The 72,089-nt window shown below is 48.3% G+C and overlaps 1 protein-coding gene across 2 annotated transcripts; it reads right to left on the reverse strand.

Annotated features, from left to right (window-relative positions):
* Positions 1-17,912: 17,912 nt before the first annotated feature.
* On the reverse strand, positions 17,913-60,591 carry TNNC2 (troponin C2, fast skeletal type). 2 transcript variants are annotated; one of them, XM_069651225.1, is made up of 6 exons: positions 60,354-60,591; positions 29,202-29,256; positions 25,016-25,159; positions 24,338-24,452; positions 20,538-20,674; positions 17,913-18,628 (listed from the first exon to the last, which is right to left on the reverse strand). In XM_069651225.1, the coding sequence occupies exons 1-6, from the start codon at positions 60,354-60,356 to the stop codon at positions 18,597-18,599; spliced, it is 486 nt and encodes a 161-aa protein (XP_069507326.1). In that variant the 5' UTR covers positions 60,357-60,591; the 3' UTR covers positions 17,913-18,596. The 2 variants fall into 2 exon arrangements, with proteins under 2 accessions (XP_069507326.1, XP_069507325.1); XM_069651224.1 differs by lacking the exon at positions 60,354-60,591 and adding an exon at positions 30,260-30,512.
* Between the last annotated feature and the right edge of the window lie 11,498 nt (positions 60,592-72,089).

Here is a 72,089-nt window from a genome sequence, read left to right on the forward strand (position 1 = left end):
GCACACCGTGACGAATCCCATCACCACACCTGCTCACTCCTTTCATTTCACTCTGTCCCGGCTCTCTTGGCCCGCTTCCTGCTCCAACCTGTGATGGCGGATAGCCTGTGACAATCTTGTACTCCACACTGGCCTTCTCTCCGCACATCTCTGACGGGTCACCCTGCCAGCTGCACCTCCTCAGGGGGATTCCTCCTTTCCCCCGATTCCCCCAGTAGCTCAGTGTCTCCAGAGGACTGGTCATACTTATGGTAGGGTACTGCAACGGCATATACCCACTTTCTGTGCCTCTACTCTCTTCCCTCTGCAACTCATCCTGACCTGGCCAGTGGTGAGTGTCCTTTGTCTTGGTGACAGGTATTGTGTCTTCCTAGGACTGTGATGATGGCACTGGCTCCCAGTGGCTATGACTGTTTATTGTCAATCGCTCTGCATTGTCCACAGGGCCTTATGGCTCCTGGGGCCGCAACCGCAGTTCCTTCAACTCCATCTTCCCAATTTGCTTCCTTTTCATGGTATTTGATCATCCCTTTCCTACTCCCTCAGGGTCAGTTACTTCTCAGAGCAATTAGTTAGTGGTTAATGTCTATCTTCGGCTGGGGCCTCCCTCTGCTACATCCTCCTTGTCTCAATGGCACTGGAGGTGAACCTTCTCTGGGTCTGGGGGCTCTTATGATCCTTCCTCATGTGTTCTGCTTTCTCTACCGCCTCTCCCCTGCTGCAGTCCATCATGACTGAGAGAATGCACTAGTCACCTGCCCACACTATGATCTCCGACACGGGCCTCTGAGCCACCAGTTGTACCCATGCACTGCCTTCCTGCCATACTCCACACTCAGTGGCTGTTAACTGTATCCCTACAACCCTCTAGCAGCTATTGACAGCTGATGTCTTCACATACACTTCCACCATCACACCGCATTTTCATTGATGATAATGTAGTTGTATTTATTTGGTATGCCATTCCCATGTACTGCACTGCCCACTCCCACTTCCAACCCCAGGTCTCACCTTCACCATGCCTATTCACTCGTGTGATGTCAATGTGAGCTTGCCTCATGGGATGGGTGTGTCTGGCTTCACTCCATTCCACCACCCTTGCATCGTTGCACCGTGTGACACCTGTGTGTATTGAGTTTGTGATTTTACATGTCATGTCATGTCACATCCATTGTACATGGCTCTCGGACAGTAGTCACCAAGTCACATCTAATGCAGTATTACAAATCAGGCATGGCTACGGTATGTGGCATATGTGTTTTTGCATCTGTGATGTTGGTGAATGAACTATGCCAGTCAGGTGCTCATTTGTGTAGCAGGTGCTATGCACCATGCACTACAGGTTGTTTTTAGCCCTTCCACACAGGTCCATGGCTGCTTTCATGCTAGCCTTCACTTGCATTGACACTGCAAAGGTTCGGGAGTTTGTTATGTGGCAGGTTGATGTGTTACATGACAACATTGCCTATGGGTGTGGTCTATGGTATTTACATGGCTCTTCATTTTCTTGCTGTCCATGTGCATGTGATGAGGCACTGGATGCAGAGGAGGAGGAGGTGGAGGAGGAACAGGGTAGTGAGCCACAACCACCCACCAGTGGAGGATGTGGTGTGGTAGACCATGATGTTCCACTGGTGCTACAGGCCATTCTGGCCCAGACTTAGTCTGAGTCTGCCTCCGAGGGAGCCTTAGGCTCTGGCAGTGAATCAGATATGGATACCTGTGTAGTGTCGCAGGTGAGTGCATCGATTGTGGGTGCTGTTGCATCTCAAACGTCTGGAGGGTGGGAAGACCTCTTACAGGGCCAGTCAGTCTTGGTACGTCCACCTGTGGTGGTTACGGTTGCAGGGTCATGCTCCACAGTATTGACTCCTGGTCCTGGGGCAGCAGATTAAGGGAGGGATGCAGTCCTGCAGCCACAGATGGCGTCATCGCATCAAGGGCCAGGTACCCTTGGCCTAGGCAGGCGTGGGGTCCGCCAACGTGGTGGCCGTATGTTAGCTGATGATACTGTATGGGAGCAGTCCATGTATGCTGTTGCACAACAGGCTGCTTTGGTTGGCTCAGGGCATGGATAGGGTTGCCAATTCCATGATACTCCCAGCAAGACAGGTGGAGCACCTGCAGCAGGCATTGCTGTCCACATGCCGCTCACAAAGGCTGACCATGGTGGCTAGCAACAGGAGCCGACGGGCAGAACTGAGGGCTCTGCATGCATCCTTGGCTGCAGATGGTCTGGCCAACAGGGAAGCCCTGAGGTCAGAGTATAGGTCCCTCAGGACTACACTGGCTGCACACGAGGCAGCAAGCAGTAGACAGTCTGAACAGCAGATGGAACTGATGACTCATATCATCACAGAGGAACTGCGTGCATCCCGTGAGGTGTTGCATGGAGACCTCCGGGCCATCATGTTGCAGATGCAAGCATCTCATTCCTGCATGGCCACTGCCACGGAGGACCATACCCGGGCTATGCATGGTTATTCTCCCTTTCCACTACCACATTCTGATGCAGTACCAGAGGGTGACGACGGCAGCGACAGGTCTCCCACTCCATCATAGCCGTGCGGCCCATTAACCCATGGAGGGTTCTTTTTTAACATCCACACATGTGGGTGTTGACGTGCACCCTGCACCTCCTCCCTCCTGGGTGCCCCCCTTCCCTCTGGTCCCCTATGGGAATTTTTGATTTTTTAAAATTCATTTTATGTCTATTGTGCATTTATGTGACAGTGTGTTGCTTTGTGTGGCAGCCGAGGGCATCCAGTGTAGGTTCCAGCGGGTCCCATAGAGGCTTATCTCATGTTGGTGTTTGTGCCTTGGGTCCACACACCTATGCCACTCCTGCTTCCCCTTTCCATGGGCTTGCTAGGAGTGCAGCGTGTTAAAGTAACTTAGACAGTAGCATTGGGCTTCCATTCTATCTGTGGGCAGTCTCAAGTCCGACCTGTGTATACACCGCTAGTGGGATTCATGATTGTTTGTCCAGTGCATAGTTGGGATCATTTTATGTTCGTACATTGAGATGCATCCTTTGTTCATGTTCCATCTTCATGTATTGCCTTGACTGTCTCCGTTGTTGTTAGCCTTCATGCTGTATGCCCTTCCCTGGCCCCCTTTGGTTAGCAGTGGCACACAGATTTAGAAGGGTGCCATTTAGAAGGGTGGCATGTGCAAGTCACGACACATTGAGGCACATGTGCATTTGGGTATGGTCACGGTCAGACAAATTAACTCTTGGGTACTGTGTTTCTGCTTTGTTGTACTGGCCAATTGATGTTCCTGTGTACATGATTATATTGATGAGCGGGTTATTTCTGGACTTTTTAGGTTGATCGTTGCACGCTTTGTGACAGTAATGTTATGTGTTGGCCAATTATTTCTCTGTTTATACATTGCTTGCCATGGCATGGTGTGTCAAGCAGGTGACATGAAGTGTGGGAGGGTTTAGGTGACATACTGGCATTTAGATGTGTACTTTGTCATGCCGTTTCTGGCATACTCCATCTTCCATGTGTTCCTTATGTGCACACTAGATTGAGATACTTTTAGTTCTGAGGGATGCACACAATGTAGCACTTCCGAGGACACATTCTCAGGGTGTTAAGGTTGGGACTGATGATTGTCCTTTTGTCATCATCAATTGTCACATGGAATGTGCCAGGCCTGTGTGCACTCCTCAGGGGTTGGATGTTAGGTGAAAAATGTTGCCTCGCCACATGCCCTTTCCCCTCCCATGCACAGCCACCGTGCATGTGGTTGGGGATGTGGGGGCACCACCATGTCCACCAGTATGCCACACCGTATTGCAACATTGTACAGGACACATGCTGCCACAATGATCCTCCACACTACTGGTGGCGCATATAGTAGCTCACCACCAGAGTGGTCAAGGGAGTGGAAGCGTGACTTTAGAACTCCGAATGTGTGCTCCACTATGCCCCTAGTTGCAATATGGGCTGCGTTGTATCTTACCTGGGGTGGTGTGGTGGGGTTCCGTATTGGCGTCATTATGTAGATGCTCAGAGGGTAGGCACTGTCCCCTGTAGAGGTGAGATGGGTTGTCAGTGGTGTGGTTTTGTCTGTGTGAGATATGCATGCATTTGTAGGGACATTTGTACTCAGCAATGAGCCCTGTGTTGCCATGCCTCCCAGCTTCCAGGGCCCACTGTATGGGTGACATTCGGAATAGGAAACTATCAAGGGTGGACCCCGGATAGTTAGCATTTACAGAGGTGATGATTCCCTTGGCATCACATACAACTTGCACGTTGATAGAATGCCAGTGCTTGCGATAGATGTGCTCTGTGGCCATAGGTGGACGTAGGGCCACATGGGTGCAATCGATGGCACCAAGCACTTTAGGGAAGTGTGCCACCCTGTAAAAGTCCTGGAACATGGCCTGCCTTTCTGCGGGTGTTCTGGGCATGTATATGTGCCTGCGGACTGAAGGGCATGCAGTCATGATTGCCAACACCTGGTGTAGGCAGCGTGACCACGTGGCCTGTGAAATGCCCCCGACAATGGAAGTTGTCTGCTGAAATAACCCAGTGGCCAGAAAATGCAGTACATTGAGCACCTTTTCCAAAGGGCTCAGTGCTTGTGAGCACAGGGTGGGTGATGTGAGGTCATCTTCCCACTCCATGACCAGGTCTAATATGATATGGGGTGGAAACCTATACTTGCCATAGACCTGGTCATCAGGCATCCTGGAAAGGCTGGTCCAGGGTAACAAAATACGTGCCCTGGCTATCATCCTCCTCCTGCGGTGTCCTGCGATCACTGCTGTGAAAAATGGGACATTCATTATATCTGTAAGGCGCGTTGGTTTTTCGCGTGCCCTTTTTATGCATTGTTTTTGATGCGGGATGACGCTAACACCTGCTTTCGCTTGGCGGACGTGTTTTCGGATTAGCGCGTCTTTTTCTGAATGCAGGAGAGCCCTGTTCAATTCCATGAATACATGTTGTTAGCACACGTGTGGGCGTTGCAAGTATTTTACTGTGGTACTTCCCACGTAACCCCCACATTTACGCTTGTTGTTCCCCATTTCACGCGTTCCGCCCACTTTTTAGTTGACTGTGCTAGACGGTATGCGCCTTCACTGGGCATGTCGCGCAAGGCGTTTGTGGTGTCGCAGTGACGTGTTGGACCCACGCGGATTCATCGCAAGTCTCCGGTAAGCCACGCGCTATGTGTTCCATAAATCAACAAACGGGCACTTGCATGCGTTTTGCACGATTGTGCCCGTTTTTCAGCGCTGTTTTATTCTATGAATCGGGCCCTTTATATGTCTGACTTTTTTGTTTCAAACTTGAACCCTGATTGTCTATGTAAAAGTATGCTGTTGTTTGAAAAAGTTCAAAATATGGCTATTAGGCCATTTCTGATACACTGTTCTAACATGGCCAACCGATTCACATATTACATGGTTGTATAACATGGGGTCCAAACATCAACAAGGGACTTACTGTGCCACAGGATGATGATAGAGACTGCATGTGTGTACATAACTGTAATAAACTGTGTTTGTATTGCATGTGATCAAGCAACGAGGTCATTGCGAAACGCGTAATATTAGCTTCTTGTCCCTTCTGAGGGATTTACTAATAAAGGACCATGTGTCAATTTAAGGATGCAGTTGCTGCCTCTTTATTAAAATATTTTTTGGGAGGCGGAAGAGTGCATTTGCAACATGCTTTTGCACGGTTTGTTGTTTTGGATATATATATATATATATATATATATATATAACTCTAAACGAGACTAGGAATTTCAAACACGGTCTTTGTATGTTTGCTTTCATATAGATCACACAATTGACTTTAAAGATAGCATTTTTGCTTTTCGGCCAGTGTATGCATTTTTCTCAAAACTCTTCATTTTCTCCAGTATCAAAACAAGTATGGTATCGCAGACAACTTACTTGAGCATCATTTAAAAACAAACATGTATTCTATTTGGTTCCCCTGTATACATGTGGGGTGTGAATGTATTGGCTATGTGTAGGTTCTTTAAATGTAGACAATGGCTAGCTTGAATTTGGTTCCTACAGATGTGGATTCAGAAAATAATGCTCTCAGGGATTTTTCACTATGCTCTGAATACACATATGTGCAGTTGTTACAGAAAATGTATGTGCAGTTTCCAATGAACAAGTCTGGGTAACTTCCAATATACACGTGTCAGTGTGCAGCTTTAAATAAACCATAAATTGATCTTTTCACTAAATATGTGGGTGAGGGGTGGGGGGGTTCCGTCTACGTGTGTGTGTGTAACTGTCAATCTATGTACGTGTGTACAGCTTTTAATGTTCCTGTGTGAAGTTTCCAGTCCACATGTGCTTTGGGCTGGAGATATACTGTTCTCCAGTAGCAGATACCAAGTTAAACTACCCCTGCCCTTTCAGTTTACACATAGGTATGTCTGTGCTTTTAAAGAAAGGGGACTGCAAGGGTTTAACAATGTGTATGATTTTCTATGCATGCAATCAATTATCTGTGTTAATTTCATTTTTGCAAATATTTAATGACTAGACTCATATTGGTTGCTTATCGTATGATATCAGATGAGACGCTAGTGTGTCACAACTACACTGTTGGATTTTGTACCTGTATAAGCCAAGGATTCTATTTAATGGTGCTTAGCCTTAAAAAAAGAGCTCTGCATTCAAGTTGCATCAAAATACTGTCTGTTTTAAACTGTGCCTCTTGCCACCAAAGGTCATTGGGCTTTAAGGAAATGACATGTCACTTTATATTCAATTTGAATGGGAGACACGTGACATTATATATAATACAGTATCTTGGTCTCTGGCACACTAATATTTCCCCTTTATTTCCTAACTCCTTTATTCCCTTGATTTTACCATGGACAGTCTAGAGGGATATTTTGAAGTTACATTGGGTTTTATTTACTTTTTTAAATGAGGCTTCTAATTTAGGGAAAAACAGCTTAGAGCCCATGGCTGCCCATCTCTCCAGTCTGTCTTCCAATTAGTCTCCAGGTCCCAGTCCTCATCAGCCATCTCCCTTCAGTTATATCTAGAAAGTCTTCAATGTTCATCTCCACATATTAATGAATCACTCTGTTAATGAATTAATTCTCCATTTCATTCTGCATGCTATTATATCTCTTTGACTTCTCCCCAGCCATGTGACTAGGTGTTTTTTTAACCAGTCTGGCCAAGCTCACTCTTATTGTAAAAATGCCAGTTACATTTTTGTGGTCTAACTTTTAATTTGCATGTGTGAGATTAATATGGTCAGTATTATCAGAGTTTGTTGTTTAGTGTGCACAGCCACATGTGCCACCTGTCCAAACATTATGTACATATTCAGGGATACGTGTTTTTGTTAATTATCTCCCAATCTTTCCATGATACCCCACATGTATTTTGTATGTGGTGAAAAGAAATATTTTCTATCTACAATGTGCAACTGGTAACGCGTTGAGCAGACATTGCATCATAAAGATCTGATTTTTAAAATAATGAAATATACGTTTTATACAATTGCACAGGGGACTTTTCTTCAATTTGTAAATGAAGAAGATGCTGACTTCAGCCAGCAGATTGCACTGTTAATGCATGGGAGCTTGGCTCTTTTCCATTTTACTGACAAGATTTGTCATTTGAATGCAATGCTTCATGGTTTGTCTTGTGATTTTCATTAGCTAAAACAGGATTAAAGCAGAGAGATATTCCATGAACACAACAACAAGATATAAGGTCTATCCAAGCAGGGTAGAGCAAGCGCAGACTTTACACAAAGAATAAACAGCGCGTTTGACAAAGTTCTGTTTGAAGCAATTTTTGGTAGTATAGTGTATTCTTTTCCCAGCTTCTAATGTAGGGGATTCCCTTCAGTTAACAGTTGGGCAGGTTCGTAGACATCCCAGAAAAGTGAACTTTCCATAGAGTATCTCCGCTCCCACAATAATGTGTTCAAGGGTGGCAAGATGAGCGTCAGTTAGGCATGGGCTCAGCCATCTGTCGTGATAAGCTTCTAGGCGCTTGCAGTAACCTGCACTTGCCCTAACCCACTGAGCTATCTTGTGTGTATTAGAGCCTATTCGAAGCGTGGAGGAAAATGCTGACATCAACCAGGCCTCTCAAACTGGGTGAACCTGCATGCTTGTAAGGGGTTAATTGCGAAGGCCTTTCCTGAAGACATAAAACATCTAGCATTTGCAAGAGGCTCTACGCCGCCCTTGGGAGCCAGGCACAGCTTTGCACATCTTTGCTCGTCTTCGCTCTGCGAGTCAGGTGCACTGATAAGGCAAAAATGTCAGATCTTCCCAAAACACAGTGCACGAAGCCTGGGAGCCAACACTGGCTGTTTCAAGTCTTGTAACTTTCCAAGCGAAACATGTTTACTGCCCGGAAGGGTGAGTCTAGAAGCTTCTTGAAGAGCTGATACGTTATGATGATTGACGTGCAGCCCCTAATAAGAGAGCTATACTTAGACCAGTGAGGTAGGGACTCCTCCTGGGCTGTTGGTGAGACGCGCGTATCAAGAGGAACAGTGCCTGGATGACCAGGTTGTGCACTATCTGGGCCGAGACTCCTAGCATCACCCCCCCCCGCTCTGGTGTAGGACTGTGGGGGCTTGGCCAGTCCTCCCCTCCTCTCTCGAGGAGTGCCGGGCACCTGTAGCGGCGAGGGTCCCGGGTGTGATCTGATCATACCTTCATCTACATTTTATTAGGAGCGTAAGAAAAAATAATTGCATATTCATCTGTGATTGACAATTGGCTTTATACAGCTTGCACTTTCTATTTCCATATTATTGTAAATTGCTGCTTAGTTCTCATTAGACACTGTAGATAATAAATGCAAGCATCATATATTCTGTGTGATTGGCTTCATCGTGCGTCATAAACCTTACTTGTGTGGGAAGGTAATTAGGAGTGATTTACTTTGCACAAAGGGCTGGATCCCAAGGGGTGCGGGTTCTCTTTATCACTACACCATCTCATCACAGCCAGACGATATAAGAGGTTCCTGTTATCTCATTGATCGTGAGTTTCATCAAGAAAACTCCTAATGTTTCTACACAGGCAGAATATTGATATTATTACAATAGGAAGAACAATCTCATTACAGTAGGAATAATGTTCTCATTGCAGCAGGGATATTTATATCATTACAATAGGGAAACTGATCGCATTACAGTAGGGAGAATTATCTCATTATAGTAGTTATACTGATATTGTAACAGTAGGTAGATAGTTCTCATTACAGTAGGGAGAATGATATAATTACAGTAGGGATGTTGATCTCATTATAGTAGGGTTATTGGTATCATTACAGTAGAGAGATTGATCCCATTATAGTAGGAAGATTGATTTCTTTACAACAGGGCTATTGATATCATGGCAGAAGTGAGAGTTATCTCATTACCATAGGGATAAATATATCATTAGTGACCAGAAAACAATGTCACTACAGGAGGGAGAATGACATGTTCACAGTATTAAGAATGATATAGTGTACTGTACAAGTATCGATTATGTGAGGACTGTGCAAGCTTTTGCTCCTACATAGGATGGTTATACAGCTAAATCTGTATTTGTGTTTGCGAGGCTGAGCCACGTACACATCATCTGTCCCTTTATAATGAAGAGACTACCCACAGTGCTTAAAGTATCCTCTTAAGCACAACCGAAAAAGATCAACTTAGTGTCATTCGCAGAAATATGAACCTTAAATTAACCTTAAATCCTCAATGACGCCACAAAGCAGACATTTATTTTTAAGTGGCTATAAGGCCACATCAAGTACTATAAAACAGTGAAATAAATAAACCAGCCCACACACTTCTCAATGTACTTGATTGTCTAAAGATACACACTGTTTATAGCTATGCTTCTACAATATTCTCATGTTACACACCCAGGTGCACGCGCTATAGCCTCAGGCTCGCCACTTTCACCAGATGTATTGATGTTTTGGTACTCTAATGTCTAGGGGTGATGCGGGTTATGATTTCTTTTGGCTAGGAGGATGGGACATTTTTACAGCACAACGCTTTTGTATATATCAGCCAAAGACTGTCAAGTGATTGCTGGCTTGTTTCCAAGCCAATTTCGCCCACTAATTATTTCTGTTTCTTTTCACAGCCCCTCTTTTTCCCCATCTGTCTTACCCTCTCCCAATTCACCCATTCTCTCAGTCAACTCTTGACTAGGCTGTGATTGACAGCATAAGCCATGGCAGTCCCAGGCTATAACAGCTTGAATAGTGTGTTCTGGAAAGGCTATACAATCCTGTATGATGGCGGCATCCATATTTCAAAGGACCACTTGTGGGAGGAGTAGTAGTTATGAAGGAGGAGCACTAGTAGTGAGGGAGTAGTCCAAGTAATGAGAGAGGAGGAGCCGTAGTGATGCAGGAGTAGGAGTATTAGTAGTGTCGTAGGAGGAATTATAGTAAAGGAGGAGGAGTAGCGTGAAAGGAAGAGTAGAGTGTGGGAGGAGGTGGAGTAGTAGTCTGGGAGTAGTAGCAGTAGTACATTGGGAGTGGTAGTAGTAGTGGGAGGAGAAGACATGGTAGTAGGAGAGTGGGAGGAGAAACAGAAGAGTAAACATCAAAAGGTGGCGGTAGGAGTGAGGCGGAGTGGAACATCGGAGGGACAGAAGATTGGTGGAGAGAAGTCGAGGAGAGGAAGCAAGTGGAGTAGAAGGGTCAGATAAAGGTGGTTGTCAGTGAAGCCAGGTGAATATTACAAAGCAATTGCCAGGCACAGCCCCATTCCCAAGTAGAACAGTACGCCGTGGCGAGAGTGGGGGAAAGTTAGGAAGTCCCTGCGCAGTCAGCGAGGCTGTTTTTATGGAAAACCTTAGAACAAGCCAGATATTGCCAGGAGGGGCCCATAGTCGATAGCACTAAGTAGGGTTATGGACACCTGGGTTAGGGAGGAGATTTGTGGGAAGGCGAGAGAGAGAGAGACGGAGAGGGAGAGAGAGGGAAAGCCATAGGTCCTATAAAGTATTCTATAAAGATTATTGAACTGCCCTTGAGACTCAACGTGTTTTCTGTGCCATCTGTCACACCACACTGAAAATAGCCAACCACCATTCTCAAACTGACCAACTGCTCCAATGCCCTCTCCAACTCTTTTGCCCCACACGCAATTAGAACTCACTCTACCCTCACGTGGCCCCGGCTAGCTCACCAGCTGATGCTCTTCCTACTTTTTGTCACCTAGTCTCCCTACTGCCCTCTGTTTATACGGTCTTCTGATCGCCTCAATCCTTCACCCTCATCGTCCTCGCTCTTTTAGCTGCCTTATGAATAGTCTCTCATGGCATTGTGGCGCCTCCCTAGCTCCCCTCCTACCACATTGGTACTATTTGGTGAAGTGCTGTTCCATTTGCTCTGTTACCATCTTGCTAGAAGTGAGCATCCCCTAAGGCTCTGCATTGGCCCCCTTAGTCTTCCCCCCTAGAAACCCACTCTCAGAAATGTGTTCTTCGTGTTGAATGTCTGCATCTTAACCTCGTTGCCACCAGAACTCTTCTCTTCCTTCTACTCGTTCACAGAAGCAGCACTGGCTTGTGTTCCTCAAATTCCGGTTGCCATCCAATATAGGATGGCCACATGCCAGGGCATACAATTGGCTCTGGCATCAATGAAATAGCGGCCCACTATCACACATGTCAATTCATTATATTGATGAAAGACTGCTTGAGAAGTATCCGAGGGGGAGAGTTTTGGCAAAATGTGTTGCAAATTGTGTATTTATTATCATAAAGTATATGTGTTCAGTGACACTGGTTAAAACTACTTGCTGCACAGTGAAGTAACTCATCAAACTGGCCCCCTTTGAATTACGAAGTGGCCCATGCTAGCATATCGGCCTTTCACTTCGGGTATTGCCCTATAGGTCAGTCCAAGCCTGCCACATACCGATCCATTCTCTCTCCCCTTCTGTCTGAAACGTCTGCATTCATTGTGACACTGAAAGGAGACCTTCCACCTTCAGCGCCTCGATCCCCAACTGTGCACCAAAATTCACCAAATGGCGCTGCTCAATACACCAGTGCTCAGCGAGCTGGAATGCTGTGACAATCCTATACTAGCTCTGGGCCAGTATTCTTTACAGCCCATTGACAATGGGTTTACCATGAAATGACCGAATTTAAAAAATCGAAAGTAGAAATTATCGAATTTGTTTTTTTTTCTAATAATGCAGGGGGAGCCCCTCCCCCACCCTTCCCTCAACCCCCGTTCCTTTATTAATACCCTTGCCCCACCCCACAACTATATTTTATTAAAAACGAACCAAAGTGTCGAAATAAATATGTAAAAGTATTCGGTTATTTCTTCATCGTTTTTTTGTATTCGATCATTTATAAGGATACCTTGACAATGCACTACGTTCTGCATGTCCGCAGTCTGTTGTTCTTCCCAGGTGCTTCTCCATCTCTCCCTGCATGTATCAGACAGGCGACATCACTGTGTGCGACAGGCGACATCATTGTGTGCGACAGTTCACCAAACAAGGACTCCTGTCTTGTGTTCATATGGATCCATGTCCTCGCCCCATACCTTATTTTAACCCATGCAGGTGATCCCGCTTCACTGCGCCTTTCATCACAAACCAAACCTGGGCTGCCATTCGAGGACTGCCTTTCATCACAAACCTAACCTGGGCTGCCATTCGAGGACTGCCTTTCATCACAAACCTAACCTGGGCTGCCATTCGAGGACTGCCAGGGGTACTACCTAGAACCCCCGGCATTTGCCTCGTGGACCTTAATCCAGAGGATTGCAATGGTAGCATTAGGACTAGAAAGCAAGCAGGACTTGCTCATAGTCAAGTGTACTTTCCATGTGTCCCAACTCTTATCTTTCCCCTACTCTAACAGAAGCCTCAAATAAGCTACTGCGGTGGTGATGGGTGGAACAAGCGGTGTGAGCAACCAGTCCAGCTATGTCCATCCCTAAGGCCACAGCAGTCTCTTATTGGCTGCTGGGAAAGACGGGTAGGGGGAGGGGTTGGCACGTGTGCCTTCCATAAGACTGAAAAGCGGTCTAAAGTGAAAGCGAGGGCCATCCCTACCACTGCCACCGCAGGGCAGGTTTCCCCCAGAGTCCATTCCCCTGTAGTCACGAGGATCCCAGGTCAGGGAAGCTCTACGCTGCCTCCTGCCTGGCCCCCTCACATGGCACTGCCAGTACCCCAGCGTTAGGGCCCCTCATCCCGACCACTCACCCTTCCGTGGTGCATGGACTAGTGCCCTAAAGGTAAGAGGTGGGTGTAGGGGCAGGAGGGAGCCCCCGGGCCTGCAAAGCAGTGGTTTGCTTATGATTACTGTGCAAAGAAGGACGTGGCAGAAGATCTTGTTAGTGAGACATGTAAGGATTGCTTGGCATATAATAATGGACAAGGCTGTAGCTTACATTTGCTGTTTATGCCATTCATTTAAGGATGAACCTGGCACAAGATGGCAGCACTGGTACGAAAAATGGTCTGCCCTAACTAATATGGCATTCCTGGGGCAGTCGTGGCTGGACTTGCATACGATGTCAGTAACTGGACATATGAGGCTATACATTATGTATGGTGACTATCAGACATTTGGGGCTTTAGCAAGTGTGAGGGAGAATTACTGGGCATTTGAACCAGTGTTTGGTTTCTGGTTGCATCACCTTGACGTGTAAGGTTGGCCTTGCATATAATGACCATAAGAGAGAGCTCGGGTAGTAACTGGCCACCTGAGGCTATGGTGACACATGAAGCAGGTCAACTAGCCTATGTCCGCTCTGTTATTTAATTGTTTATTTAATTGTATTTCATTGTTATTTAATTGGCACAGCATGACTGCGTGCACGTTATAGCAAGGCTGCACCCTACTGCAACTCTTGCTGTTAACTAAAGTAGCCTTGTCTGGTTTAGTACATCTTTTTTTAATGTATTGATATCATGTTTATTGTAATTCTCTTTACATCAGTGATGTCATTTCCTCTGAAAGTATCAGGGTCAAAGAGCATGCGAGTGCACGCTGTTGCTGAGGTCAAAGTTCATGTGATGTCTGTTCCGGGATGCCATCGGCTGTGTAATATCACTTTCGCCACTCCAGGCATTTTGATGAATTGAAGTTCCTGAAGTCAACACTGACTGTCTCTCGGGTTTTCCTGTGTGCAGCTCAGCACATGAGTGTGCCCTGCAACCCTCCCATGGCTGGCGTTACGTGTGCGGAGTCCATCGAGATCCCTCCCAGGACAGGAATGATAATAACGTCTTGCTTGTATTCCTTCCTCTTATAAGTGCTGTAATAAACCGGCATTAATATCAACCAACGTAATTGTCCCGAATTTAGCAGAATAAAAGGCAGAGTCGGACCGGCCGGCATTTGAACTGGAGAATTGCGGACTGGCCCAAACTGCTTAATTCACTGACTGATCATCCGCAGTCATAGGCCTCACACCCAAATCATTTCTGCAAACACCCACCAAGTCCTTATCTTCTGTTTATTTTGACCCCTGTACACAATTTCTGTTTGAGACGCTCAGCTAAGAAATAATGTTATGTTATGTGAAAGGTTTTTTATACTGTGCGCTATCACTACCTGTGTGGTCCCTGGCGCTCTGGCGGATCTGTAGAGCAAGAGGGTAAGGTGTGGGGGGTAAGTTAGTAGGACTGAGCGGGGCACGAGAGCTGTGCTGTGCTGTTGGCAGCTTCAGTTCGGTTTACACCGTTCACTGACCGCAGGTGTGAATTTTCGGTCGGCAGACGTCATGTGCTGTTGTGCGAGGCTATGTGTGGTTCATTTTGTTGTTGCAGTGTGGTGAAGGGTGTGCAGTTTGTGGTGCTGCAGAGGCATGGTTGTTTTTAGTTCAGGGTTTGAGAGGTGTATGCAGAGGGATGAGGTTGGTTAGGGGCGATCTCTCATTGTATCCCCTCAGTTTTTGCTGCCCGTGGGACATATCCCTTCCAATGTGGTGCGCTTCAATTGCCACTTCTATTTTCTGTGCAGGGGCGTGGGTTGTTAACAGGGCTGTTTAGTGGTGGTACCTTCTCCACCCCCCATGTTCAGACTAATGGATGTCCGTCTACATCACTTTACCCCCCATCACATCCCGGTGTGCACCAACCATCACCTCCACAGGTCCCTTCAGGAGGGGACACCCCTTCCCTGCGCCCTTGAGCTCCCTTTGCTCCATGGTACATTTGTTCAGTCGCCATTCCCTCCCCTTTCATTCTAATGCCCTCCATCTGTGGATCGATTAGTTCGCTCTTTCGCTCTCCTTTGCTTCTGGGAGGGCTGCTATATTGGAACTGTTGCACTTGGGTCTCCCTCCCATTCAGATAACAAATATTTTCCATTTATTGAAATTACAATGTTTGGTGTTGGGTTTCCGTGCCGGCTTTAGTATTTCCGTACAGCATGTTGGAAAATTTGAATGATCAAACTCAACTTCAAGGTGCCGAGTTGGTTGAATGAGGTGCCAGGCGTGTGATGTTGATTTTTCTGTGTCAACAGGTTGTGTGAAGTTGTCACTCATTGATGGGCACAGTGACATGTTTAGCAGGGGGGAGTACCATGGCTGTCTTGCACACGCTGGGGCAATGAGTATCATTGCAGTGTTCCTGGTGTAACTTGTGCACTACTTTGAGCAGCAGAAAAGGCGGGGGGAGGTAGCGTAGGCAAACATCTGACCAGTTCATCCATAGTGCATTGCCCAGAGACCCCTGTTACGGGTACCTGGATACTCAGTATAAGCTATGGCATGTTCTGCAGTGGCAAAATGCTCAACTGTTAGTTGACACCACTGTACAAAAGTCTGTGGGCTCATGGTTAATTCCCACTCATGTTCTAGCAACTAGGAGCCTGCTTAGGCTGTCTGCAAGAGAATTGGGCTCTCCTGGAACATGCTGTGCCCAAATATGAAGGCTGTGGGTTGGGACAAATGTTGAGTGTGTTTTTACCTTGTTTGTTGATATAAAACTGGGCTGTTGTGTTGTCCATGATGAGGAAAAAGCGCTTCCCGATCAGAATTTTGTTAAAAGTGCACAACGCCATCTTGACTGTTAGACGTTCTAGCACGTTTATGTGTTTGTCCTACGGTGCTGACCACTTTTCTTGTGTGGTGAGGTGTTGACAATGCGCCCCCAGCCTGTTATGGAATCGTCTGTTGTCCCAATGATACAATAATACAAACTACCTGTACCTGGTGTGTCATATGCTGGTTTAGCACTCTGTCTGCCTCACTCTCTATCTCTCTCTCACTCTTTATCTGTGTTCCCTTCTACGAGGGGCAAGTTGTGTTGTCAAGTATGCTTTTGCTAGAGTCTAGAGCCACCCCAGCCGTTGGTGACAGCAGCACAACATGAGGGGAAAAAATAACACATATCTTGAAGGGAGAGGGGTGCTTTTTTGGCAAAAGCATCTACTAAAACAATGTGTAATTGTATCAGCATTGTACACTAACTCTTTTTTAAAAGTAACAATGTTTATTTGTAATTATCACTTCTATTGTTCATAGTAGTCATAAAAGAACAATGCACTGAGCAAAACACATTATCAAAACCTAGAATAACCCTATGAATTATGTTCTGATAGAAGGTTATCATTTCAAGATGGCACTCTTTTGAAAAACCCATAAAGGACAAGGGGGGGACCACTAACACCAGCGTGGAGTCCAGCCTGCTTTGCATAAAATCAGAGAGCATTTGGGGAGAATAACACTGCCAAGAGATCTTTATAGTTGACAAATATGCATGTGATGAAAGGGTTGCATGCTTGACTCGTTAAGCGCGTAAAGCACACTAGGGTTGGTGCTCATTTCGTTTTTGTCAACACTGACATTTTTGGAACATTGAACCATATATGTACTGATTCAGCGAGCCTCCGGATGTGGACGCGAGGATAAAATGGCTGCCACATCAAACACTCTGCTACGATCCAAGAACCATTATTTCTTTACCTGTGCAGAATTTAAGTCACGCCTCGTTGTAAAGCCCACTTTCACCTCGTTCTTACATCTAACAATCCACAAATAACAGAAAAATATGCAAAACCTTTTGGTTCAAAAAGGCGTTCCTTCCCAGGACTCTATGAACGAGTGTTGTACTAGCTAAAAAGCCCATGATGAACGAGTCAGTGTTTAGAATATTTTGACATGACATGATCCCTGTTGTAACTTGTTTACTTTCCCTAATAGGCTTAATATAATACGCACTTCCAGTGTCTATTTTGCACCTCCTCCAGTCCTACCATGATATGATATGTTATTTATAACACGCTTAATACCCAGAGGTTTCTAAGCGCTGACCCGGGGATCGAACCTGTGTTGCTTCTTGTTGTCTTGTTTCCAAGGAGAGCACGTTGCCACTGAGCTATCCTCCCGGGACATTCTTGGCAGGGCAAGAGTGTCATACAAATAAAATAGATCATTTATGGCAAGAAGCTGTCAGGGACTTGATAATCAGATGCCTGGCCACCCTAGACTGTCCTCTTTCCACTCGCTGCTTCATTGCTTGGGAATCTCCTCCCACATTGGGAATGTATAAGGTCCATGGCTTAGGTGCAAGGTGAAGTAGCCATAATGGGTCATTGCAGCACGCTTAATCCTAAGATCTTGCCTGTTACTACCTCCCACCTCCAAAAAAACCTGCCCTGATTGGTTTAGCTTGCGCCTTATGGAAAGTCGAGTGAGGTGGGCATGCAGATGCACAGGGAGAGGAAGCAGGGTTACTACACATGCACTTACAGTATGAATGCGCAGTGCCAGCTTCGCTTAACTTTGGCGGAACATCTGTTCAAAGGAGACGTGGTTATCCCACAAAATGCCGATAGTGAGGGGGGTAAAGAATTAGGAGTGCCCCAGTCACCATCAAGGTATGCGCCTTTCAAACTGCCACTCCCTCCAAATACACAGAAAACGCCAAGGAGCAAGCACATTCTTTAAAATTGTCACCGTTTAATGAGATCTGAATATTATAAATAATGTTACGGAACGGTTCTGGGATGAGAAGTGGGATAGGCGAGAGAAACAGACAGTGAAATGACTGCTGAAAGGACAGAGGTACCCGCTGGGTGATCTCGTCAGCCATTTTGGAAGCAGCTTGCTGTAGAGCGCAGAACTCAGAGAGGGCGGCAATGGCGGATGTACTGCGGCCGAGGGCTCCTCAGAGTGCCAGAAAATATGTGGGGCACTCCAGGACTTGCCTGAACTTCTGAGCGGCAGGTGGCTTCATGCAACAGGTCATGTTGAGCTGATGGGGAAGTTGGAAGGGTCTAAGGCCCTCAAGGACACGCCAGATCTCCTGAGAAGTAGGTAGATTCATGCAACAGGCCACGCTGGGCAGATGGGAGCGGCATCAATGGCGTTCGGCATTTAAGGACAGGCCAGGTCTCCAGAGTAGAAATTGTCTTCATGGGGTAGGCCCTGGTGAGCAGTCAAGAGGCAGCAAGGATGTGAGGCACTACAGGACAGGCCGCGTGAACGCTGCAGTAGTCTCTTCACGGCCTGTTTCAAGGTGTAGAGGGAGGTGCTTGTCAGGGTGTGTGAAAGGTGCAGCACGTCTCGAAAGGCCGGGGAAGTGACGGCAGCAGCAGGGCCTGGTAGAGGAATGTCTTGTTGCTTATTGCACGCCCTCCATCATCTTGAGGAACTCTGCAGGGGGGAGGAAGGAGAGAGCTGTCAACATCAAATCCAGCGATTCGTCACTGTGCAAACTCACATAACGGCACATGGCTATTGCGATATCACCCTACACTAACTACTCCCTCGACATACCTTCCATTACCATCTGCAAGCAACTGGGCTGGGTAAAAGTGCCACTCTCAAGATGGAGGAATTCAACCATCGGCAATGAACGCGTAACAAAAATATGTACCCTCACTAAAGTGAAGTCACACAGTGACACATTGCTGAACCATGGAACAGGAGCAGCCACCCGTCAAACCTCATCACAGGAAACTACACAGCCAGCTGCCATCTCAGTTGAAGGAGTAGAGCCAACTATCACCTTTCCAGGAGCAGAAGTATATCCTTCCTTCATAGGACCGTAGGAATTTAGGCCACCTGCCCATCACTGACCTTTGAGATTACAATGTCCCAACCGTCATGTGGCCCAAAGAGAAGAACCTGTTATACCATCCTTCAACGTTTACACAGAAACACTTGCTCATGACATGACTGAGCCAACCCAACCAACCAATCACGTGCACCCATGGCACGTATAATAGACATTACCACTGTATGAAGTGCATACACCCACCGATGGCCTGGTGGTGGAAAAACACTACAAATCACCTTACCAGAAGACAATCACCTACCCAGGTAGTGCCCGACTAAGCAGCACGAGCACCTATGATGATGACACTGCAGCATGAATCCATTCCCCATTGCCTAGTTCCGTTCATAGAGTAATCCACCCAATGACCTCCAGAGATGCACAACCATCTGTCGCTTGCCAATAGCACACCCACCAACTAACTGTGAATTAAATACAGATGCCCATTGCCTGACTGCATGTCTACAACAGTCCTGTATCACATGATGCCATGACAAAAGTGCCAAATCTGGACCAAGAACACGCCCACCCAACACCGAACGCTGAGGTACGTTCATCCACCCAGTCATGGGCTGCATGTACTGAACAGCCCAAACCATCACCTGATGCTAGTACAAGAGTCAATGTTCATCTCCTGACTGTGAACCAGGAACACCCCAACCATCGCCTGATGCTAGTACAAGAGTCGGTGTTCATCTCCTGACTGTGAACCAGGAACACCCCAACCATCGCATGATGCTAGTAGAAGAGTTGGTGCTCATCTCCTGACTGTGAACCAGGAACACCCCAGCCATCACCCGATGGTAGTACAAGAGTCGGAGTTCAACTCCTGACTGTGAACCAGGAACACCCTAGCCATCACCTGATGCTAGTACAAGAGTCGGTGTTCATCTCCTGACTGTGAACCAGGAACACACCAGCCATTACCTGATGCTAGTACAAGAGTTAGTGTTCAACTCCTGACTGTGAACCAGGAACACCCCAACCATCACCTGATGCTAGTACAAGAGTTAGTGTTTAACTCCTGACTGTGAACCAGGAACACCCCAGCCATCACCCGATGCTAGTACAAGAGTCGGTGTTCATCTACGGACTGTGAACCAGGAACACCCCAGCCATCACCCGATGCTAGTACAAGAGTCAGTGTTCATCTCCTGATAGTGAACCAAGAACACCCTAGCCATCACCTGATGCTAGTACAAGAGTCAGTGTTCAACTCTTGACTGTGAACCAGGAACACCCCAACCATCACCTGACACCGAGGTATGTCTAGCCGCCCATTGCCAGACTGCTGGTATAGAACTGCCCACTCATCCCCTGACACTTGTCGAAGAGTGAGCGCTCGCCTCAAGACTGTGAGGCAGGAACAAGACAACCTTCACCTAACACTGAGGTAAGTCCAGCCACCCATTGCAGGACAGGGTTTATCGAACAGTGCCCCCCCCTCACATGCAGACACAGCCCCCCAACACTTGACCATGGGGCCAAAGGTGCGCTTATTCTCACCATCAAAGTCGATTTTGCCGTCATTGTTTTTGTCTCCATCCTTCATGAGTTCCTCAATCTCCTCTTCCGTGATGGCCTCCCCAGATGAGCGCAGGATCTCGCCCAGCTCCTCTCCATCAATGTAGCCATCGGCGTTCCTAATAGAGGGGGGGAGGCGACAAGTGAACTGGGGTTATAATGGGTCTAGGGGAGTATTGCGGACCTAGATACTTCAGCCCTGGAACTGGGTGAAATAGTTACAGTTGCACATCACACATACTGGCACAATTAACAACAGCTGGCAAGAATACGGCTGAGAATAGGCGAGTAGCTCGCAGGATAGGGGAGCCTGGTGAGTGACGTCAGAGCCCGTGTTAGCCCTTTCCGGAAATGCCACCATTAAAAATAAACAATGGACTGCAGTGCATGGGTGATTATTCTGCATGTGACATCCTTTCACCCACGCTCCATCAGGGACTATGGCGGCAGCGATGCCAGGGTGCTTCAAGCACGCATGCTGGTAAGAGGAGCGGAGGCCCACGTGCTGCTCGAGTTCCGGAATGCCAGTCGCTGCCACCAATCATAATAACGTATACTCACAAAGTGCACAGATAAATTAACCCGGTATTGGTTCATAGTCGTCACCGCACACGTGTGCTTCCTAAACTCTCGTTGTTTTTATCGCCCACATAACGTTCTTGGGTACCAGGAGGGTGGTATGGCTAGGTTAGACTCTACCCCCCGAGAATGTCAAATGAAGTTTACCAGAGGACTATGAGCGACCAGGAACACCCCACTACCTTCCTGCTAATGTTTAGGTCTCACTTATTCAATTGAAGTGACACAGGCTACAAGTGCCAGAATGCAATTTGAGGAAGGAAAGCCCATGGGCGCCCAGGTGGCATGAAGTTATCTGTTATCCGTATTTATAATGTGGCACGCAGAGCACACATGAAACTGCCTCAACATGTCTTGGGGAAAGGGCTTATCTAAACCCTGGAGTGAGCATCACATAAAAGAATGGGTAGGTGCACAAGGGCCTGTGATTTTAGAGGCTTGTGAACAGGGACCTCATTTGGGGGTCCCTAGGGGAGGAACCCCCATGCATCCCCTGGCACTGCTTCTGCAGCCCCTTGGGGAGGGCTCGGTCTTCAAAAATAAATAATTCCAGTTTTGGGTTTCCATAACGGAAATAATGTATTTTTGAAGTCTGTGAGAGTGACTTCAAAAATAAATGATATTCAATCTGAAACCCGAGCCCCCACAACTCCCCAGAACATGGATGGCTCTGGCTCCCGTGCTCTGCTGAGCATGACAGGCCTTGCGTGCGAGCCGGAGTACAGAGGGTTAGGCAGGAGTGGCTAACAAGTGGGGCCTCAGGCTAATGTATTTGGGCCCACCGCAGTGACATTAACATCTGTAAATGCCCACACAGCGCTGCTGAGTGGGCATTTACACATTGTGGGTGGGCCGTGCCTGTGCAGTCCCTACTGTGTCTACACCTCTGCTGGAGAATGGGAGCCAGAGTCATGCCTGCAGAGGATGGATTCTGGAAGGTAAGAAAATGTTTTTAAACGTAAAAGTGTATATGTGTGCGTGTGTATATATCATGTAATGTACATGTGTGTATATATCATGTAATGTGTGAATGAGGGCATGATGTTTAGGTGGCTGGGCATGCTTGGGTGAGTGAATGGTGAATGAGTGCATGTGTAAATGAGCAGTGGCGTGTGAATGTGTGTGCTTGTGTTAAATACCTGGATTACTCACTTGTAATCTTTATTACTCCTAGTCCCATTCTTCCTCGTCCCAGTGCTTGCCTTTAAAGCACTTTGCTGCATACATACGTACTGGTACGAAGAAGAGGGACGTTGAGGTAATGCTAGGCTGAGGAGTTGATTTGGGGGGTTGGAGGAGGAGAGTGGGAAGGAGAGGGGGCGTGTGCAAAGGGTAGGGCAGCAGAGGGGTGCACTAATGCATAAAGCTCATCAATGATAAAACAGGCATGATATGTATTAGTGGCTAGACTGGCATTTTGGTAAAGCCAGTCTAGTCATTTCTTACTGTGGCATGACATTTTTACTGGCCATCTATAGTAAAATAGGCATGACAAGTGTGTTTACCTGTCTAGCCTGGCATTTGGGAGCAGCCAGCCTTTTCTTACTGTGTCATGGCATATGTTCTGATCATATATAATGAAGTAAGCATCATAAGTGTTATTGCGTGGCTAGAATAGCATTTTGTTGCAGCTAGTCTAGCAATCTCTTACTGTGGCTTGACATTTTGTACTCGCCATTGCTGCTGATAAAGCAATCATGTTAAGTGTAATTACCTGGCTAGACTGGCATGTAGGTGCAGCCAGTATAGCCTTTCCTTACTGTGGCATGGTATATTTTTCTGGGCATCTATGATAACCTAAGCATAAGTGTTATTACGTGGTTAGACTGGTATTTTGGTGCAACCCATCTAGGTGTGTCTTACTGTGGCATGGAATGTTTTACTGTGCGTCATCAAGGCTAAAGCAAACATGGTAAGTGCTATTACTTGTCTAGCCTACATTGTGCAGCCAGTTTTGACATGCTTTCTTACTGTGAATCTGCATTTTTAAAAACAAAGCAGTAACATAGCTCACCGAGTTGAGCGCTCACTGCTGCAATCGATGTTTGATCTGCAGGTTGCAGCTTTGAATCCCGGCAAGGCCAACATAGCCTTTCATTGTTCCGAAGTTGATAAATGAGTACCAACTACAGATACAATGATAATTGTGCTTACATATGTACTATGTACAGTGCTTTGGATGAAAGCGCTATATAACTTGCAAATCATTATCATGAATTAAAGCATTAATGCTCCTGTGCATTGTTGGGACTTGCATCTATTGGATTTTTGGATAATGTAATATCTCAGCAACTGGCAAAGTAGGGGCTCTACTTAACATATAATGACAATACCTGACATGCAGCTATAACTGGCATAATATGGAAGTAACTGGCCATACAACGCTCACGTGGCATATCTATGGCAGTGCCTCTGCCTATGTTGATTCTGTTAGATTTAACCCTATCATATCATGACCCCATCCATGGCATATGAAGGCATCACCCTTGTTAATATGTGGTTGGTATCTAAAATAGTGTTGCCTGCTTTAGTACCTATCCGGTATTTTAAAAAATGTACATATATGTACTTCTGTTTTACACCTGCAAGCCAACTCCGGTGGTGTGACCAGGGTTAAAGAGGAACTGAAGCCCCCCAGGTCAAAGGTCATGCAACATCACTTCCTATGCTATCATCAGGTGTGTGATGTCACTTCCACTAACACCGACATTTTGGTGAATCGACATCCCTGCTTGTAAAGCGCTGCTGAGTGCTGAAATGTGGCTGAGCGCTACAGACTCCCCACTGAAAGCTGACCGTTTTTCAATAAGGTCACGCAGCACGTGGTTCGATGACACTCATCCATCCACTCGATTGTTTAGTTTACATCACTGCCCCTTCAACCATCATCTTCATAATGAGAAAAACTAAACCACAGGTAGAAAGAAGCCCTTTTGTTTTTCGCCAACATCACCTTTCATGCTAGGACGTGTAGGGCAGTATTAACATCAATAATCGAAAAAGGAAACAAGTCCCAGAACTCGAAGTGATTTCGGTGGAAACACAAGACTTTGAAAGTTTGCGCGTGACGTGGGCGCCCCCTGGCCGCCATGCCAGGACAGTGCAGGTGAGTGCAGTCCCTATCTGCGTTCACCTAGGAGCCGGGAGTGGTCCTCGGTGAAGAGGATGCTCTGGGAGAAGGAGGGGGGAAGGGAGGGACTCACTTGTCGAAGATGCGGAAGCATTCGGCCAGCTCCTCCTCACTTTTGCCCTGCGCGTCCTCCTTCATCTGGTGCACCATCATGACCAAGAACTCCTCGAAGTCGATGGTACCGCTGCCTGGAAGACGAAATGGGCAAGTTCATTCAAAACACTGGGCGGCGGGGGGCATGTGTACAACACCCGAACGTCTGCATGCCCCCAACCGGGGCAACACTTCAGCTACACGTGCAACCGTCGCAGCACCCCCTACACTCACTTAAAAACCCCAAGAGTCAACCCCCGTCACCTGGAAGCCCCCGCACGAGGACAGCTGAACGAACCCTCACCCCTCACATCATCCCAATGCCCGACTCTCCACGGGCAAATGTGACCCCGCCCACCGTCATTTCTCTACCAGGGATCCTGTCACAATCTGGCAAAAGCCTGGCTCCCCCAAAAGTAACAGTGAGCCCGTGCCGCCTCATATGTCATCTATACTGCACCCTGCCATACAGTATTACAGTATGGCTCCCCCCACAGCTGAACCGCGTCCTTCACATGTATGTACGAGGAACCCTGTCACATCTGGGGCTCTCCATGGGTTTACCCCTCATGTCTAAGCGTGGTCACATCCAATCACACAGGCCTCCTCCGTGAGTGCAGCTGAACACATGCGCCTGTTGGGGGAGGGGCCAACTCACCATCTTCATCTACTTCCTCAATGATGGCGTCCAGCTCTTCCTTGGTTGGTGTCTGGCCCAGCATCCTCATGACTGTGCCCAATTCCTTGGTGCTGATGTCACCGCCGCCATCAGTGTCGAACATGTCGAAGGCGGCCTTGAACTCTGTGGGAGAAATTCACAGCGTGCGTTCACAATGCAGAATTGCAGCCCAAGGACACACAGTACAGAGCTGGCATGTTACACCTGGTTCGTGCAGCACTCTTCCCTCCCACCCCCCACTCTTTCCTCCAGCCTGGGATCAGTTCGGTGTACGTTTAACTCCTGCAATGCTATATCCTTCCAACCTGAAGGTTTGGGGACATGGAGTCACTAGTGGGCCTTTCACAAAACACGACACAGCGCTATATATAGGGTGACCAGATTTAAAAAGTAAAACACCGAGACTGGACAACTAACTTAAAAGTAGGACTATCTCTTGAAAGTGGCTGTCAAGGCACTAGACTTCAGTAGCGTCTGTAGGAGAATGGGGGTTTAAGTCTTACTGTTCAAAGTAACACATATAATCAATCACAAACTAACACTATTTTAAATTTTAAAATGCAGCATTTCTTCTGTGCGAGATTGTGCATTCCTGCCTGCCAGCTATGAAGACCTGCTACCAAAAACCAGGACCATTGCATTTTCCAATGGGACCATAATCTTGAGAAAGGGGGACAGAGCACCAAATACCGGGACAGTCCCGGCAAAACCGATGTCTGGTCACCCTAGTTATTTACCCACCGCCCTCAGAGACTAGGACAGAGGCTGGCTGGCCTGCAGGGAAATTAGAATATTACCCAAAAGGCTGCGGAGCCTCTGAAAGGTGACATTACACTAGGGTGAAGGGATTTTACCATGAACAATAGGGACATTGTTGACAATGGATTAGACTAGACATAAAAGAAGGACACCAACGATGTGACAGTAACAGAGCAGCATGGGTAAGCCCACGGATAGGCTAGAATCACTAGTATATATTTTTTTGTGTGTCATGTCCTCTAAATTTCGGCTATATTTAGGCATTCAGCGCCATGTCATCCTTAGTGCATACTTTTAAGGTGCAAACATAATAAGTAAACATATTTGTCTGAGTTTTGGGGACTTTGTCACAGCATAGTTGCATGCACAGTTAATGATATTGTCTACGGGTGGCACAGTTGGAACAATATTGTGGCAGTGGGTGTGTGCACGCGTTCTGTCACTTGTATTCCTCCCTCTCCTTTGCACCCTGCCTTGTTTTCTTCACTCTCTCTAACACTATCTCTCTCTGTTGCGCGTTCCCACCCCACACCCACCCATTCTTTCATCTGTTCTGCTCTTTTTATATTCCGAGCCCTCTGGTTTTCTGGCATTAAAAAGAGACGCGGACGTTTCCACTGTCTTTGTCCCTGAACCTGACCTGCGTTCACCCTTATTGCTCTGACCAAGACTTGATTGAAAGCCCTTTTTAGTAAGTGGGGAATGTGACTATTTTTACAGAAGCATTTGGGGACAAGGGGACATACAGTGCGAAAACCAGACTCTTATGAGCCACTGCGCCACTGATTTGCCCCAATCTCACTCACGGAATGCATTCACACCTGACCTGTTCTCTGAAAATGATAGTGGAATAACAGCCCCCCTTCAAGATGGATTGTACAAATTGAACACAGGGGGAAGGATAACATATTTAATTCTAAAAATAGCCACTTAACGCACTTGTTGCCAGTAATTGTCAAAGTATTGCCAAACTATCTTAGTTTGTGTGTTTCAGACTAAGAACACTTTCTTTCCCTGTGGTTCAGCTTTTGGGGCTGCTTTTTCAAGTAACTGGAAGACTTCCTTCTTAAGATGGCCGACAAATTTTGTACAGCTTAGAACTGATTGGCAGAGAGTTGAAATCCTAGTACTCTTTCTATTTCTGTATCCCTGGGGGACCAGTCTATTTAAGGGCACGTCTTTCTGTGACATTGTCTTCCTTACAAGGTGAGGACAGACTTCTTGAGGGTGGGGGTGCTGCTATAGCATGTCTTGCTGTCATGTCGGAGGTATGTAGCACACCCTTCTATTTGACGAAGATGGATAGGAAGGCAGTGCAAAGGCTTCTGGAACATGCCTTGCATATTTTGAAACTCTACACCTGGAGCGATTCTGAGAACATGGTCCTTTACTCGCCAGCCTTTTGCAGAGGGCCCGTTATTAACCTGGTGTAGTCTTTCTTTTTTTTAAGCTACTTTTTTTTATTGAAGCCTTGCTATATTATTGGGGTTATATGTAGGGTATTAAGATATGTTAAGATCTATTGTTGAATTCATTGACCTTCATCAACCAAGGTTAATATGGGTGAAGGCCCTTTCCTGGTTGTATCCTATGTCACGGGGTGGCAGGGATATCATGCTCCACTCCTGGTCTTTCTGTTTACACGCCGTTCTAATTTGCTGCCCCTGTGCGATTGTTGAAGTTGAACCACCACAGCAACGCCCTGAATGAGCCACTTTGTTGAATGAAACCCCAGTGTTGGCAACTGTGTGGCTTGGAATTATTCATTAGAATGGGTATTTTGCGAGCATTCAGGCTCTGCTTGAGTTTGTTTGTTGAAAAGCATCACACTAGATCAGTGGTCTTCAAACTCTGGGGTTGACCCCTCCCCCGCCCCTCTGCACCAGGGGTCCCCGAAGGATGTCTGGGAAGGGTGGTGGGTTGCGACACTCCGTAAAAAGGGATTACAGAGCTGTTTTCAGTGAAAGCATAAGCACTTAGTAGACAATATAAGCTGTTACAGCTTGTGTGGGGGCCCGGAAACCATATTTTTACTCGGTGACTGAGGGAGTCTCGATATAAAAAGGGTTAAATACCACTGGACTAGATGCAAGCCGGAAGGCTATGAGTACTCTGGGGGCTATGCCCTCCAAAATGAAGGTAACAGAAGAGCTATGCATAGGAACATTAGGAAGGGGTGTTTTTCATGAGATTACCTGATGACTCCATGTCATCACGGACACATGGCCCCATCCCGGGTTTTCATTTCTCTGCCAGCTTCATTCTGGGACTTAGAGTCTTGGGTCACTTTAACTGGAGATACTGGACTTTTAGTGAAACTAAAGTGAAAGCAAATCTGGGGACTGGAATGGAGTGTCCGTGGTGACATGGAGTGCTCTAGTGCCATCAACTGAGCTGGAGAGTTTTTAGAAGGCACATTTTTGTACATATAAACATGAGTCTTCCAAAAAGCACAGATGCTTTGGGACTTTGCTTAAATATGTAATGATGTGCCGGGGCTGTGTGGGTGGTGGGGCTTGTTTTCCCGGTGTGAAAGTAGCCCGTGTCTTCCTGTCACATTTAGTCTTCTGCTTCAGAGCCCTCACGATTAAACCTGCAGTCCTTATTCCACCCTCATGCGGTGGGGGCTGGACAGGCAGGGGTGTTGCTAGGTCTGGTAAAGATCCGGGTCTACACTAATGTCGGGACCGTTGGAACTGGGGGCTAGCTAGTCTTTTGGTTGTAGCCTCTGAGATTCTATCCGGGGCTACAACCAAAAGACCGGGGGCTATAGCCCCCTCCGCCCGTCCTAGCAACGCCTCGTCCAGGCAGGCGTGTGTGTCAGGGAAAATCAGTGACAGAAACAGGTGTGTCCCAGGCTCTGCTTTCAGCACTGGAGGGCGGCATTCTTCACCCTTAGAGGGCGTGAATTTAGGGTCGAGGGGGACTATTTCGGTGTCAGGCTAAACCCTCATTAACAAGACTGACTTTGCGACACCCCGCCAACTCCCCTCCACCGGACGCTGGCAGCCTGACTAAGGAAGTGGAGAATGTGGGGGCGTGACTGAGAGGCCCCCACGAGACCCTGATTTAGAGGGTTCGCCCCTCATTTTTTGGGATCCACTGACACGATGCTTGACATGATGCTGCGACATATGTATCAACCTAATTCATTTGCTTGAATGGTGGGAGTGGGCACCCCATGTCGGTGTGAGGGGGGTCTGTGTGGGGTTATGTGGGGGGGGGGGCAACCCCCAGCATATGAAGCGTGGCTTTATGGAGATGGAATGGTTGCAGGAGCTAGGTACAGAAGCCACCCCCCTGCACACACACACAGGAGAGGGCCCTCGAGTACCAGGGCTGCCCCCACACCTGCTCCCCCTCCCCCATCGCCGCGGGGCGCAGCTGCCGTGTTCGGGGCACTCACCCGCGATCATCTCTTCGCTCAGGAAGGAGCGCGCATCCTGCTGCTGGTCTGTTGGCTGGAGGGGGAAACAAAACGACAGGTTAACAAATTCCGCCAGAGGGCGCTGCTTCTAGCCACAAAGCGCAGACCACAGGGAGCTAGTCACAGCCCACGTGCACCGCACAGAGCAGCGCGCGCACAGCACACACATCCGTGTCCACTCAGCTGTACACAACCATCAGACATCAAACAGATTCAGCAAGCAGCCCGGGCATCAGTGTGCGCTCACGGAGCACACACAGCAGAGTGCCCACTCCCGACACAACACTGGCTTCAGACAGAGCTTCCACACACAATGCAGAGGCACCGGGGCTCTCGCCTTAGGCAGGAAGAGGTAGCAATGACAAAACCTGCCATGATTCAACCCTGCCACCCTCCACTCTCCATGTCCACATGCCAACCTTCCCCTCACACAGCACGGCAATTAAAACGGGATGGCAGGATTGTGTATGGGTAAAGGGGGGTAATGCATACACAGCAGAGACCGTATACCCATATTGCCAATGTGTCACCTTCAGTAAGGTAACATGTAAGGGCTCTACAGAAGTGGCCAGAGGTGTAGGCTAGTCCACTGCAACAGGCCTACAGCATCCCACCCCTGTGACATACACACGAATGGTGGGTTCCGAAGCCCGTCATATGGCGGGACCACCCCCTGGATTTGGAGAATCCTCTGTTTTAGGGGTTCCGTAGGTGCCTGAATAAAAGGATCAAACAACCAAAATGGCGAGTGCGCGACGGGGGGCTTCCCCGAGTTGAGCCCGGCCGCCTCCTCAAAACAAGCAAAACCCTTCTAAGCATGGTCTGCGCTTGAAGGGTGATTCCAAAATTCAGATGCAGAGGGGAGCTCCATGACCCCCCTGGTAGGGAGGCCTGCAGGCGGGAAGCCGGGGTATCCACAGCATGTAAATCCAGGGTGGGATTTTTCGGACATCAAGCTAGGGAGCGAAGGCGGCTTGGTGGAGGGTGCCCCTTCCATGAGTTCCCCTTCTGCCGCAGCTCCAGGGCAGGGCACTAACCTGAGCCATGGTGGCGGTTTCCCAAGGCCTGCTGCACCTTGGACGGTCACACAACGTCTAACACAGGGCACTGGCTCCCCGCTCCTGTGCCTCAAGATATCTGCCGGTATTCTTAGCAAGGAGGCCAGGTCTCCTTATAGGGAGCCCAGCAGGCCTGGGATTGTGTTACTCCTTGACCAGCAAGGCCCCCAACTCTGACTATAGCAGCGCCCGGAGTAGGGCCGGTGTAGTCGTATGACACGCATCTAAATTTACCCAACTGCAGACGGTGCATCCTCCTGGGCGGTGGTGGGGGGGTGGAGAGCTCTCAGGTTACCGTGTGTGGGTCCTCGCCACTCCCCCAGGTGAGTTGTAGCCTCCTGGGTGGAGGAATACAAGATACTCTCTAATATCTTCATCTGAAGTAAAATGGAAGGGCCTTGGGTTGATCTTCACCAACTCTGCCCCCGTGTAGATTATTGCATGTATTGTGAGTGTTACCTGAGGCCAAAGTGGACCATTTAAGAACTCTTCCAAATGTTCTTTCTATGCTTAAAAGATCTGAACACGACTGTGACATTGCGAAAGTTTAGTAGGTTAGGGGAAAAGAGTTAGTTTGGCCTCCTAAGCCTCGCAGTGCCAGAATGCCCCGGGTGAGCTACTGGGCGAAGCCTCACCCAGCATAGAGTGGGTGGCAAGGGGAAGGGATAAGTGGGCCTGGCAATACATGCATTATGATGTCACGTTTTAGGCACCAGCTTTTAGAGAGCCCCATTCTGCGTTTGGCTATTGTGTTTTGGGGTGCTGAACTTTTTCTTGACGCAGTTGCCATTTTTACATTTGTTTTGCACGGCAGCTTCTTGGGAGAAACACGCTTTGAGTTTTTTAGTCAACTTCCGACTGATTTTCAATTGGTTTGGGCAACGTTACCCTCCAACCTCTACAACGTTCATTGGGGTAGAGTCAAGGCCCCAGATTCATGGAATTATTTGCGCGTAAAACGCAGATTTGGGCGCCATTCTGCCCGAAAATCCCCATACCTCAAACAAGGATTTTCATGCAGAATGGCACGCAAATCTGCGTTTTAGGCGCAGATAATTCCATGAGTCAGGCTGAAGGACTTTTTATTTGCCTTTTTTATCTGGAGCCCCTTTTCTCATTTTGCTCCCACGCCGATTGTTTCTAAAGTCTACTTCTCGAGAGCTCATAGAAGGGCCGCATGGGCAGAGCAACCAGGGCAGAGGGCAGGGGAACGCAGGCAGTGCCAGTGATTACCTTTGGATTTAGGTGGAAAGTGTTGTGTTTGTGGGGGAGGGGCGTATTTGCCAGAGCTGAACATATCCGTTCACTTTCTCCTTTGCAAGCACACGAGTTACCCCCAGAATGTGTTGCTCTCTGACAGGCAGAGGCGTAGACACTGGTTAGACCCGATAAACACCCCTTGTGGTGTTGGTTCTATGGCACCTTCCACACAGATGGGAAATACAGCAGAGATGACCTTCCAAGCGAACCTGCCATGTGCAGGTCAGACCTGCGCTTCGCCAAACGCGTGTGTATTTGGTGTATTTAAATAGACTTTAAACTGTCTCTCATTTACACACAAACATTCCACATGAAACCTTAAAGGGGGGTAGCAGCTGTCGCATAACACTTAAGCGGTCACTTAATCTCTCAAAGCTGTCGTTTGAGTCCTCGGAGATGAAACTGCTTGTGATAGAAGTGCCGTGGTGGGAACTTCACCTTTAATTAAAATGGATTCGAAAAATACTTGGGTGGGGGCGGGGGGAGGGGCACAGCAAGAATTTGACATTACATGGATACAGGGCATACACTTCACCAGGCGCCAGCAGCCTCTGTCTAGCCATCTGCTGTGGACTGCAACTACCATCGGCCCTAGCCAGCAGAGTCAATGGCGAGGAATCATGGGAGTCATAGTCCAAAAGACTGTGAGAGCTGCAGGTGGCAGACCCCTGCGCGGCCCCCCTCCCTGGAGTGTGGTGTCTGCAAAGCATGCGATCCTTGTAATATGTAAAGTTTCAGGGGTGGCCTGGCATGGATGGGGGCATGTGTGCAAGGGGCCATCACAGCTGATCTGGGTGCTGTTTGTCATCTGTCCATTCCAAAACGGCCAGAGACGTTTAAGTGATCCCTTCGCCCTTCGGCTGTAGATGCACCCAGTACTATTAAATGGGGTTATGTCTACTCATAATGCAGCACTTAGAAGCTGGAGGAGTCCAGCATTGGAGCTATATGATCACACACACATATGGTGATTCTTATGATTACTCATTGGCAAGCATGTTCCGAAGAATTGTCTCCTTTACCACTCTCCGCTATGCAATGCCAGACGCCCACTATGCAATAGCCACCCGAAACACCGAGACCGGGCAGGGGCTTCCCAGGTGGTGAACCCGTGCTTTCCCCATCCCCGGGGAAGGAGCCCACCGCCTTCATCCAGGAGGCACTTGCCTGATGCTTTTTAGCGATAGCAACCTCTAGGGGGCGCCCTTGGACCACTGAACAGTCCTATAGCTTTGGATTCCAAGCCGCACGCGTAATTTCAGCCACAGCTCTAAAAAGGGGGAGGCGCTGCAGTGCCCACATTTTGGGAAACTACCGGGGCGCTGAGATAGTGTGCGGAGAGATTGCTGGCATCGAGACCCAGGGGGAAACGCACCCCACCTTGCGCACCATATACACGAACATGCTCACCCCACTGGAACCTGCGGGCTTGTTCATTACCCGTGATGCACTTTAGGGCGCAAGACGAAGGTACAGCACCTTGTGCCCCAGGGATCATGCATGACGTGTAGTGGCAGCGCTCACGTTTCAAAAAGTGTGTTGTGGGTGGAGGGAAGGGGCGGTCTCTGAAATACGCAATGGAGAGTGACGTCACAGGAAGCGAACACATCCCAACGTCTAATATACCAATCGTATTCAATGTGTCTCTTCCAGTTGAATTAAGTCCACAGGGCCAATGGCATTTGCCAACAGAATCCATTTTCTCATAACATCGATGGCTAAATATAAACACACGTGTGCACTTGTTATACCCTAGGATTTTTTTTTTTTGTAACCCTTGACGATCCCCTGCTCAATGGGCTACAGGCACCCCCGCCAGGCAGCCTTTTGTAGAGATCAGCACCCTCTCCTTCCTGAGAGGGTGCTGATCTCTGCATTTATTCAATAATGGCTTGCCTGGCAGGGGACAGCGCCTCGCCTTTTCAGCCTTAATGGTGGTGGTGCCCCTCACCAGGCATCATGTCTGGGGAGGGACAGCAGCCTATTAAGGCTGAAAAGGTGAGGCCGCTAGAAGCCGAGCCCTTTTTTCCTAAAGCCTGAAGCTCCACAAATGAACAGGAGCTTCAGGCTTTAGAAAACATGGCCTTGGCTTCCAGTGGCTACACCTTTTCTTGGATAATGGTGGCGCCGGCCCACGGGTATCTCTTTATTGTAGGGATGCCTTGCCGGTGCCAGCGCCACCATTATGTATTAAATGCATTTTTTCTGAAGCCTGAAGCTCTCGTATATTAGCGAGAGCCTGAGGCATTAGAAAAAAATCCTTGTCCTGTAGCGGCTGGGCCTGCCAGGGGAGATTAGTGAGCCCCAGTAGGTCCCTGCCCAGAACGAGATTTCTGAGCCTGCTTGGGCTCGGCCCCAGCTAGCCACGGCCCACTTAAAGCTCTGGGTGCAGCATCATGTGCTATCGGTCTGTCTGGGAGGGGTACACTCATGGGTTCAGAACTTCACTCTGTTGCTATGTCTGCTAGGGGTACTTCTGTGGGTGCAGCACCCTCAGAGTGTTGGTCTGACTTCTAGGGGGATACTTCTGAGCACAGCACCTCATACTTTGGTAGGACAGCTAGCGGCACACTCATTGGTACAGCACCTCGGCCTGCCTGGGAGGAATACACATGGGTAGAGTGCCTCATTTTCTTGTCAGGAGTGAGAGGTACACGTGTTGTGAGTGCGTAGGAGCCGCTTTTGCTGTTATGATGCTGGCCATGTCTAGAAATCAATATTGGGGGGCAGGGGCAAACCTGGCAGGGCAAATAGAAATAGGGGCAGGTTGGGCGTTAACAAATAAAGGTCAACAGGCCATACTGGTTTAAGTAAAGATATACTTAACCAAGCTGTTTCTATTTATTGAAAAGGTGAAATTATTGAAGTTCGTAGTAGGTTTAAGACAAAGACGTGCATCAAGCAGAATACACACTAAAAGGGTCACTTATATTGAAAAAGGCCCTCAAGAAAACGTCCAACAGCATTTAGTCTTATGTGTGTTCTACTCTGTGTTGAACACATAGTATAATGATTGGTATATGTAGCTTTACGTTAATCACTGAAAAAATACACAAAAAAAGAAATTAAAGGTCTTCAATCACCCGCTCCCTCACACACGCTTTTCCCCTTCACCTGGTCCCTTCCTCGCCTCACCCAGAAGGGCACCTCAGCTAAACGTCCATATTACAACTCCAGCATGCCACGCCACTGGTCGTCCCTAAAGGGGGCCGGCAACCCAAACGTCGACCTTCATTTCAAGTTTAACAGCAATTATATCAGGTTTTTTTCTAGTGCTTCATGCAGGATTCCTCCCGCATCAAAGTGATGTAATAAGTGTCATTGCTATCCAGTTTAATGGTCATGTAATGACTTGTACTGCGCATCTCTGAAATGTGTGGTGGCCGTGTGGTGGCCTTGTGGCGCGTGGGTCTGCCAAAAAAGAAGGGGTGGTTGTAAGGGAGAAGCCGGTGTAACCCATGAGATGAGAGCGGGTGAGAAATGCCAGCGCCCCAAGTGCCGGAGTGGTACTATGTGGTTGCTGGCATTGCTAGCTGGATATGTGTTCTCTTCAAGTGGAACAACTCGAGATCTATAAGATGGCAGAGCTGGCACAGTGCAAGAGACCCCGGTAGATGGCAGAGCTGGGACAGTGCAAGAGACCCCGTAGATGGCAGAGCTGGGACAGTGCAATAGACCCTGGTAGATGGCAGAGCTGGGACAGTGCAGGAGCCCCTGGCAGATGGCAGAGCTGGGACAGTGCAGGAGCCCATGTTAGAGGGCAGAGCTGGGACAGTGCAGGAGCCCCGGGTAGATGGCAGAGCTGGGACAGTGCAAAATCCCCCGCCCCCTGGAAGATAGCAGAGCTGGGACAGTGCAGGAGTCCCTGGCAGATGGCAGAGCTGGGACAGTGCAAGAGCCCCCGCCCCTGGTAAATGGCAGAGCTGGGACAGTGCAAGAGCCCCCGTCCCTGGTAGATGGCAGAGCTGGGACAGTGCAAGAGCCCCCGCCCCTGGTAGATGGCAGAGCTGGGACAGTGCAAGAGCCCCCGCCCCTGGTAGAGGGCAGAGCTGGGACAGTGCAAGAGCCCCTGGCAGATGGCAGAGCTAGGGCAGTGCAAGAGACCCCGGTAGATGGCAGAGCTGGGACAGTGCAGGAGGCCTTGTAGATGGCAGAGCTGGGACAGTGCAGGAGCCCCTGGCAGATGGCAGAGCTGGGACAGTGCAGAAGCCTCTGGTAGATGGCAGAGCTGGGACAGTGCAGGAGCCCCTGGCAGATGGCAGAGCTGGGACAGTGCAGAAGCCTCTGGTAGATGGCAGAGCTGGGACAGTGCAGGAGCCCCTGGCAGATGGCAGAGCTGGGACAGTGCAAGAGCCCTGGTAGATGGCAGAGCTGGGACAGTGCAAGAGCCCCTGGAGGGGCACAGTATGTAATAGAGTGACAGATGTTGTAGGCCATACGATAAACTCCGAGCTTCTCACCAGTGCTGGAAATTGAAAACATTAATTTGGGGAACTGTCACTCCTTAGGAGGGGCAGGGCTTTGGGAAGAAGGGCGCGGATCAAGGGGAATGGCCAGGGCCAGGTTGTGCAACAGTATCTCTAAGGAATTAAATTCTGGCAATTTGCAAAAAAGCAAAGAGCATTATGGGAACAACATAAGGTCCACAATTTTAAATGTTAAACATTCCTTCTAGTGATTCATTAAGAAAACGTGAATAATGGACTCTTCTGTTTTGATTGGTCACAATATTCACCCTACTAAAGAGATGTCTGTAAAAGTGCAATACATATATAGCAGTTTGAACAGCAGCAAAACCACGTGAGCCTTCAGCGGTTTCTGGAGGCAGGCTACACTGTATGTTCTGAATGCTTCTTTTAAGAATGCGTTGTGAGGGAGCAGACTGCTTTCACAAGACTAGGTCTGCTTGAGGCACACTATCTGCAGAGCGTCAGTGTCAGGGACCCGTGTGTCTGGAGGACGTAGTAGGGGGGCACTGTGCTGCTCCTCACCCATCTCAACCAAAGTGTCTGTGGTTAGGGTGGTGATCGGCTGTGTGTGTGTGTGTGTGTTGTGGTCCCGATGTGTAGTATAAGGGTGCTAGAAAAGTGAATGCTAAGTCTATTAGGTGGGGTGGATGCAAGTGGTTTGGGTCTCCTGAGAAGTCCAGCTGTTGGAGGCTAGACTGGTGTGTTGGTGTTCAAATCATGTTCTTATCCGTCAAGACTGCTACTGTTCATGGTTCCATTTTTTCTGATTGTCAGGCGATGTTTGCCTGACGGGGATTCAAAGTTGAGGAGACTGACCCTACCTGGTTGCGATCTGCTCTGTGATCTTGCTCTAAATATTGGCCACAGACGTATTGCCCAAGTCAATGAGGCTGCCACGAATGGGCCAGTCTCTCATTTGTCCGGGTTTGTGACGTTTGCGTCCAGATTTGTCATGGTCGTTGCGCTGTTAACATCTGAGTGGTCCATCCGTGTGAGTTGCAGGATCATGCTGGCTCATCTGAGTGGATCTGGTGGGTCTTTCGGGCCCTGGCGGAGGTGGCTAGAGGTTGAAAGCTCTGCTTGCTCTGGTCGTGACAGTGTGTCTTGCTAGCTTGTCTATTGCAGTCAAGCCAACAGCCAGCGTTTGCAAGCATTTCTGGAGACTAGGTGATTGTCCTCTGAGCAGAGTTCCATGAGCATTGAGTGCCATAGTTTGTTTGCTAGCGGAGAGAAGGAGGCTCTTCAAGGCACTCAGGTTAGCAACTTCCAAAGGATTAAGGGCCAGGTTGACCCTGCCAGCATTGACATGTGTGACTGCAGGTGGCACCTGGTGCGCTAGATATGCGTGCACTCGTGTTTCTGTATAAATTGATTCACCACATGAGTTTGTCTCTGTGACTCTTTCCCAGTCCGCCATTTCCCACGCATGGCTGGCTCATTTCAGTGAACTTTTCAGAGGCTGGAGGTTACAATGCAACAGGTAGTTAAGAAACTTCACATCACACACATGAGTGCATTATAGTTAGTTCAGCAGACATCATACACATCTATTCAATTGCTTCAATCTTCTTTATCTGGCAAGGATGGCAGTGGCCGCCCGTCCTGGGCCACACGCCTGGGAGCCATACCAGGCGACTGGAAGACCCACATCCCTCTTTGTTCCTGCTCCCCTCCCCACGTGGCCCTTTGCAGCTCGGAACCCTCCAGTGAGTGGTAGCCTGGCAACCTCACCAGATGGCTCCAATCCTCCGGACCCCCGCTAGGGGCGCGTTTCGCTGATCAAACAATCCTTTTTGCACGCCATATCCTCCACAGGCTCACCGGACCTACTGGTCAGGGGCACCTTCTATTCAGTCCTAAAACGGCGACATACCGTCCCTCTTCGTTTGGCATTAAATGCCAGAAACTGGCAGGGAAACTATATTTTTTTAACACTCACTATTTCTCACCTTACATTTTTGACATGCAATGAAAAAGCCAATTGTTTTGGCTTGTGTAAAAATATGTCTTCGCGATATGTGGGTGTTTGTGTCTGCAGTGTGTGCCTGCATGCTCAGTGTAAGGGCATATTCGCAGTTTAACAATACACGTGTGGTGGGAACGTGCCTGTGTAACGTGAAGGCGCATGTGCGGTGAGCTTTAGCATCACGCGCGCAGGTGCTGCTATCAAACACCAAGTGCAGCTTAAATGACCTAACGTGCCATCATAGGCCCTCTATAGACGACATATTACGGAAGAACCCCGCACATGTGGGTGGTACCATCATATGCCAAGCGCAGCTTCCAATGTGCCAATAATGCCATCATAGGCATAGTACGCCACCTCATGTGAGGCATGACATCGCAAGTGATGCCATTATGTTGCAAGTGCGACCTTAAATTCCCAGCTCCTGCACCTTCAAGTTTCTAGACATTTTTTTAAAGGACCGTCTTTATTCCCTTAGAAGCTGTATTTAAAAAAATCTGAACCAGTAATCACATTAAAAAACGAGCAGAGCCCAAACCATGGGAGAGACAGGATAAAGGCCTTTCTCCAATGGAGGAGCAAAACAAGTGCTGATAAACATTTCTTATAATTTTTGCTTATGCGCGTTTAAATAGAAAAAAACATAATTTCTCTGAGCACAAGCACACATGTATCAAAATGTTTATTAGCACCGATAAAATTATTTTTAGCCTGCAGCAGTGGATAAAAGGCCCTACACGGAATATTTGTAAGCACTTGTAGGCATCTTTGCTTTTTTTAAAGGCCTATCCAGGTATCCCTTTAGACATAGGGCCTCATCATGAGTTGGGCGGTATCCCGGTGGCATTACCGCCGGGATACCACCAGGGCTAATAGCGTTACTGCCACTCTCAAGTGATATTAGCGCCAGATCACGGGTTTGGCGGAATGGTAATTCCCTCTTCTCCATTGGACCCAATGGGGAATTTTCGGTGTGATTACCATCGGCGGCATTACCGAGCAGTAATTGCATCGGAAATCTGCAAATTCCCATTGCATTTATCCCCAGCTTCGAGCTGGGGCTAAAGGTTGCCAAACCCTTTATTTGGCGGACCCTTAAATGCAGCAGTAATAGCGGTAACGCCACATTTAAGGGTTACCACCAAACTCGCGATGAGGCGATAGTATTTTTTCTATGTCTACAAGTTCCCGGATGGTCCCCTCAAATTGTTTTAAAATGCTGACTGCTCTTTGGAGTTGTGAGGTGACCAGCTGTCATCTGCAAGATCCTTAACATAGGCATGGAGTGAGGGAGGGGGCGGGGGGCATTGCACTTATGAAAGAAGGACGGTGAGGGAAAGAGCGACTGATAAACAATGGAAAGAGGTGGGAGGCGCAGAGCACGCAGAGGGAATGGCGGGCTGCTGTGGGAAAGAATCTTCCATGTTGATGCTATCTCACGAGTGATGAATTGAAGATCTTGCACTTGCAAAGTGCGTCATCTGAATGACAGCAACGACAGGCCAATGGCAGGGGATCAGGTCCGGCTGAAGATGTGTGGGGGGCCATTTCAACATGCTGGTTGGGGCCCCCTGCTTAGAGGGAAAACATTCTCAGACACCCATGGGTGCATGCATTACAATGGTGACAAAGATAAGGTTAATAGCCGCCGATTATCACAAGACAGCAGGCCAGCCGGGAGCTTAAACACTAAATGCCCACTGAAGAGCTTTAAACCCTTCTTTTTCAGCTAGTGGCTTATGTGGATGAGCCAGTGTTAGAAGGCAATGAGGTGATAACACTTCTGTATATCCAGTGGGTAGAGAAAACATAGCTTGTAATACGAGCGCTGCAAAGCGCACATTTTAAGCCCCAGAATGAAAATAGAGAAATTAATATATTGCTGTGTCACAAGACTGCTGACTGGCTACATGGGGGCAGTTGCTGGGGGCCCCTCCTGAGGTTCGAGGCCCCTTTCATTTGAAAAGGTTGAAAGACCCTGACGCTATCTCTGCAGGGGAGGCCTACATCCTGTTGCGATGTGGACCAGTAACTCCTGTATTCCATGAGTGTGGATGTGGTGGACGGGGAGCGGGGGGGCGGGGGAGGGCCGTTGCATGGACTTAGCAGTGACCGATGATTATCCATCTGCAAATGGCATCCTCCTCTGCCACGCTCATAGCATTCATTTTTGTCTCACACTAGATGGCGCTCTACAAGCCAAAGCTAAAACAGAAACACACATATATCCTTAACTCCTTCATTCTCATCCTAGTTGTTAAAAAATGGAAATTGATAAATCACCCATTCCCTTATAGATTAGAGGTGCCCCCTGGGGCAGGAGAGTGAAGCAAAAAGTATGTTGTGATGTCATTGCAGTACTGATAGATGATATTAATACATGGAAACCTACAACAGTTGTATTGTATGTTCTCATATAGTATTATACCAGTCTCGCTGTGACATCATTACTCACATGCAATAAGAGAATGACATCATAATACTACTCTCATTACTGTTGACTTCTGACGTCACAGCGCCTGCTGCCAGAGCCGACAATATGGACGGCAGCTTCTGCTAAGCAAAGTGACGGCGAGATGTTCTGATTCTTTTCCTCTGCCCCAGTTCGGTCCAACATGGCAGCCATTAGTTGCCGAGACATTTATGGAAGATTGGTCGTTTAATGCACGATGTTAGCTAAGTACAAAGAGCAGGTCTCTATGTGCATGTAAACAATAACTGTAAACTACTAAGTGACTTTCATCAATCTGCTTTACACATGTTTGTACATTCCATTACAGGCTGAATATTGGTGCATTTGTGATATGTTTGTGCAGTCCATTACATGCTGAATATTGGTGCATTTTGTAATATGTTTGTGCACCCCATTACAGGTTGAATATTGGTGCATGTGTAATATGTTTGTGCAGCCATTACAGACTGAATAGTGGTGCGTTTGTAATATGTGTGTGCAGCCCATTGCAGGCTCAGTACTGGTGTATTTGTAATATGTTTGTGCAGGCCATTACATGTTGAATATTGGTGCCTGTGTAATGTTTGTGCAGCCATTACAGACTGAATATTGGTGCATTTGCAATATTTTTGTGCAGCCCATTAAACGCTGAATATTGGTGCATTTATAATATGTTTGTGCAACCCATTACAAGCTGAATATGGGTGCATTTGTAATATGCGTGTGCAGCCCATTACAGGCTCAATATTGGTGCAGTTGTAATATGCTTGTGCAGTTCATTGCAGGCTGAATATTGGTGCATTTGTAATATGTTTGTGCAGCCATTACAGGCTCAATATTGGTGCAGTTGTAATATGCTTGTGCGGTTCATTGCAGGCTGAATGTTGGTGCATTTGTAATATGTTTGTGCAGCCCATTGCAGGCTGAATATTGGTGCATGTGTAATATGCGTGTGCAGCCCATTACAGGCTCAATATTGGTGCAGTTGTAATATGCTTGTGCAGTTCATTGCAGGCTGAATATTGGTGCATTTGTAATATGTTTGTGCAGCCATTACAGGCTCAATATTGGTGCAGTTGTAATATGCTTGTGCGGTTCATTGCAGGCTGAATGTTGGTGCATTTGTAATATGTTTGTGCAGCCCATTGCAGGCTGAATATTGGTGCATGTGTAATATGTTTGCGCAGCCCATTACAGGCTGACTATTGGTGCCTTTGTTTTTAGAACAGAACAGATTCTACATGAATTCTATAAATGAAAGAACTCTTGCTTTGGAGAAAGCAAGGCATCGCGTATTAGAGCCGGTGATCATGATGTCGCTCTGTATTATAATAGATAAAATACCCCTGCCGCATGTAAAAAGGATATTGCAAGTCATGCAGGAGTTCCGTGGCTCTGGAAGGACTTGGGCCTGTGGCCTCATCGCTCTCTTTGCTCACTGAACAGCCACTTGCATTGTTTTTATAGCAGGTGGTCCGGATTTCTTTATCCCACCGACTGTACAAACCCGAATCGCCACTAGGTGGTTCAAGCAACCAAAATAGCGTTACAGAGATGACTGAGTGTGAACTAAATCTAATTATACATATGATCGCTCTTTCAAAACGGACACTTGGCCACCCAAGGGTCCACGTGCATCTACATGATTACAACTGCTCTCCACCCCTCGCGGTGTTCCCCACCTGGTATCCATCATTCTTCAGTCTCGCTGCCATCTGCTTATCTTGCTCTGTTCTTCCTTTGCCTTCCACGGACTAGGGTGTAAATACCCTGGGCGAGGGCAGTATGCCACCCTTTCCCAGGCGAGTCGGGTGCTCTGAGACCTCTACGCTGGGGATTTGGCATAGTATAGAAAAACCTTAACATAAGAGTACATGTGTGTACACTGGCAGGGTGTGAAATTCAGTCTTAAGAAGTAGCCCTGACCAGGAGCAGGTGCCCACTTCCCCTACCAACATGCTCCTGCCGGGCACATGATCCCCTCTAGCTGTCTTACTGGGAATGGACATTCTGAGCTTTTCTCTGCAGCAGGCACTTGAACCTCCCACGATATCTGCTTTTAGTTACACAGCTCACGCCTCTGATAATGGATCCCTTACTACTTATGCTTCTTCGGTCACAGCAGCTACTTCTCGGGACCCCCTGCCGCCGCCCCAAATAATTTGAATACTGTTTATTGCGCTCCCCAGGCCCCAAAACTAGGGCTGGCCACAGGCGCGGGCAATCAGTGCAGTGGCCCAGGACCCCGAAGGATGCAGCCGTCACTGCAAATCGATTTTTTCTGGCCTCACGTGATGCCTTTCTTCTTTCCCGGGTTCCCCTGCAAGGCCCTGAGGCTTCATTTAAACACCCCTCTGAAAACTGAAGTGGCTTATGTGTGGCAGGGGAGTCCATTTCCTAATTCCGCCCAGCTCACTCCCCCCCAAGTAAGTGTGATGAGAGCCGCAATGGTGCTCTTTGCCTGTGAATGTTCCACCCAGCTCTAGCTGGCTGTTCACACATGTGCCATTTCTCTGGACAGTTAAACTCAGTCAAAACGTGCCCCCTATCATATATTTCAGCTCGCATGTATTGCCTTTTGCCTCACTCCTGGCACCTTCTTGTAATGCAAATTCCCACAATGCCTTTGAATCTAAACTATTGATAGCACTTTCTGTGATAGGTTTGAATCCTGGCAGGTCCACTCAGCCCTTCGTCCTTCTGAGGTTGATAAAAATGAGTACCAGTAAGTAGGGTAACAACAGACATCTGTTATGAGCGGCAAGATGCCCCTTTGGGGGTGAACATGCCCTTTACAAATACACCTGTTATGTTACATATTCCTGGTACAGGCCTTGCCTCACACCGCTTTTTCATCCATCCCTCTGGGCACAGGTGTCGCTGTGGGGAGGTCTGGGAGGTGAGGAGGTTATAGCCCTGGATCTTTTGGTTGTACTCCCGGATGGAAGCTCAGGGGATACAACCAAAAGGCTACCTCACCCAGAGTCCCACCAATCCCGACATTAGCGTAGCCCCGGATCTTTTCCAAGCCTAGCAACACCCCTGTGTTATGCACTACACGCAAAGCCCACTGTGCGGTGCAGTGTGCTGGGGCGGGGCACACGCTATGTTGCTGGAACTTTTTGGTGTCAGCAAGTCTGCACTGTCGCTTCATGTTTGCAGGCAGGATCGCATGCGTGTGTTTAATGTGTTATGGAGGGAAATGGGGCGGCGGGGCGAAATAATTCACAAATGGACAGCGGCAGAGATACGTCCTGTCTCTGGCAGTCGAGTGTGTAGCTGTAGGAGCACTTGAGAAGGTGTGGGGTGTACAGGTGGGCAGCTCAAAGAGGCGGAAGAGAGAGAGTCAGCCAGAAGAAAGAGGGCACACTCGGCTGTTAAAAAAATAAGGGGAACGCGGGATGGCATGGCAGGGAGGTACAGAAAAGGAGACCCACGCAGGGAGTCAGGGGAAGAGGGAAGGGGTAACGTCCCAACTGGAGAAGATGTACTCAGCAGAACTGCATCCTTAGCCCAGAAAATATTGAAACCAGAGAGTGTTTGCAGTCATCCATTGAAAGGATGTTGCCCTGGGCGTGGAACGCGTGTCTCTGGATGGGGACCCTGACACAATATTTAGGCGTAGAGCTCTCGGATCCAGCTGGGCCCACTTATGTTGTAGATTGTTGCTACGGTCATTGGGATCAGCGAGAGAGAGCGTTCTACTTCACACTTGCTGAATACTGCACTGGGTCGAGCTTAAGTGGACCCCTTTTCTCCTAGAAGATTGCAACCATCCCCAAGCACCCTGGCTTTGTGCTTATTGGCAGGGCTATTGAAAGTTGGGCAGGTGGGTATGCTGGTCTGGGGCCTCAGGTTCCCCTCAGGGTCCCAGCAAGGCCCCAACCACAGCAAGGGACTTTTTTTTTACCATCTTTGGGGGTGTGAACGTATGGTGGGGTGGTTGCAGAGGGGCGGGAAGGACTGTCCTTAGGGGCTGTGAGGTTGCTGTTAGCTCCAGGGCCCTCATTGCCTCTTAAAGCCCTGCCTAAGGGAGGCAATCTGTCTCAGAGAGAGGTTAAGGCAATCCTGGGCAGTTCCAGGAAACATTGGGTGTGGCTGTGACATGGCAGCAGGTAGATTACCAGTGCCCTGTCTCCCCTCTCACGTTTACAGACACCCTGTGACATACATGGAAGGCAGCACTACTGCTGGCGATGTCCACTGTGTGTCATGGGGACTGGTAGACCTAGGGTACAATTCTTCCCCCTTTTAAAGATTTCCCTCAGGTAAAGACTTGCTCTCAAATCTGGATTTCAACTCTCCTTCCGTTCTCATCCTTCTTGACCTTTCCTCTGCCTTTGATACGGTCGATCATGCAACCCTAATAAATCGGCTCTGTGACACCCTTGACATCACGGACCCGGCACTGGACTGGTTGACCTCCTTTCTCTCTGACTGACCATCCCAGGTTCAACTGGGCCCTTTTCACTCCTCCATCACACTCTCCACCTGTGGCGTCCCTCAGGGCCCTATCCTCTCCTCATGGCTCTTCAACATCTACCTAGCCCCTGTCGCCCATCTCATCTCCACCTCTCTCCTCACTTCCAGTGTTATGCGGATGGCACGCAACTCTGACTGCCATTCAGGCATGGTGTGCTGCCAACGATCTCTGCCAAGTGGTCGAAGTGAGTGGGAGCAGTCGGGAGCGGTGGTCCACTACTTTTATGTTTCACTGTAAACAGTTCCTCTACCGTTTGCAACCATTTTCACCATTCTGGAACTGTTTTTTGTGAAGCTAAAGCACACTTCTCCACCGGATATCAGTTACAGCTGAATTGAAATCTGTCAACTCAGTTGGCTGTCAACCAGCATGACTGCAACCCTGAAAAATGTGTTGCACATTTCTCCTTTCCTTCCTACGCTGTCCCCCAACAGAGTCGCAGTTCCACTACTTTTTTGGTACACTTCTATCACTGTCTCTGCCTTAATGCCTGTAAGACTGAGATACTTCTCATTGGGACCCCAGTTCCCTCCGTCCCTCCTACTCTCTAGCTGCCCTCCATTGGCCCCTTCCCCTCATCCTACTGTGAGGCAAAACACCTTGGTGTCATCTTCGACTCCTCTCTCACCTTCTCTCCTCACATCATAGACCTTGCCAAGAAGGCCCACTTTGAGCTGCACATCCTCAGTAGCATTCTCCCTTTCCTCACCTTCCCCCCGAAACTCAATATCTCCAGTCCCTGGTCCTCTTTAGGCTGGACTACTGCAACATCCTCTTTCTGAATCTGCCTAAATCCTCCCTTCGCCCCTTCAACAAATCCAGAAGCGGACTGCAAGACTTATCATTTTCCTCAAGCCGATGGACTCCATCTCTCCAGCCCTAACAACTCTCCACTGACCCTCTGCATCATCCACAAGGCTTTCTGGGGACTGGGACCCCACTATATCCAACTCTCTCTCTCTAAACTCTCTGCAGATCAGATGTGTTACCAAGCATAGATTGGGGGTTAGATCTCTTTTCCGCAGGAGCCTCCCTCTGAAATGGCCTTCTTGCCCCTCTCAGACTTGAGCTGGATCTCCTTAAGTTCTAGAAGCTTCTCAAGACCCTCCTTTTCTCTTCTACCTTCCTTCTCCCGCTCCCCTTCTAAAGTTCCCCACCTGCTGCATTGACTGGCTGCCTGGTTCCTTTTGATTCATACAGGTACTAAGCCCTCCTAGCCCAGTTTCCCCCAGCACTACAGTCTCCCCTGAACACCCCCTAACCTGCACTTGCCCTATCGGGTTCCCTCCCGCTGCACTTGCCTGCCTGGGCCTGCACCCCTATTGATCTCATCCAGCCCTGCCCTCGCACTTAGCATGTGAACCTTCATTCCCCTGCAATCTCTGCATTCCCCTGGCACCTGTCCACCTGTCCTCACCTTAGCACTCACCTAGCCCAGGGGCCCGCTTCATCGACCCACCCCCAGCACTTGCACGCTCTGCACTCCTACCTGCAATTCCTTCCCTCCATAGCATTAGCGCATTCCGCAATGACCAGCACTCTATTTCCCCTCCCCACTCCCCTGCACTTCTTTTTACTGCACTTTCACGATCCGAATGACCGAAGACCTAGTAGGACTGTTTTTTGTTATTTTTCTCCCATGCCCCCCCCCCTCGTCTTGTCACGCCTTGAAACACCTTTTGCTGTACAGGCACATTATTAATACCCAAATAAATAAAATAAATACATTTATAGGCAATGACGATTATACTCTGTGCCAATGTCCATATCATGTGCCATTGTTGCCATACTACTGTCAATCACTAGTGGGTATGACTGCAACACTCCCCAACACTACTGACAATATATCAATATATTGGGTAATGTCATGTTATGATGGTTTACACTGCGCACCAATGCCATTTGCATGGTCTCCAGGCACTCATGTGGCTCCGTAAGAAGTGGGTGGATTTGGTGTGCGTTGTTGTGTGGACTGTGATTATTATTGTGTCCAGAGAGGTAGCATCCAGTGGCTGGTTGTTTATTGTTTGCAACTGCTTAGTCTTGTGGTGTGGTTAGTAGAGGATGTGTGGTTTGTGTTTGTGTGCGTGTAGTACGTGGGAGGTATGCAGGTTTGGAGAAGAGGAGGGGGAGTGGTGAGTAGGTTTCAGTTTGGCTCAGGGTGTGTGGTTGTTTTATTGTTGGTTCTTCAATCCCTATTGTCCCATGGTTGGGTGATCTTACGTTGTTCGTATTTCCTTTGGCACAGAGTTCCATAGTTTGTCTATCATATGGGAGAATGTGGGCCCACAAAATGTCCTTTTCTCGCACTGTTTTGTTTATATTTGGATGCTGTTGCTCTATCTTAAGATTTTTTCCTGCTTGGTGGCGGTTGATTTTAGCAACAGTGTTAATACCCTGTTGCAATGATGGCAATGCTCTGTGGCACGGGGTATTACCCAATGTAATATCAATGCCATCTGCTGAAATGAGACCAATTCTCAGTGGCAACCATACTTGTCTACAGTGCAAACAGATGGTAGCATCCATGGCAACATACCACTGATATCTAGCCCACATGGACCAGCACACACATATTGCAGGGGTGGAATGCAGAGCGGCAGCGTGCACCACTGGATGGCTCATTGGTCCTTCCATGTCCTCTGTGTGAGCATGTGCATGTGAGGGGCTCTATTTGCCAGCGCGTATGAATGTTGACGTGCAGGTCTGTGTCTGTACGTGTGAATGTCTTTCTGCATACGTGTTTGCTTTTGTATCAGTACATGTGCGTCTGGTGCATGTGTATCTGTGTGTGTGTCCTCGTTTGCACATATATAAAGGCGCATGTATGTGTGTAACAAAGTTTTGGGTTTGTTGCCATATGAAGCTAAATTAACTTGACAAAAACGGAGGTTGTCACTGCTCGGGTACTTTATATTTCTTAGGATGAAATTCAGTTAATTTAGCAGAAAATTATTTTCTAAAAACGATCTTACACCAACAATTTACAACAATAAGTACACATTTATTGTGCACTTTCAGCGTGATATAGGGCAGCAATCAATATTTAATTAATGTCTGGCACACCCCATAACCACTTTCTGTGCTTTGAATGCATGTCATCACATCTGCTTAGTTGAAGTCATCTTCTCACCGGAAAAGTAATCCAACCTTCATCGACTTTTATTTTCCTTTGAAGAGTAAATCAAACTTGGTAGTTTACTGGCTGTGTGTACCAGTCAACCCTCGGACAGTACGAAGGCCCTTAGCAGGTGCATTACCTCAATGAGCCACCTCACTGGCTTCAGGCAGTGGACCAAAGAGAAGGCAGATACCATGAAGCTGAAGCAAGTCCCACCTTGCCAGTATCAACAATTCCAGGCAACAATGGACAACAATAAAAGGCAATGCCAGTGTCCAATAGCCAGTGGCAGGGAATAATGCCACTCTCCACAATGTTGGTAGCAGACATGGCCCAAGGTGTCGAGTAGCAGCGCCTAAAAGTCCAAGAGCAGGAATGGCAGCCCCCACAAGTCTAGTAGCAGGAATGCCCAGCCCCCACAAGTCTTGTAGCAGGAGTGGCCAGTGCCCACAAGCCCAGTAGCAGCCCAGCCCCAGCAAGTCTAGTAGCGGGAGTGGCTAGTGCCCACAAGACCAGTAGCAGGCATGCCCAGCCCCCACAAGTTCAGTAGCAAGCGTGGCCAGTGCCCACAAGCCCAGTAGCAGGCATGCCCAGCCCCCACAAGTCCAGCAGCAGGCATGCCCAGCCCCCAAAAGTTCAGTAGCAAGTGTGGCCAGTGCCCACAAGCCCAGTAGCAGGCATGCCCAGCCCCCACAAGTCCAGTAGCAGGCATGCGCAGCTCCCACAAGTCTAGTAGCAGGAGTGGCCAGCAGCCCTCACAAGTCCAGTAGCAGGCATGCCCAGCCCCCACAAGTCCAGTAGCAGGCGTGCCCAGCCCCCACAAGTCCAGTGGGAGTGGCCAGCGCCCACAAGTTCCGCAGCAGGAGTGGGCAATGAATGCGCAGAAGCCCAGTATAATGGCCAGTGCCCACAGTGTCCACTAACAAACCGGTGTGGTTTGTGGCATCATTCACAGTATAAGGCATAGCATAATAGTTATTCACAGATAGCAGAACCAGATTTCACAGGGGCTCACATGCTCAGTTTCAGCAGCGCCCCCACCCCCCATGCCGGCCCCCAGCCTCCACACACTCCTTGTTTCGCTGGGGAAGTGCTCTCACTTGTGTGAGCCCTTTCCTCGTTGGCTGTCTGTAACGTGGTTCGCTGCAGCCTTTCTCTTTTTTCAGTATTTACAAATAAATACGGCCCGCTCAGCAACTCTTTTTTGTCTGTATTTAACAACAATACTAATAGCAAACAGGGCTTCTAAATATGAAATCTAACTCCGAGCATGGAAAGAAGGTAAGGTAACAGTTTATGGTGGAGAGAGGCGGCGCATGAAAAGCCTACTGGAAAAATAGCAATGTCTAGCAGTGGAAGCGTCCACGTGACGTGACGCCGGGAGTATCCACGTGACGCCGGGAGAGTACGCGTGACGTGCGCCTGGTGACGCAAGAGTGAGTGGGTGGGGACAGGTGCGACACCTCCCTGCCTGCACCAGCAGTGACACGCCCTCCCCCTCTATTCTCGAACCTCGCCTTCACGCCCCCACCCCCATTTAGTCGGCTCGAGCATTATAGTGTTTCTCGCCCTCTTGCTCTGAGAGCGGCTGTTTAAGAAGCAAACCTGCTCCCCACGCCCCTGCCAGTAAAGCCGGCAGCTGCCCGTGCTATTAATAGATCCAGGATTCCAAGACACGCACACAGCGCCGCCTGCACACCCCCATTACCGAGCGTTCCTCCCGGCCCTTCAGGGGAGTTGCTAGGTCTGGAAAAGACCCGGGGCTAAACTGATGTTGGAACTATTGGGACTGGGGGCTAGTCTTTTGGCTGTAGCTCCTGAGATTCTATCCGGGGCTACAACCAAAAGATCAGGGGCTATAGCCCCCTTAGCCTCCCCCTAGCAACACCCCTGCGGCCCTTCCTTGCCCGCCCAGTCGCTCCATCTCGCCAACGCCGTTTCCAGTGCTCCCTTCTCTGTCCACCATCTGCGGTATCCCCCACTAACCCCCAACACAATGGTTTCTCCCACCACTCACTGCCGTCTCCAGTCCCCCATCTCAAGTAATACTTCCCCTGACCACCCACCCCCATCTTCACAATGCCCTCTGGGTACCCCTGCCATCTCTATTGTATCTGCGTAGCTCATCGCTTCTTCCGGCCCCCGCAGGCCTAACTCCTTCTAATGCTCTCTCTGCCTGACGCCATCTCCGAGGCCCCCACGCGCGTCCCACCTGTTTGCTAATTGCAAATGACTTACCATTGAAACCTTTTTTAAAAAAAAAATGTGTTCGTATCATTTGATTCATATAAACTCGTATACAAAAGAACATTATAATGTATTTCTTAAATAGCGCTACATGCCCAAGGTCTCACAACGCTGAAATAACAGAAGCTATTACTATCCCACAGAGTGGTACTCAATGCATCTACCTCGGAAGGATGAAAGGCTGAGTTGAACCTGCCACAGCAAGATGCAGGCAGATATCAGGGGCGAGCGCTTAGCTCACTGTGTTATCTGTACAGCTGTAGGCTTCATACACATCTCGAAACATTAAGGCAGTTGTTTCCCAGACAACGCTAATGGCACTTGTTTGCTGTTGGGTCCCCTGAAGGCAATTTGCACCACTTCTGAAGCATAGAGTGATAACTAAAACCCCTCAAGCAACAGTGGACCCCCACACAGCAACTGCTAACCATGTGCAGTTACGGGGGTAGGGGGTAATGGGGGGATGACAAACCCTCCTGATTGGCGGGAGACAGTATGCGCTTGGGCTAATTTAGGGGTGGCAGCGAGGCTTGTGAACATTGCTGAGTTTGGAGGACTGCCGCCCCAACTCCTATCCAGCAGAGGGGGCCGCTCTCACTCTCCCCAATGCCAACCAACCCTGCCAGGGCTCTTGCTCTGGGTGGGGGCTTCTCGGACATCACCCTGATTCAGTTCTCAGCCTTTCAAGTTGGTCAACAATGGACAACACTTTCGTTAGCTGTGTCTAGAGGTAATTAGTACTAGAGGGACCTTGTATGGCTTTCTTTCCGGTGGACTGCGGCCCTGCAACTGCCTACAACTGACTTTAGAAATAAATCCCAGTCTTCTATAGGGGTGGCCCTGGAAGGTGCCTTTAATGTCAGGGGGTAATCCCAGGCGGGAGGTGAGAGGAGCGTTTCCCCTGTGGTAGCTCAGGCTAATGCTTCGGCAGCACCTTCATTTCCAATGTGTTGCTTTAGCGCCACCTCGTGGCTAGGACGGGCACTTTGTTAAAGGTAACCACTGGCGTTGAATGGGGATGGGCGCATGCAGGTTGTTTTCTCAGTCTCCAGCCACCTCCCACCGCCTTTGGGTGTCTTTCTAGAGATGAAAACCACGTTTTACTCACTAAAAATGCTGGAACTATGCCGTTGTCCCATTCCTTTGGTGGCTGCATAGGTAACTGTCAGGTGCTCCCATCAAATCTCCTGCAGAAGAAATGAGGAATTTACAGCTTTGCAATTCCCCAGAATTCTGTGTTGGGAACCCCTGGGCTCACCTCTGGCATGTAATGTTATTTGTCTTTTATACTGTGCACATCGCCATTGTGGTAGTGGTCTGTGCCTTGGCCCTGTATTGGCAAATTGTGACCCCCCCATCCCCCTGAACAGGTTCGCAGCCAGACTGTGCTCTATCGTGTGAAAAGAAAAAGGGGTGAAGGAGAGCGGGGGTGGGGTGCAATGCATCTATTACCACAGATGTGTAAAGTCCCAGGTAGCGCGCACGGCAGTGGGGTCAACAGCAGCTAGTTTTCTTCTGGATAAAAGATTGTTGGCCCCAAGCTGAAGCATTCTCGAAAAGTTCCCTTTGACAATGTTCCCATGCCAGACATCATAGGCCAGTGTTCTGCAACTTTTGGCTTTCCAGATGGTTTGGACTACACTCCCATCACCCTAACCGCCATAATCAATAGCCAGATATCATGGGAGTGGTAGTCGGAAACATCTGGAGAGCCAAAGGTATCAGACCCCTGTTCTAGGCTCTTCGGTCAGTACAGGGGAGAGGGTAGTTCTGGCAGCAAGAAAACAGCACAAAGCCCTTGCGATGGCCATGGCTGAACACATCCTTCCCCATTGCTCTCCTAGAGGTCCACAGAACTTCTGAGCTGAAGCTTTCAGTATGAAACCTGTGTTCTCCGGCACTGAATACTGCAGACGCTGGGACTGCACCAACTCATTCACTTCACTTGGGTTCTAGCACTGGTCCAGCACCTTGCCTTGCTCTGTGCCCTTGCCAGAGCAGGGGCCACGCTCCCACAGTCCACTCACCATCACAGAGGCAGGGATTGTATACACCTGACCTCCATACACAAGGCGCTCTGAAAAGGCATGTGACCTGGCAATACCCACAATAACTCACACCCTTGCAGCGATACAAAGAAAGCACCACGACGGGAAATCGCTGCCGCAGAAACTCCCCACTACCAGCCCGGTACTACAATCCTCATTGCTAAGAGTACCCAACAGGTGCGGGAGTAGAGGATTCCTGTCAGACATCCTCAGATTGCCCTCAGACTCCTGTAACACCTCATCATCGGTCTATGCGTCTGAACCAATTGACCCCAGCCTCTGTGCAGGACTTGCCCTATGCCTGAGCCTGGTCAAGTCTGAGACCATGTCTTTGAAACTCTCATAAACTGCATCTCCAGTCAAAACTATGAGTTTGCCTCAAGTTTCTAGAATTACTTTTTATAATGGTGTTTGATGCTGGTTTATTCCCACTTCTAAGCACTGTATTGATAGATGTTGTTATAATCAAATATGATGTTGTTCAGTGTATTGACCTATGAAGGATGAAGGCATGAGTCAGCAGTGTCAGGATTCAAGCTTGTGAAATGCAGGCGGGCTCCGTCAGTGGCATGCGCTTAACTCATAAGCTATCCACTGGAGCGATAACTCAGCAGGTAAGCTGCTCGCTGCTGTTAGCTGCAAGTTTGAATCCTGCGAGGCCAATTCAGCCTTTCATCCTTCTGAGACTATTAAGTAAGTACCCATTTTGGTTTCGTATTAATAGTTGTATCTATAAATATTCTATATGCAAAGTGCTTGGGCAGAAAGCGCCATATAAAGAACACCTTGCAAAGAATGATTGTAATATCATCCCAGCCATACCCTTTACATCTTCTCATAGTAATTGACCACATCCTCTGGGGTTTTGCACCAGTGAAATCTGAAGAAGACTGGTCACTACCCCCTTCAACAGAAGAAAGGGGAGCGAAAGACCCTCCAAAACACTCTTCAGCAAACCAGGGTAGCTCTGCTGTTGATGTGCATGGTGCAAAACAAGGGTAAATGCAGGTGTGTACACGTTAGGGGGGGGGGGGCAGTAGTGAACCGCATTTCTTTTGCCACCTGCTGAACCCTCCACCGCAGGACTGTGCACAGTTCCAGAGCCTGCCACGGATCCACGCCACTTTACAATGACTCCTCGCTTTATAAAGAGGGCAACACGCTTTGAAGCCAGGGAGCTGGTTTCTCGCGGAAATGAGCAGCACTTCTCCTTCACAATCTTCAATGCCACTATACACCGCACCATGCTGGGTTCTCTAGGCCTCAGCGACCAAGGGAAATCCGGTGGCCCTCAAAAGCGAGTGCCTGAGCCTACTATGCCCAGCAGGCAGCTTATCACCCGCCAGCAGTGCAAGATGTCCTCCTAGACCAGAGGTGTGACACCTTTGTCCGGGTGTTTGGGACTGCCACTCTTATCAGCTGCAGCCATCATAGTCAAGGGTGAGGGAAACATCTGGTGAATGGCAAGGGGCAGGCGACTGTCCTGGACAAGGCTTGGGGGGTGGGGGGAGCAGGGGGGCAGAAGAAACATTATCCTCCTTTCCGAACCAGAACACAAACCCTGAATAGCACACATTGACATGGCCTGAGCCTACCCTCCCGGGTAATGTTGACCTCTGCCACCCTCGCTAGCAGCATTGGTCTTCACTCACCCTTCCAGCGTCGGGACGGCTGCCCATACTCAAGGCAAGACAATGTGCCAAGCCATGGGTCAGGCTGAAGCCCTCAGCCACCTAGCCTAGGGCCAATGTGCAGGTCGGGAGTGGGGAGGGGCATGTAAAATATCCCAACCTGTTGCAGCTGGAGCCTCAGAAGGATGTGCTGTGAGGGTGCCATCTGTCCAGTGCTGTGCCCTGGTGACAATCATTGAATACATGGCACACCGGTCAATGGTCCTAATCTCCTCCATGCCACCCCAGAGACATCCTGATCTAATCTACGGCGCAGCAGTCCCCCCCATAATCCATCAATGGTATTCCCACCTTGGACTTCGGTCCCCCGAGGGCATTCTCCACCAGCGTTTTGAGACCACACCAATGGGAAAAGGCGCTACGCGAATGACACATTACATTACTTGATGGATCTAAAGAATGTTTGAATTACAAGAAAAATGTCAGGTTTTACTTGTCTAAAAATATACCAGATGGGAATGAAAACTACGTTTTTACTACCTAAGAGTACCGTTTCCCCCAACTCCCTAAAACATGAAATACAACACCTCAAATGTGTATTTAAAGTTAGTCTGTGGATTCCTTTAGCAAGGCTGCACTATAACACCTGCACCGTTGGCCATGTTCAGTCATACCATACAAGCACTGCCAAAGCCAGCTGTTTTTGATTCTGTGCAGGCATGGGATCGGCATTTTCCAGGAACTGCCATAATGGCAATAACTGCCCATGAGATGGCAACAGCTGGCAAATGGTGCTAGCAATTGGGCCTATTATGGCAGTGCCTGGCAAATGTATAACAACCATAGAAGAGCCACAACTGTTGGCTTTGCCCGTGCTTGTTTGAACTGGAATGTAGTGCATAGAACAATGCAAGCACACACTACACACACTAATGAAGTGGCCGAAGGCACACATGGTAAGGCAATTCCATTATACCAGGAGCTCGTTTCTATATATGTAAGTACGACATTACCTTCCAGAAAACACAGCTGGACTCAGAGAGGTTCTATGGGGGTTTATTTTGAGTGGGGGAGATGTAGATACTGGGTGGGGTAAGCCATAGGGCCTCGCATGGTCAAGGGAGGTCAATGGGTGGGTAAACAGCCAAGCAGCACCTACATGATGCGTGTCACTCCTCACACCTCCTCCTCTCTCCCGCCATTACTTCCCATGCCAATAGTTTTGGCTCATGGGCAGCATTTTCAAGCACATTGAATAGCCTCAACTAAGAAGCGAAGTGCGTGTCCGCACCCCACACTCTCCCTTAAGTTCTGAAAACTGTGTAACTCCTGATTGATGCTGGAACCATATGTACCGGGGAACACCCCGACACGAACCCCCATTTTCTCGCTCACAACCCAGCTGCGAGATCCAGGATTACCCACAAGGGTTAATTAAAGAAGGAAGCTTTGGGGCCTGAGGCACACCTCAACAGGTGCACCCATGTCCCTGCCCAGGGCCCAGCGGCTCCAGCCAGGAGTGTTCACTGCATTCTGAATGGATGTTCTGTGCAGTAGAAGGCGCACACACTGCTCTTGCCAGCGCTGTGTGGCATCACCAGCGTCACTAAACAAATGCTTTCACAGGCTGCTCTTTCTTTGGGACAGGGCGAATCTCTGCCTCCTCATTAGGGAAATGTAGCTGTTTTCACACATTGCGTACACACTACAGAGGGCTCGCTGTTTTGTACATTGCCTACACACTACAGATGGCTCGCTGTTTTGCACATTGCCTACACACTGCTGAGGGCTTGCTGTTTTGCACATTCCGTGCACACTGCTGAGGGCTTGCTGTTTTGCACATTGCGTACGAAGTGCCGAGGGCTCACTGTTTTGCACATTGCGTACGCACTGCTGAGTGTTCCCTGTTTTGCACATTGCATACACATTGCTGCGGGCTCGCTGTTTTGCACATTGCATGCACACTGCTGAGGGCTTGCTGTTTTGCACATTCCGTGCACACTGCTGAGGGCTTGCTGTTTTGCACATTGCGTACGAAGTGCCGAGGGCTCACTGTTTTGCACATTGCGTACGCACTGCTGAGTGTTCCCTGTTTTGCACATTGCATACACATTGCTGCGGGCTCGCTGTTTTGCACATTGCATGCACACTGCTGAGAGCTCGCTGTTTTGCACATTACATACACACTGCTGTGGGCTCGCTGTTTTGCACATTGCGGACACACCGCTGAGGGCTTGCTGTTTTGGACATTACGTACACAGTGCCGAGGGCTAGCTGTTTTGCACATTGCTTACACAGTGCCGAAGGCTCGCTGCTTTGCACATTGTGTACACACTGTTGAGGGCTCGCTGTTTTGCAGATTGCATGCACACTGCTGAGGGCTCGCTGTTTTGCACATTGCATGCACACTACTGAGGGCTCGCTGTTTTGCACATTGCGTACACACAGCTGAGGGCTCTCTGTTTTGCACATTGCATACACACGGCCGAGGGCTCGCTGTTTTGCACATTACATTCACACTGCTGAGGGCTTGCTGATTTGCACATTGCATACACACGGCTGAGGGCTCGCTGTTTTTCACATGGCATACACACTGCTGAGTGCTCGCTGATTTGCACATTGCATACACCCCTGAGGGCTCTCTGTTTTGCACATTGCATACACACTGCTGCGGGCTCGCTGTTTTGCACATTGCATGCACACTGCTGAGGGCTCGCTGTTTTGCACATTGCGTACACACTACTGAGGGCTACTTGTTTTGCACACTGCATGCACACTGTTGAGGGCTTGCTGTTTTTCACATTGCGTACACAGTGCTGAGGGCTCGCTGTTTTGCACATTGCGTACACAGTGCTGAGGGCTCGCTGTTCTGCACATTGCGTACACAGTGCCGAGGGCTCACTGTTTTGCACATTGCGTACGCACTGCTGAGGGTTCGCTGTTTTGCACATTGCATACACATTGCTGTGGGCTCGCTGTTTTGCACATTGCATGCACACTGCTGAGAGCTCACTGTTTTGCACATTGCATACACAATGCTGTGGGCCCACTGTTTTGCACATTCCGTACACACTGCTGAGGGTTCGCTGTTTTGCACATTCCGTACACACTGCTGAGGGCTCACTGTTTTGCACATTCCGTACACACTGTGGAGGGCTCGCTGTTTTGCACATTACATACACACTGTGGAGGGCTCACCGTTTTGCACATTGCATACACACTGCTGAGAGCTCCCTGTTTTGCACATTGCATACACACTGCTGAGGGCTTGCTTTTTGCACATTCCGTACACACTGCTGAGGGCTCGCTATTTTGCGTTTCCATGCTGCGGGCAGTCTTACTTGGTGCCAATACATGAGTGAAAAACCTTGACCGGTGTTATTGAAATTGAGGAGCGTGCACTGTTTCGATTAATCCATTATGCCACTGGTACTGTCTATGGAGATCACGAGCTCTGGACAGGACATTAAGTGGGCCAGGGCTAGATGGGGTCAATCCTGGCAGTCGCTGAGATGGGCTCCCAAACAGGGGAGCCCTGCCAGAGCTCATCCCGGTTAGCCCCAGCCACGCCGATCTCTACGAGAGCCTTTTAGCCAAGCGATGCATGGTTACATGGCTGTCTGCAGGTGTCAGCATTTCGGATTAGAAAAAAGGAAAGGCACCAGCCGTGTAACCGAGCAGCGCTTTGGTGAATCCTGCTGCATCAAGTCTCTTTATTCAGAAACAGGAGGAGGGCTGGGTTGTCCAGATTCTCCTTTTGTGTCTGAGTAAAGAGCAAACGTGTAGTGGAAGCCCAGTAACTGTACTTGGTTAAAGGGCTTCCACTGCTTGTTAGCTCTTTACTCAGAAACAAAAAGAGAGGCTAGCCAGCCCAGCCCTCCTGTTTTGGAATAAAGAGACATCACGCGCTGGCAGCCATTGCATTCAAGGAATCTTGTGGTTAAAGGGTTGCCTGGTAGGGTCAGCGACCCGCACAGGCCTTCATTTACCACGGCTCCTTGAATGCAAGGGCTGGGGTCGGGGGCTCTTGTTGGGAGGAGTGGTCTAAGCATTCAGACTTAGGCCACGCTCCCTAACAAGAGCCCCCTCCTCAATTTACCACCCCACTTAAAGCAGTGCCTGGACAGTAGGCATGCATCATGCGTGCAGCCTCGCACTGCCAAGGCACATGCTTTTGGGGAGCGGAAGGTGTGTTGCTCAGTTGTGCCGGGGCTCTCATGATCTGGCGATTGTAATTCCTGGGGAAACATGTGACCACAGAGCCGCATTCATGGGCTGGCCACCTTTTCCGGTCCATTGTTGGCTAACGCCCACGTTCGGTCACCTTGCATTAGGGAATTCCAAGGAAGAGCTTTAGTTTGGCATGGGGGTCTATTCTCTGTACAGTGGCCTTATCATTATGACACCTATCTCACCTGCGCTCGCACGCTCTCTTTTCTCGTCTGGTACACTGACCATCAGTGGAGTAACTTTGCTGAAAAAGTTGGGGGGGGACATGACATCTGAAGAAAAGGTGCCCCAGCCAAATGAATGGGGACAAAATGATGTGCCATGAAAGTTGAGGGGGACAAACACCCCTGCACACCCCCTAAAATCACGTCCATGCCATCACACTCTCTATCTCTCTCTCCCACCTGCGCAGAGGCGCACACAGCCTCTGTCACTCAAACACTCCCCCACACGCTCTGACACTCACACACATGTCTCTCACAGTCGCTGCTGCCACAACACTCTCAGACTCTCTCCTACATACGCGCCCAGCCTGCCTCGCTGTCACGCACACGTGTTATTCATCAAACGCATATACTCAGCTCACTCTCTACTCCCCCTCACTTTATTCTCTTCTTCTATCCGTCCTTCTCTCCCCTCGCCCCTAAACCCACGCCCCCATCTTTCTACCTACTGCTCCCCGTCCTCCGAGGTCCGAAATCTGGCCTCTTTTCCCACACACTCTGGTCCTGGCTTCGTATCGTAAACATTGCCATGACGACCCCGGGGCAGTGCCCGTCCTCCGCGCGGCGACGCAACAGCGCCTCGACGCCGCCAGCTCCCACCTGGCTGAACGAACCCTCAATATAACGCTCACGCGCAGCAGGGCCGAGCAGGGGACAGAGCAGGTCACCGATTGAAAAAAAAACAAAAAACATGCCAAGTAATGCGTTCCTTCCAGTGACAAGGACCATTGGGCGTTCAATCCCTCCTCCCCTCCTGACTTCGACATTTTGGGTTACGTTGACTTAACCTGGTTGACCTACAGGGACTTGGCAGGACAGGGTACACACAATAAACAGTGCATTCTGCTGCACAAAGGCCCGGTCATGACTAATGTAAAGAATGTCATTGTTAGCAACCGCATTCATGTGCGTACATTTTTAGGCAGTTTAAATGATGATGAGGGTTAGTACTTGCAAGTCAGGGGAGTGTTTGGAAGGGCAGGGTGGCAGGAGACAGCTCCTTCTCACAGCAGTCTTTGAGTGTGTGGTTTGAGACATGAACGAGAGAGGTAAATGCTTGTAACATTGAAGCAGCGCCATAGAAGTCTCATTAGAATGTGTGAAGTTAGATACCCTCACACAAGGTTTGCCCCTCCTGCTCCTGCAGTCTCTGACACAGGGGCCCGGAAAAAAAAAAAAAAAAATATATATATATATATATATTATAACTATATATAACTGGAAGGTAATTCCTTTCTATAAGCCATGTGGGCAATGACGAGCCTTGGAGAGGCTGTGCGCAGGGCTCTGCTCAAGGAATGCTCGCTGGCAATACACTCTCACCCACGCGGCCACTGAGTCCCGCCTGTGGCAATGTCGGTGGGGCGCAAGCCCCACGGGGCCCGTGGGAACAGTCACCCATAGTTTGCGGGCAGTGGCACCCGCCCTGGCCTGGGTATGCTGGCCCCCAACTCGCGCCCTATTCACACATGCCTTCTGGCGGCGCCCTCATCACCACACTTCGTGTAAGTGGGCTCTGCCCTTGCGTCCGTTTCCTTCCTGTGCATCACCCACAGCATGCTAGGATGGGCACGTACCGTAGCAGTGCTCGCGCAGTGCTATATTGGCGCACGTTTGACCCAACATTGAAGACAGTAAGAACGCTCAGCGGCTTAATGCACCTGTCCCTCAGAACTCTTTGACTACAGAGGGAAAACATACCAACTTCCAGGACTCTACCGGACATGCTTGAAACTAAGCTCCTGGAATATGCCAGGGGCAGCCAAGTAGCAGAGGCCCATGAGTGTCAGGCTCAGCTGCATAAGATACCTCAGTGAGTTAAGCGCTTGATTCTCCGATCTGTGGACACGGCAACATGAAGTTCACTGGGCAGAAATACTGGAAGCTACTGTTGCTTTGGTCGATAAAGGGTAAAATTGAGGCGATGCGAATGCCCCCTTACCATGTTTGCGGTGCTGCTCACGCCTCAGGGTGAAAGGATGGAGGTGGGAAGTGGTATCCTCGCGAGCTCTCCTCAGCCTGGCACGCCACACCACTTCTCTCTTCGAGAACCCCCCTCAAATTTGTACTGTTCTCGCCCAACCAGCTGGCAGGACACCCCCCCAGGATTGGGCGCCCTCGGACACAATGCTCTGACTGGCCAGCCCGCCCCTCTCAGGGGCCCTGATTGGCGGCAGCTCCATTTGACCAAATTTAGCAGCGGGGATTTATGGGGGAGCCTGCGTGAGATGCTGGAAGAAATGATCAGGTAAAGGAGAGGGGGTAGGGGTTAATTATAAACTCCCCGGGTGGAGCAGCTGATGAGGGCAACATATGGCGGGAGGGAGGTCCTGATCGGAGGCAAAGAGATAGAGACTCCAGCCACCAGCCCCATAAAACAGTCCGGCCCGGATCCATGGCGTGCAGAATTTACAGGCACCGGGGCTGAGGGGGCGACGAGGCAGATGGGAGGTATCGTGTGGTCCATTTCTTCACCCCTCCTTCATCACCCGTCTCCCCACCCCGGGCACAAGTGAGTCGGAAATAGCAGCGCACAAACGTGCTCAGAGGCCTGTGACGTGCACGGGGCTCCGGGAAAACAATCCCTGGTATGACATCTGTCCTGGCACATGCGAGGGGTGGCATTTACCAGAGAGGATGCGTGGGCCCGGAAGGATGGTCCGTTCCCCTGGGTGCGGGAGGAGACCGCTGCCCCTGTCTGAGGGCTGATGCTCACGCCCACTGCCCCTCCAAGGGTGTGGCTGGAGGCTGCTGGAGGGATGGACTGGGACAGTCACTGCCCCTTGCTCAGGGTGAATGCTGATGTCCCCCGGGCAGGCATAGGCTGGGAAGATGCTTGGCCCGCGGGTGAGGTTAGGCACTGCTACCTCTGGGGTGGGTGACTGCTGTTTCCATTGGCGAAGTCCAGTGCTGCTGCCCTTGACAGGCTGTGACTCGGACACAGAAAGATTTACAACCGTAAACGTATCACATATAAAGTTGCTCTTGCTCTGTTCCTGACTGAATTTCTTGTATATTCTGTAGATTAAAGCGCTCTATAAATTTAATAAATACAAATACAAAGGAAAATAAACCCGTCCATTCATAATCTGCAGCCATTCACCCCATCCCTACATTGCTTTGTCAGGGGAGCTTTGCCACAGAACGAAGCCAGGAACGTCGCTTTGCCAAAATGACAGGGGTAGTGGGAGTGACATCACATACCTGATGAAATCACAGGAAGTGATGTCACATGACCTTTGACCTGGATGGCATGGTTCCTCTTTAACCCCAGTGACATCACCAGAAGTGACATGTGGAAGTAAAACAAAGTACATAAATCTATATTTTTTTTACAATAGCAAATAGATTAGAATGCAGAAAAGAATATTTTAGATATCAACCACATTTCAGCAAGGGTGCTGCCTACATATGACATGGATAGGTTATGATATCATAGGGTTAGACCCAATATAATCAACATTGGCTGAGGCACTGACATAAACATGGTAAGCGAGCATTGTATGGCCAGTTACTGCCATATTATGCAAGTTATAGATGCATGTCAGGTATTGCCATTATATGATAAATAGAGCCCCTACATTTCCAGTTGCTGCGATGTTACATTATCCAAAAATCCAATAGATGCAAGTCACCAACAATGCACAAGAGCATTAATGCTTTGATTCATGATAAAGATTTGTTATTTGTATACCACTTTCTCTAAAACACTATACATAGCACATATGTAAATACAATTATCATTCCAACCATGGTTGGTACTCATTTATCAACCTCAGAAAAATGAAACGCTGAGTTGGCTGTGCCGGGATTTGAACCTGCAAACTGCAGATCACACATAAATTGCAGCAGCGAGAGATCAACCCGCTGCACTAGCTTACTGATTTCCTATTGAACATGCAAGGGCACTAAAAGAAAACACGTACAAACTGGCTGCACAACGTAGGCTAGACACGGAATAACACTTATCATGTTTGCTGTAGCCTTGATGATGCACAGTAAAAAAAATGACATGCCCAATAAGACGTACCTAGATGGGTTGCACCAACATGCCAATCTAACCACGTATTGAAACTTATCATACTTACTTTATATTAGATCCCCAGAAAAATATACCATGTCACAGTAAAAAAAGGCTAGACTGGCTGCACCCAGATGCCACTCTAGCCAGGTGATTACACTTATCATGACTGCTTGAGCAGGGATGCTGAGGGGTGAAATAGCCATGAATGCCATAATTACAGGCAAGAGACAGTATGAGGGCTCCCCAAAATGAAAGGCCTGCGCTGGAGTAATGTGCAAAATGAGGCCCGCGATAGCAAAATGAAAAGGAGTTAAATTTGGCATCAAAACTTGGAGATGCCTAAATATGTTCATTGCCTCATAGAAGGGAGAGACAGAAGACTATAGTTGCAAAATGTCTTAAGAAGTTAAAGCCTTGTTGGCAGGAATGGCAGTATCCAGCTTGTAAATGAAAGTGCCAATATTGTGTGGAAGCCTGCACAACAGAATGGAGCTGTTTACTCGGACAGAAATAATTGCGTGTCAAACATCTGTTTTTCCTCTATATTAAAGACATGCTCCTCAAAATGCATGCAAACGTGTAAAAAAGGAACTGTAAGTTTATCCATCCTGAGCCCATCACAAAAGGAAAGAATAATTCACAGAATTCTCCAGGAGATGTGAAACTACAGCAGGATGAAAGGTTTCCCGGCTGGAACATTATTCAGTAAAATGGAAATTGTGATTTTAACATTAACACTTTAAGTATTCATATGTACAGCTAAAGTCTAGAAATATGTACATTATGTTGGCCTTCTGTGATCACTGTTTCCAGGAAATTACTGTGCATGGGTTATACATGTAAAAGTGTGTAATTATAACAGTTGATTTGAATTTAAAAGGTACAGCAGAAGAAAAGCCGAATTCCTGGTTTCGTTTCTGCTGTGGGGTTCCCAAGTGTGAAACCGAATTCCAAAGGCTCCATTGCTAGGGCGACGACATGAGGAATTCTCCTGCTCCCCAAGTTTATGACCAAAAGCACTGACGCAGTCATAAAGCTGGCCATCAGCCTTGAGGCTTTGGGGCTAATCTAAACAAAAACCTTCCTCTTGATGTCAGAGCTAAAGCCAGATCTCTTCCATGGGTAAGGAGGAGTTTCACACCTATTGCACAGAATATGAGATATGTTGTTTAGGGGATAACTTTGGAAATATTAATCACATACGATTCATGTTTGGATTTCTGAAAAGCTGAGAGTGGGCTGCTTCTAGGGAGCCAAACATTTTGGTGACACCAACATACCAAAAGTTAGGAGGAAAAATGTAATGGTGGTCTCGGTATAACTGTGGGAACCATACAAGTTTGAGAAAATATGTAGATTAGTATTAATATTCCGCCCACCGAGTGCCAGATTTTTCATTAATATAGTTCGGGTGGAAATCAGAAAATACTGTAGCTTTGCACCAGTAGGTCTCACAGACACCAAACAAGGTTTATGCGCCTCCCTGAAAAATATAGTATTCAAAGATTCTGGCATAAGTGGCGTAATATGATGAGAAAGGGCATTTGTCATAAGTGAGTTTTCCATGTGCAAAAAACCAGACCCAACCACTTGTCTAAGTTAGATGATGGATGGTGTATCCTCCCTTGGCTTCCCAAAACACGGCCACTTTCTTTGGACCTATGGGCCCGCAGATGGGAAGGAACCCTTGACCACTTTCCTATCAATTTTTTGAGAAAGATGACACATCTGTGATGTCATTTGCCTTATAAATAGGTCACTCCACCTCAAATGATGACTCTCGCTACCAGATCTCGAGGTGTGCAGCTGACCAAACTTAGAACCATCCTTGCAGAGTTGGGCCTACATCTTGGAGTGGAGCAGGACCTGGAGAAGCTGACTTGGGACAGAGAATCCTTGACTGACCCCTTGATTGTCCCTGCAGTGAGGCCCTGGTGCTCCCTTGATGTCCATCAAGCCCTCTAGTGTAAGTATATACATCCCCAGCAATAGATTAAATAAGCCCTATCTTTTTCAGCATTGCCATAAAGATTCCCCCATGGAAAATCCCCTATCTTGTTTGTGTTTTTGTGAATCAGTTATTTTCCCATTGAAAAATATTTCACTTGTCTGTGCATTGTAGTAATTGTTTCCATTGAAAATCCATTGTTTGCCTGTGCATTTCTGTCATTTCCCATTGAAAGAATCTCCCGTTCCTTGTGTAGATCCCTAGTATATTTTTCAGTTAATCAATTAATTTCCACATTATTTCACGGGATTGGAATAGTTGGCATTCAAAACTAACTATTCCTTCCCAGTGTCTTGTGAGCCATGATATGTATAAAGTGTCCCCCCAAAGAATCAAATTCATTGTATGCTAAAATCGAAGTTGTCCGTGCGTTTAAAAGGTGTTTTATAAAATGAAGTTCTATGTGCATCTCTCATTTTGAACTCAAACCGTTTTTCCTAGTGTGAGTAATCCCTTTGCCCAGAACCAACCTTTTACGTGCCTCTGTCATTTGAACTGAAAACCGATTTTCCATTGTGAGTTCCCCATTGCTCAAAGCATGTCTGTCATTTGCAGCCTTAGTAAAACCGAGTGCCATTTGCATTTTCATTTTCCTGGAAATTTCGCTTAACCTGTTTAAAACCATTGTTGCTAGTCTATCCCTCTTCCCTTACTATACTTTTACAACATATGTACAATCCCATTCCCTTTGTATATTTTTCATGTGTTGCATGTACTAAAATTGAGTTTCCTATTGTGTGCTAGCTAGTCTGTTCTAAAGCCCTATTTGTTTCCTAAAAGCAAGCAGCACGAAGTGCCCTTGTGTGCTGTCCCCTAGCAAGCCTAGTGGAGGTGTAGGCGGAGGGTGAGGGTTGCTGGGACTCAAGAGTCTTTTGTGTGCACATGCACTTTCCTATGGGTTGCATTCATTCTAATAGTGTTTGAAACTGTTGATAGTAGTGGTGAAATCCGTCAAGTAAATCCGTGTGCCATCCATGCTTGAGTTGTCTTAGTGTGCCACTTGACCAAGAATACTTTGAAGTTTGTGTTGCCGCCCCTCGTGGTCATTGCAACTGTTCATTCAATTTTTCCATTAAATCTCAAATTAATAACAAATTCATTGATAACACACCGGCCTGGTTTCTGGTCTACTGATCACGGGTGCTTGTGAAGGTTGGTGCGTGATGGCTTGAAGGCCTCCTTAAAAGAATCCAGTTGTAAGAATAAAAAGCAGTTTTTATTGTGCACCACATTCATTCCAGAGGAAAGATATCCCTGACTTGCTTGTGCTGCATAATATATATCGTGACAAACTTGGGTGCTCGTAGTCCGGGATTAAGAAGTGTTTTCAGCTGTGACAGTGTAGCACAGCAGACTAGCCCATTGAAGGCATTGTTACATTCAGTGGATGGTAAACTGTGTCTGATACTGTGAAGGTACCAGCCAAACTGGTACTCTGGATGTCAGGGTGGTGTGTCTAAATAAAATATTGTAAACATAAACTAGGCTCGAGTAGGGTGGAGATTTTGCCCTTGCATAGATAACCCAGCGGGTGCAGAACACTTTTCACAATGAGCACTGTGGAAATTAACATGGCTAGGAAGCACCTTCTGCCCAAATTGTTCATTAAAGGGGAATGGGCCGAACAGGGACATGAAGCCTGGAAATCTAGTATGATGCAACAGGTGACCCCTACACATATGGATGTGTGGCAAGACAGTGGCCTGTTGCATCAAGCCCTGACAGATTTTTACATGACGCAGACCACCAAAGATGAGCAGACTAAAATGGTCCAGCTCACTGCCTATATGTATTTCCACATGATAATCATGAAAGAAAGGTACCAGAAGAGTGTAGCCTCTGGGCAAAATCAATCTGAGTTATTGGAGAAAGCACAGAGAGATATAAGGTAATCAGAGGAGAAAGGGCTGCAGAGCCAAAATTCTGAGTTAGAATTAGGAAACACAATTCAGCAGCTAAGGGATGAGTTGGCAGCACAGCAACAAGTTAATTCAGAGTGAGAGTCCCAATTCTTTGCACTGAGAGGGGTTGACAACCTGTAAGAGAGTCAATTAAAATTGAGCCAACAAGTGGCGTACAATAGAATCTGCTTAGAGGACATGTGCGCTTTGAAAAATCTGATTCAGCAAATGAAAGAGGAGAATAACCAGTTGATTATTAAAGAGGTCCATTCCCAAGAGGAATTTGACCAGGAGTGCCGGAAGTTGAGCGCTATGAAACAACAGAGAGATAACTTTAGTGAACTGAATGGCACACTGTATCAGGAAAAAGATGCTCTATGCCAGGAAGTGTGCCAGTTGAAGGCAGACCTGGAGAAAGGCAAGTCATGTTTTCAGGAACTAACTGACATAAAAGTAGATGATGAAAAATTAATGGGGCATATTAGACAAATAGAATGTGACCTAGAGCAGACAATACAGACCAAAAATGCACAGAGTGAGGCGATTAGTCTCCTGCAAAAGAAATCGTCTGAGTATTCCCAGACAATATAAGATGCACAGAAAGAAAATGAGGCCCTTTGTGTGGAGAACAGGGGACTCCATGGCCATGTAGTAGCGCAAGGTAAGGTAATAGAAGCCAGTCAAGCCCTGGTAGCAGAGTACAAAGCTCAGAACTCTGAATACTACCAAGAAAAAGGGGCTGAGAAAGATAAATTAAAGAGATTAGAAAAATAATGGGCTAGATTTAATCTGGTCTTGAGGAACCCCGAACAGTTAGGGAATGGAAGGGTAACCTCTGATTATGGTGTGATGCCCCCTCTCCCCAGAATACTCAAGCTTCTTTGCTGGGCTGGAGGATCAAAATCATTCAAAATGGTCTACCTACAAGGTGGCCATCTTGAAACACTTCTCCGTGCACCAGAAACCCCAGGAGGCTCACAAGGCGGCCTACAACCTGCTGTGTGGAGAGGATCAGGCACCAAGAGAGTTTGTGCAAGAATTGAAGCAGGCATTTGCCCAAACCTCTAGACGGGTGCGCACAAATAGTAGGGAGTTTATTAATACCTATTTTCATGCCCTCCTTAAGTACATAATGAAGCAACTGGTTAGGGAGTTCCATGGTGCTAATACCTTCTTACCTATGAGTCCTGGGAGGATAGCTCAGCAGCAACGTGCTCGCCTTGGAAGCAAGATGACACGGAGCAACACAGGTTCGATCCCTGGGTCCGAACTTAGAAACCTCTGGGTATTAAGCGTGCTATAAATAACCTATCATATCATCATATCATATCACGATGCAAGGACCATGGATTGGGTAATAGAGCAGGATACCCAGATCTATGAAGTCCAAAAGCCTGTGGAAAACAAAAATTCTCCCAAAAATCCCAAACCAGCCAACACCCCCGCTGCTGCCAAGGTGGCCGAGGTGAAGAATACCCTCATTTCGGACCTAGAAATGGGGGGCCTAAAAATACCCCTCATGCTAACAAACCAAATGAGAGGCAGAGAAGACCTTCTGACCAGTCCCAATGGGGGGGTAGCTAGGCAGGGTACCCCACAAATGTGTCTTCTGACTTTGCCACCTACATTAACCCGAGGTACAAGGGGAACAGACCCATCTTGGGTACGTATGGACTCGCCTAGCTCAAGGGGAGGGATCCAATGAGGTAAGTACAGCCCCAGGACATTTTCCTCCAACGTCCCTCAAAACTTCCCTCAGGAGGACAGTAATCTTCCCCATCCATTTTAGGTTTCTTCCCCAGGTACCCTCCAAACCCCAACCTTCAAAACAATCCTCCTCGCTCTCCTCGCTTTCAGGAATTTAGACCCCCAAATCAGGAGAAGGGACACCAAGGATGAAGGGCTACCAGGGAAACCCTTAATACCCAAGCTACTCGGGGAGAAGGTACAGTTACCCTTCCCAAGAGCAGCAAAGGTTTGATCCTAGACCCCCAGGTGCGCTCCAGTTGTGACATTCTCTCGGTTGATTTGGGGGTCTTGACCCAAGACTTGGGTCAATTCTCTCGGTTGATTTGGGGGGCTTGACCCAAGACCCGACTCACATGTTGAGGGCTCAGCAGAGCCCTCAAATATCCCTGGCTGCCCAGAACAGCTCAAACCCAAGGTCTGGTACCCCTGGAGTAATGACAGGGAGACAATCCCGACAACCCACAGATTCCAGAGGAGGATGCCTGGGGGGAAAGGGGATGCAAAGCCCTAGAGGAAGCTTCCTTCCGCACCCGTGAAAAGCCCCTAGAAACTTCTGAACCTGAACCAAAATCTTCTACCCCCGAAAAGCTGCAACCCAGGGAACAGAGGGTAAGTAGGAGAAACCATGGGAGAAAGAAGACCCATTTTGTGGAGGAAGTCCGCATCCTGCAGTTTGAAGGGGAAGAACCTCTGGAGGATTCAGGGAAGAAAGTATTAAGGATGGGGGAATTCCTCCCAATGAAAATGGATCCCAAAGATCCTAACTGAGACTGGGTAAGTATGGGAACTGACCCAGAAACACACATTCCGGATCCCCAAAAATGTCACCTGATGATTCAGAAACAAATGATAGATCCTCCCCCCAAATCAGTTCAAGTGACTGTCTCCAGGAAAAGGGGTACAGCACACAATCGGGGGGAAAAAGGGGATTCCCAAATCCTCCAAATCTCAGGATGTCAAATTTTCTCTGCAGATTCCTGGACTCCGACACAGAAAACTGCCCAAGATTACACAGCGTTGGAGTTCAAAATAAAGAAATTAACCACCCAGCTGGCCCAAAATGCACATTTCCTTTGCCCCTTAGAGGAGAAATAAGGCAGGTTTTATGCCCCTGTCAGGGTACAAGGCCAGTGTGCATTTTCAGTGCTGGTGGATGCAGGATTCCAAGCCATCCTTCTGTCCAAAAAGGCATTTGAGCAAATCAATTCAGGATGGGGGAAATAGTCCCCAAATTCCCTTCAAAGCTCTTCCTGGACAACTCCAGAACTTCGACGGAAACAACATTCCCGTTGAGGGGACTGCGGATCTGGAGATCAAAATTGGGTGACACAAGGTGAAACACCCAGTCATAGTCGTCACTCCAGAGGGCACACCCTGTCTCCTAGGGAACTGTCACCCCTAATAGACTGTGTGAACAAGGTCCTCTGGTCCCAGACTAACCGGCCAATAAAACTAAACAGAGCACAAACTATGTAAGCTTAAATGGCACATGCCATATGGTTGAGCAGCGGTCTGACCAAATTGAATTCCACTTTAGGAACAATCAAGTCCCTGACATAGCTGTAATCTCTGTAGATGAACAAACTGGTGATGGGAATCCTTCTCCATTTTTGAAAATCAACCTTCCTCCCAGTTTAAAATGCATTCCAAACTGGAAGGAAATACCCTGAAATTTTATACTGATCCACAATTTGAAGAAAATCCAAATCCCATGATAAAAGGTGATGAAAAACCAGCTCAAAGCATGGCTGATATTCAGAAAAAGGGTGAACAGCTGCCCCCCCATTCAAGTAAATGAGGGGAGGAGCCTGTTCTCGCCAGAGTATGCCTGAATAATGGAAAAAAGCTTCATCAGCAAAGGGTTATTCATGAAACCCCCAAAAGATGAGACTATTCCCACATTTAATTTGAGTGATAAGTGGGAAATGGGCCTCGAAACTCCCAATTCCAAACATCTCCTGCCTAGCAGGTGCATGCTAAAAATGTCCATTGGTGATAAAAGCATAGAGCATAATTGTTGGGTTGTGCGAGATGTCCCCTCTGCCTTCTACTTAGGCAGTGACATTCTCAATCGATTCGCAATTAATTTGGACCTTATTAATTACAAAGTCTGGTCCTGAATGGGGGGTAACCCCATGGGCTTTGACAATCCTGAAAAAGCATTTCAGTCGGCTCAATTGCTGCTGTATGCAGTGGAAGAAGAAAAGTTCACCCTCCCAGGACTGGTCCGACAATTCACCATTCCCCTAAAAATGAAGAGGGAACAGAACCTCCAAAACCTGGATGCCTATGTCAATTTAAATCATCACCTCCAACAGCAGGGGTTGTAGCTGAACCCGACACCACTAGTTGACTTCGAACACGACACCATTCGAATATTGGTGGATAACAGCAACCCTAGGAGTATCACTCTGGGCGCAGATACCTTCATTGGAATGGCGGTTGATGCCCAACATTTCTCCATTGACTTAGGCAATGAAATCATGGGACAGATCCCCAATGACTGCTATGACTGTCACAATGACCCACCTTCAGAAAAGATTTTCCCCCGGCAAGGGAGGGGGAATTTCTTGGTGTACTCTTCCTGCCCTTAACGGGGTGAAGAGGTGACCTGTGACATCAAGAAGGATGAGGTGGTATTTCAGGTCAACAGTGACTGTCTTACCTGCACAGGGCAACACCATATCAAGAGATCCCTCCACGAAGCTGGAGGATACCACAGAGATTGCAAAACCTGAGGTATTTCCAGGCTTCAGGCAAATGGTTGAGGAACAAATCAACCTTGCTGATGCCTGTGAGACTGAGGATCAAAAGCAGAAGCTGAAACACCTGTTTCTGGATTTTCAAGAAATCTTTGCCATGGACTGGTATGACTGTGGTCGCACCGAGATACATTCTACATCCCACAGACCCTGGGATGGCTCCGATATTCGTGAAGCAATATTGGTTGCCTCTCATGTCTATGGCGTCACTCACGGAGATCATAAAGAACTTAGAGTCCCGTGGGATAATTTGTACAGTCCACAGTACATTTAATAATCCGGTACTGGGGATACTAAAACCCAATGGCCAATGGAGACTATTTTCAGACCTTAAGGAGTTAAATAAACGGGTCCACATGTCCCGATGGCCTCTTCCCTACATTGATTAGGGACTGGCCCAGATCCAAGATTCAAAGGTGTATACCACCATTGACCTGACCAATGGATACTGGAAAATCCCTGTGAGTAGGGAAGACCAGTACAAGCTGGCCCTTACCTTTCGGGGGTGCAGAAATACATGTGGACCCAAACCCCCTTTGGATATATAAACTCCAGCAATGAATTAAAAAATTTTCTGCACAAGGCCAGGCCCGATTTGGGTGAAAGAGGAAATCTGGCCTATGTCGATGATGTCCTAATTAAAAGATCAACCATGGAGGAACATATAGTGGAAATCCGCTATGTTCTGACTAAGTTGAAGGAAGCTGGAGCAAAACTGTCCTTCCAGAAGGCACATTGGTGTAAGACCCACATGAACTTCCTAGGGCATGAAATCACCCGTGAAGGTCTCAGTCCCTGGGTGAAAAAGGTGGAGGCCTTATTAAAATTGAAGGACCCTATGACTCTGCATGAACTAAGAAGCCTTCTGGGACTGACTAATTACAGTAGAAAGTTCATAGAGGACTACGCAGAGGTTACAAGACCCTTGGTCCATTTACTAAAGGCCGGGGTCAAGTGGGAGTGTGGTCCAGAACAAGCCAATCCAGTGAAACAACAGAAGAGAAGCCTTTCACAAGCACCTTGTTTAGCCTTCCCTGTAAAAAACAAGGAGTTCTTCTTGGAGACAGGGTTCTCAAATACTTGCTTAACAGCAGTATCATACCAGAAGCACCACAAGGTCAACAAAGTCACCCATTATGTGAGTAAGACTTTGTCCTCTGTGGAGGAAAAAATCAACAATTGTGAGAAGGCACTCCTGGTGATGGCGTGGGCATTGAAAAATTACCACCCGTTC

This window comes from Ambystoma mexicanum, chromosome 3p (assembly GCF_040938575.1).
Source record: "Ambystoma mexicanum isolate Mex_15411 chromosome 3p, UKY_AmexF1_1, whole genome shotgun sequence".
Classification (NCBI taxonomy): Eukaryota; Metazoa; Chordata; class Amphibia; order Caudata; family Ambystomatidae; genus Ambystoma; species Ambystoma mexicanum.

Bases quoted from the DNA above. Each gene is read 5' to 3' on its own strand.
- TNNC2 (XM_069651224.1), bottom strand. The intron at 25,160-29,201 runs GTGAGTGCCCCG...TTTCTCCCACAG, and splicing joins GAGCGAAGAGATGATCGCGG to AGTTCAAGGCCGCCTTCGAC. The intron at 20,675-24,337 runs GTGAGTCCCTCC...CCCCTCTATTAG, and splicing joins TGCTTCCGCATCTTCGACAA to GAACGCCGATGGCTACATTG.